At 46.0% G+C, this 68353-nt stretch overlaps 17 protein-coding genes and 1 non-coding gene across 18 annotated transcripts; 8 read left to right on the top strand and 10 right to left on the bottom strand.

Annotated features, from left to right (window-relative positions):
- The first annotated feature begins 28588 nt into the window (after window positions 1-28588).
- On the top strand, window positions 28589-31150 carry MYCFIDRAFT_157184 (uncharacterized protein). The gene is made up of 4 exons (XM_007932587.1): window positions 28589-29043; window positions 29097-29115; window positions 29168-29898; window positions 29948-31150. Exons 1-4 carry the CDS (start codon window positions 28838-28840, stop codon window positions 30660-30662), a joined length of 1671 nt encoding a protein of 556 aa, XP_007930778.1. The 5' UTR covers window positions 28589-28837; the 3' UTR covers window positions 30663-31150.
- MYCFIDRAFT_205017 (glycoside hydrolase family 47 protein) lies at window positions 29996-32521 on the bottom strand (the record flags this gene model as incomplete). Its single annotated transcript, XM_007932586.1, has 4 exons — window positions 29996-31520; window positions 31577-31673; window positions 31730-32418; window positions 32508-32521. 4 exons carry the CDS (start codon window positions 32519-32521, stop codon window positions 30863-30865), a joined length of 1458 nt encoding a protein of 485 aa, XP_007930777.1. The 3' UTR covers window positions 29996-30862.
- A 628-nt stretch (window positions 32522-33149) lies between these two features.
- Window positions 33150-33581, top strand: MYCFIDRAFT_36745 (uncharacterized protein; the record flags this gene model as incomplete). The annotated part of the gene is made up of 1 exon (XM_007932304.1): window positions 33150-33581. One exon carries the CDS (start codon window positions 33150-33152, stop codon window positions 33579-33581), a length of 432 nt encoding a protein of 143 aa, XP_007930495.1.
- A 462-nt stretch (window positions 33582-34043) lies between these two features.
- Window positions 34044-35597, top strand: MYCFIDRAFT_178532 (uncharacterized protein; the record flags this gene model as incomplete). Its single annotated transcript, XM_007932585.1, has 10 exons — window positions 34044-34060; window positions 34091-34122; window positions 34154-34180; window positions 34208-34229; window positions 34271-34476; window positions 34514-34650; window positions 34686-34825; window positions 34858-34999; window positions 35038-35558; window positions 35588-35597. The coding sequence occupies 10 exons, from the start codon at window positions 34044-34046 to the stop codon at window positions 35595-35597; spliced, it is 1254 nt and encodes a 417-aa protein (XP_007930776.1).
- A 1442-nt stretch (window positions 35598-37039) lies between these two features.
- Window positions 37040-38764, bottom strand: MYCFIDRAFT_167763 (uncharacterized protein; the record flags this gene model as incomplete). Its single annotated transcript, XM_007932584.1, has 1 exon — window positions 37040-38764. A coding segment is annotated over exon 1 (1470 nt), but the record flags the coding sequence as incomplete, so codon positions are not given.
- A 150-nt stretch (window positions 38765-38914) lies between these two features.
- MYCFIDRAFT_64341 (glycoside hydrolase family 31 protein) lies at window positions 38915-40891 on the bottom strand (the record flags this gene model as incomplete). Its single annotated transcript, XM_007932440.1, has 1 exon — window positions 38915-40891. One exon carries the CDS (start codon window positions 40889-40891, stop codon window positions 38915-38917), a length of 1977 nt encoding a protein of 658 aa, XP_007930631.1.
- Window positions 40892-41299: 408 nt separating this feature from the next.
- MYCFIDRAFT_36898 (uncharacterized protein) lies at window positions 41300-41767 on the bottom strand (the record flags this gene model as incomplete). The annotated part of the gene is made up of 1 exon (XM_007932316.1): window positions 41300-41767. One exon carries the CDS (start codon window positions 41765-41767, stop codon window positions 41300-41302), a length of 468 nt encoding a protein of 155 aa, XP_007930507.1.
- Window positions 41768-42209: 442 nt separating this feature from the next.
- MYCFIDRAFT_212372 (uncharacterized protein) lies at window positions 42210-43658 on the top strand. The gene has a single exon (XM_007932583.1). It carries the CDS (start codon window positions 42288-42290, stop codon window positions 42891-42893), a length of 606 nt encoding a protein of 201 aa, XP_007930774.1. The 5' UTR covers window positions 42210-42287; the 3' UTR covers window positions 42894-43658.
- Window positions 42210-44093, bottom strand: MYCFIDRAFT_205014 (uncharacterized protein; the record flags this gene model as incomplete). The annotated part of the gene is made up of 2 exons (XM_007932582.1): window positions 42210-43911; window positions 43966-44093. The coding sequence occupies 2 exons, from the start codon at window positions 44091-44093 to the stop codon at window positions 43005-43007; spliced, it is 1035 nt and encodes a 344-aa protein (XP_007930773.1). The 3' UTR covers window positions 42210-43004.
- A 425-nt stretch (window positions 44094-44518) lies between these two features.
- Window positions 44519-49219, top strand: MYCFIDRAFT_114079 (uncharacterized protein; the record flags this gene model as incomplete). The annotated part of the gene is made up of 4 exons (XM_007932581.2): window positions 44519-46710; window positions 46990-47834; window positions 47904-48216; window positions 48379-49219. 4 exons carry the CDS (start codon window positions 44519-44521, stop codon window positions 49217-49219), a joined length of 4191 nt encoding a protein of 1396 aa, XP_007930772.1.
- A 182-nt stretch (window positions 49220-49401) lies between these two features.
- On the bottom strand, window positions 49402-51300 carry MYCFIDRAFT_58476 (uncharacterized protein; the record flags this gene model as incomplete). Its single annotated transcript, XM_007932415.1, has 5 exons — window positions 49402-50042; window positions 50099-50472; window positions 50542-50570; window positions 50621-50928; window positions 50988-51300. The coding sequence occupies 5 exons, from the start codon at window positions 51298-51300 to the stop codon at window positions 49402-49404; spliced, it is 1665 nt and encodes a 554-aa protein (XP_007930606.1).
- A 560-nt stretch (window positions 51301-51860) lies between these two features.
- MYCFIDRAFT_58474 (uncharacterized protein) lies at window positions 51861-53197 on the top strand (the record flags this gene model as incomplete). The annotated part of the gene is made up of 3 exons (XM_007932414.1): window positions 51861-52152; window positions 52222-52740; window positions 52793-53197. The coding sequence occupies 3 exons, from the start codon at window positions 51861-51863 to the stop codon at window positions 53092-53094; spliced, it is 1113 nt and encodes a 370-aa protein (XP_007930605.1). The 3' UTR covers window positions 53095-53197.
- An 810-nt stretch (window positions 53198-54007) lies between these two features.
- Window positions 54008-54716, top strand: MYCFIDRAFT_212370 (uncharacterized protein). Its single transcript, XM_007932579.1, has one exon. The coding sequence runs from the start codon at window positions 54110-54112 to the stop codon at window positions 54668-54670; it is 561 nt and encodes a 186-aa protein (XP_007930770.1). The 5' UTR covers window positions 54008-54109; the 3' UTR covers window positions 54671-54716.
- Window positions 54717-54846: 130 nt separating this feature from the next.
- Window positions 54847-55713, bottom strand: MYCFIDRAFT_80797 (uncharacterized protein; the record flags this gene model as incomplete). Its single annotated transcript, XM_007932578.1, has 2 exons — window positions 54847-54869; window positions 54993-55713. The coding sequence occupies 2 exons, from the start codon at window positions 55711-55713 to the stop codon at window positions 54847-54849; spliced, it is 744 nt and encodes a 247-aa protein (XP_007930769.1).
- A 799-nt stretch (window positions 55714-56512) lies between these two features.
- On the bottom strand, window positions 56513-59620 carry MYCFIDRAFT_216622 (uncharacterized protein; the record flags this gene model as incomplete). The annotated part of the gene is made up of 3 exons (XM_007932577.1): window positions 56513-58974; window positions 59268-59361; window positions 59540-59620. The coding sequence occupies 3 exons, from the start codon at window positions 59618-59620 to the stop codon at window positions 56720-56722; spliced, it is 2430 nt and encodes an 809-aa protein (XP_007930768.1). The 3' UTR covers window positions 56513-56719.
- MYCFIDRAFT_58471 (uncharacterized protein) lies at window positions 59162-61259 on the top strand. The gene is made up of 3 exons (XM_007932413.1): window positions 59162-59502; window positions 59555-60717; window positions 60778-61259. Exons 2-3 carry the CDS (start codon window positions 59740-59742, stop codon window positions 61006-61008), a joined length of 1209 nt encoding a protein of 402 aa, XP_007930604.1. The 5' UTR covers window positions 59162-59502; window positions 59555-59739; the 3' UTR covers window positions 61009-61259.
- A 1146-nt stretch (window positions 61260-62405) lies between these two features.
- On the bottom strand, window positions 62406-62499 carry MYCFIDRAFT_t66. Its single transcript has one exon. It is a non-coding gene; the product is annotated as a tRNA-Ile (tRNA).
- Window positions 62500-63406: 907 nt separating this feature from the next.
- On the bottom strand, window positions 63407-64146 carry MYCFIDRAFT_178524 (uncharacterized protein; the record flags this gene model as incomplete). Its single annotated transcript, XM_007932576.1, has 3 exons — window positions 63407-63466; window positions 63534-63980; window positions 64024-64146. 3 exons carry the CDS (start codon window positions 64144-64146, stop codon window positions 63407-63409), a joined length of 630 nt encoding a protein of 209 aa, XP_007930767.1.
- Window positions 64147-68353: the final 4207 nt, after the last annotated feature.

Here is a 68353-nt window from a genome sequence, read left to right as displayed (position 1 = left end):
CGCTTCTACTACTAGTAGCAATCGTACGAAGTGTCGATAGCGCCTAGGAAGTAAGTCCTATTTATAGCCGGTAGCGTAGCCGGTAGCGTAGCCGGCAGCGTAGCCGGCAGCGTAGCCGGCAGCGTAGCCGGCATTCTTACTGTCTTTTTACTAATCCTTCTTTAGCCGTAGCCCTCCGTAAGATTCGGTAGTATTAGAAGAGTTCTAAGCTCCTAATCCGCAAAGCTCCTTTCCGACAACTTATTCGCGAAATTGCCTAGGTTTATAGAACGGACCTTCGCTTCTAAGCCTCCGCGATAGACGCCCTTTAAGAGGCTATAGAAGCCTACCTAGTTCGTATCTTCGAATATATGTTTCTCTCCTACCTCTTTTCGGACTATACTAATACTATTTTAGCGGTTAACCTTATAGCTATCTACGCGAAGCGTATAACGATTATAGACAAGGATTTTAAAGCACTCGATTAGATTCTAAAAGGCTAGAATGTCTATATTCGAGATAGTGCTAGGTAGGATAGATATTCTAGTAGGAAGGATATTCGTAGTATCGTCTATAAGCTTTTCTATATACGAAATAAGCCGCGGTTATACGGCGCTATATACCGCGCTCTAAATACTCTCTAAGCATATATATATAGTATAGTATACTTTATTAGCCGTACGGAATAGAAGTCTTCGAAAATCCCGTTAGTACTAAGGAGTTAAAAGGCCGGCTACGCTGCCGCCTACGCTACCGGCTACGCTACTAGGTCTTATAAAGAACTAAAAGAAGATAGACATTCTAGTTAATTTGTATTAGTTCCTCTTTAGTCCTAATAGCTAGCCGTCTTAGCGCTAACTTTACCTTGCTTTTAATTTCCTTCTTCGACTAGTAACGCTTTAATATTAGGACTAAAGAGGTTATACGTAATTAGTATATAACTAGGCTCGAGTGAAGCTAGGGTCTTTGTTAGGGCTAAAGAGGCTACACGTAATTAGCATATAACTAGGCTAAGTGAAGCTAGGGTCTTAGTGCCTTAGGTAGGGCTTAGCGCTTAGCAATAGGCTAACTTGCCTACCTTCCTCCCTCTTCTCCTAGATCCTTATCGAATACTACTTATACCTACTACTACCCTATCTACCTACTAATATAACCCTTCTTATATAGTATTCGATCTACCCTTTAAGGGTAGTAGCTAGATAGTCCTTATTTCAAGCTTTTAGCGGTATAGCTACGAAAACTATCGATTTAACTATATTACGCCTAAAGAACGGGACCTATACGTACTATTCTATTAAAACAACCGTACTAATTATTAAGTAAGGCCTTCTATACGGCCTATTATACTAAGTTAATCGCACTAGACCGATATCTACTAATTCCGCTATATCCGCACTATAGGGGCCTATAATATATTATTAGCATTACCCCTTATTACAATAGCCGGCTTATTACGAAGCAACAACAACCGCGGCGCCGCTACTAGCGCTAGCAATAATAACTCTAGTAGCACACTATCTACTAAAGTGCCTGCTAAAGAGCCTACTAGAGGGCCTACTAAAGAACCTATAATCGAAGAGGATAACCTATCGTTGCCCGTTAATAACATTCTTAACAACATTGTTAACCGTCGATATAGCTAACTAGCCTTCGGCCCCTAGCTAGAAGCGAGACTTTAAGAAGCTACTTAGAATAGGCTTACTGCCTTACGACAAGAATTCTAAATAATAGCTAAAGGATAATCTCCTCGAGATTCGCCGCTTATAGGAAGCCCTAATAACTACTACTAAACTAGGACTAGTAGTAGGACCTTCTATATAGAAGAAGTATGCTAAACTTAAGGATTGTACTATATTCGATAGCTCTAGTCGGAAGCAATATAACGACTACATTCGCGACTGTAAGCTTAACTAGCGCAACGCACTAAGAGCGCTACTAGATAACTATTCCTTAGTCGTATACGCTATATAGTACATTAATAGCGACCTAAAACGCACTTAGGATAATCATTTCGACTCCCTTAGTAACTAGACTACTATTTAGTAGAAAACCTATAAGACTATTATACTAGACACCCTTAGAAACCCTATACTAAGGCAATAATACGCTTAGGACTAGTACCTTCGAGCTAAATAAAAGACTAATTAATCGGCTCGCTTATTTAAAGCCTATTTAAAGACCCTCGAAGATAACCTTCTAGCTAAGACTAATTCTATATAGATCTCCAAAACACGCCCTAAATTAAGATAGGAATTAGTCCTTAAATTAGACCGCCGCCGTGTGTTCGAATAGGCTAATCTAATACGCATTTAATTTATAGTCGAAGTAGAAACAGCTAAACGAGCTGTCTAGCTCTAGTAACGACTAGAATTAAGGATCCGACTAGCTAGTACTAACCGTAGCAACCGCGGTGCCCGTAGAGGAAACTAAGGCTCTACCTAAAACAACTATACTAATAATAGAAATAGTAGCAATAACCGTAGAAGAGGCCGTAGCCGGCGGCTATATAGAGGAGGCCGTAATAGGGGCCGTAGAAGGGGCTCGTATCCCTATAATACTAATCGCTTAACTAATAATAGCATTAATAGCGGCTATAGCAATCTCCTAACCGGATTGAAGTGCTTTAATTATAATAGCACTAGCTATCTACTAGGCTAATACGACAAACCTAAGGACTAGGCCCGAATCTATTAGGGCTAAAGAGGCTACACGTAATTAGCATATAACTAGGCCGAGTGAAGCTAGGGTCTTAGTGCCTTAGGCAGGGCTTAGCGCTTAGCGTTAGGCTAACTAGCCTGCCTTCCTCCTTCTCCTCCTAGACCTTTATCGAATACTACCTATACCTACTACTACCCTATCTACCTACTAATATAACCCTTCTTATACAGTATTCGATCTACCCTTTAAGGGCAGTAGCTAGATAGTCCTTATTTCAAGCTTTTAGCGGCGTAGCTACGAAAACTATCGATTTAACTATATTACGCCTAAAGAACGGGACCTATACGTACTATTCTATTAAAACAACCGTACTAATTATTAAGTAAGGCCCTCTATACGGCCTATTATACTAAGTTAATCGTACTAGACCGATATCTACTAATTCCGCTATATCCGCATCTTAGGGGCCTATAATATATTATTAGTATTACCCCTTACAATAGCCGGCTTATTACAAAGTAACAACAACCGCGGCGCCGCTAGCAGCGCTAGTAATAACAATACTAGTAGCATAGAGCCTATTAAAGAAGAACCTATAATTCCTAGTAATAACCTAGAATTGCCTGTTAACGACATTCTTAATAACATTATTAATCGACGATATAGCTAACTAGCCTTTAGGCCCTAGCCGATAGCGAGGCTTTAAGAAGCTACTTAGAACAGGCTTACTGCCTTATGTTAAGAACAATAGCTAAAGGATAACCTCCTCGAGATTTATCGCCTATAGGAATCCCTAGCAACTAATACTAAACTAATAGCAGGGCCTTCCTCCCTATCTGTTTTAGTCTAAAAGAAGGATGCTAAACTTAAAGACTATACTGTATTTAATAGCTCTAGTCGAAAACAATACAACGACTACATCCGTAACTGCGAGCTTAATTAGCGTAATATACTAAGAGCGCTGCTAGATAACTACTTATTAGTCGTCTACGCTATATAATATATTAATAGCAACCTAAAGCGCACCTAGGATAACTATTTTAAATCCCTTAACGCTTAGACCGCTATTTAGTAGCAGGACTATAAGACTATTATACTAAACACCCTTAGTAACCCTATATTGCGATAGCAACATATATAGGACTAATACCTACGTACTAAACAAAAGGCCGACTAAACCTCTCGATCCTTCGAGGCCTATCTAAAGACCCTTAAGGACGATTTGCTACCTAAAACCGACTCTATCTAGATATCTAAGATACGACCTAAACTAAGATAGGAACTAGTCCTTAAGTTAGACCGCCGCCGTATATTCGAATAGGCTAATCTAATACGTATTTAATTTATAGTCGAAGTGGAAACAGCTAAACGAGCTGTTTAGCTTTAGTAACAGCTAGAATCAAGGATTCGACTAACTAGTACTAACCGTAGCAACCGTAGTAGCCGCGGAGGAAACTAAGGTTCTACCTAAAACAATAATACTAACAATAGGAATAGTAACAACGACCGTAGAAGAGGCCGTAGCCGGCGGCTATATAGAGGAGGCTGTAATAGGGGCCGTAGAAGAGGCTCGTATCCCTACAATACTAATCGCTCGACTAATAATAGTAGTAATAGCTATAGCAGCCCCCTAACCGGATTGAAGTGCTTTAATTGTAATAGTACTAGCTATTTACTAGGCTAATGCGACAAACCTAAGGACTAGGCCCGAGTCGACCGTACTACCGCTAAACACCGAAAGCACCTTTTAGCCGCTAACGCTACCCCTATCGGTCCTTCTAATTAGTCGAAAAAAGAATAAACGCCGCACTAACTATTAGCCTTGTACGGCGTAAGACTATCGACATTGTACTAGCTATTATACGTACCTGTCTTATATAGGACACGTATAGAACTAACTATAAAACTAAGGTTATACTAGACCTAGGAAATTCAGTTAGTGCCCTTATTAGCTATCGCCTAGCTAAGCAATTAGACCTTCGACAATTAAATAGGGCTAACCTGCTAACCCTTACTTAGTTTAATAACGCTCGGCACTTGACTTATAGGGCCTACTATGTTCCTATAGTTCTAAAAGACGACCTCGGAAATAAACGCCTACTAGACTTTACTACCTACGTAGTAGATATAGACAACCTATATAGAGGAGCCGCTATTATTATTAGCAACCCTATTCTTAAGCACTACGCTATAACTATAGACTTAGGCCTCTAATAGTAGCGATTTAGAATCGCTAGAAAGGAGGATATTAAGTATATCGACGTTAGCGAGTGCCCTAACGATATTAGGGTCCTATTTATTAGTATCCTAACTCTAGCTAATCCGACTACCGACCTACTCGGTAGTAATAACAACGAACCTGTACCCTCTAATAGTATAGACCCTAATTAGCTTGCTCGTATACTATAGCCTATTCGAGAGACCTATATTAATGTGTTTAAATACTACTTAGTATCGACGTTGCCTATATTTAAAGAGACGGACTATAAGATCGATATTATATAGGGCAAGGAGGTCCCTTTTAGGCTACTCTATAACCTTAGTGAAAGAGAGCTTGCTATATTGCGTAAGTACCTAGATAAGAACCTAGCTAATAGTCGAATTTAGTATAGCAACAGCCCTACTAGTGCACTAATCCTATTTGTCTCTAAGAAGGATAGTAGCCTGCGTTTATATATTAATTACCGTAGACTTAATACTATTACTATTAAAGACCGCTATCTACTTCCGCTTATTAATAAGACCCTCGATCGCCTTTCTAGTGCTTACTACTATACTATATTAGACATTAAGGACGCCTATTACCGCATCTATATTCGTAAGGGCGACGAATAGAAGACGGCCTTCCGTACTCGCTATAGCTATTTTAAGTACTTAGTTATGCTATTCGGCTTAGCTAATGCCCCTACAACATTCTAGTCCTATATTAATCGGGCCCTTTCGGGCCTATTAGACTATCTCTATATAGTTTACCTAGATAATATCCTAGTTTATACCTATTTACCTAATATTACGGAGTACTAGGCTATAGTACGTAAGGTACTCGATCGCCTACGGGCCTATAGCCTATATTACAAGCCTTCTAAATGTACCTTTGCCGCTAAGGAGGTAGCCTTCCTTAGCTTCCTCGTGTTAACTAAGGGTATTAAGGCTAATCCTAATCGGATTAAAACAATTACTAAATAGCCTATTCCTACGTTAGTTAAGGAGCTATAGTCGTTCCTCGGCTTTGCTAACTTCTATCGCCGCTTTATTAAGGGCTATTCGAGGCATATAATGCTATTAACTAAGCTTACTAAAACTAAGGCTAACCTAACTAGAGAGTTTAAATAGACTAATAGAGTATAAGCCGCTTTTAACGGTCTAAAGCAACGCTTTACTAAAGTCCCCTTATTGCACTATTTCGTACTAAACAAGCAGATCCGAATTGAGACTAACGCTTTATAGTTTGCTATATTAGCTATTATGTTATAACAGGCTAATAATACCTACTAGCACCTAATTGCCTTCTTCTCGCGAAAAATAATCGACGCTAAGCGTCGCTACGAGACCTACGAGTAAGAGCTCTTAGCTATTGTCGAGGCCTTTAAGTACTAGCGCTACTATCTCGATAGTATATAGTATACTATTTAGGTCTATATAGACTATAACAACCTCCGTAGCATTACTAAGGTTACTAGGGTTATAGGTCGATAGGCTAGATAGGCCGTCTACCTCGCTAGGTTTGATTTTAATATATTATATTAGCTAGGCGTAAGTAACCCTACTAATAGCCTATCGAGGCGACCTAATTACAATAGCGAGACCTAACACATTAATTCTTTATTTCCAACCCTATAGTATAAGATTGCTATAGCCTATATTATTAATAAGCAAGCGTAGGATAAGCGGCTTACTAGACTCCGCGACGGCTTAAAGCATATTAATGCTCTTACTATATTAATAGTATGTATTAAGAACACAGACAGGAGAAGTTATAATAACTCCCTAGTCGATATCGCTATATATAGTAATAGCGATTAAAGTACTGCTATAGTTAATCCGGCTACTAGTGCTACTAGATGTATATAGTGCGTACTACGTAAGATAGCGAGGGTACTATTAAGCGAACTTATAGAAGGGGATAGACGAGTGTTTATAGATAAGCTGTTACGTGCTTAGCAAAGGGACGCTTTTGCTACTACTCTTATAGATTAGCTTAGAAGTAGCCGTAAGACTAGATCTAGCAAGAATTGGTCGATTAATACCGATAGCTATTTACGCTATAAGGGCAGATTATATGTCCCTACCGAGCATTCGATCCGATAAGAGCTTCTTAAGCGACACTATAATAGTAAGCTTGCCGGTTACTATAGTATAGAGAGGTCGCACGAGCTACTATCGCGTATATACTACTAGCTAAATAGTAAGCGGGATATAAAGGACTACGTAAACACGTATGCCGTATGTTAACGTATTAAGGCACTAAACTATTAGCCTTTTAGCGAGTTGTCCTTATTACTAATCCCTTATAAGCTATTTATAGAGCTTATAATAGATTTTATTATAGGTCTTTCCCCTACTAAGCGAAGAGGAAGCAAAGACGTCTTTAACGCTATACTAGTCGTTATAGACCGATTTACTAAGGGCGCTCGCTATATCCCCGCTCGAAAGGATTAGACGGCTATTAACCTAGCTAAGTTACTATAGAATAATATCTTCTATAGCTATTAGGGAACCCCTAAGGGGATAGTTTCCGACCGGGGCTCGATATTTATATCTTACTATTAGAGTAAGATATGCCTATAGCTAAGACTTAAGCATCGGCTATCTATAGCCTTCTATCTATAGACAGATAGCTAAACCGAGAGGCAGAATGCTACCCTATAGCAGTACCTACGCAGTTACATTAGTAACGAGAACCCTAACGACTAGGTTAACCTCCTATAACTAGCTAAATTCGTGTATAATAATAGTGTCTACTTATTAACTAAGGTCTTACTATATATAGCTATAATAGGCTAGAACGCTGCTATACTACAAGATCCTCTATCGCTCGAGGCCGAGCGTAAGGAAAGGGAAGCGGGTTAACCTAAGATACTAGCGGCTATTAAGAGGGTTTAAAAGATGCGAGAAATTCACGCTAAGATAGCTAACAAACTAGCAAAGGCCTAGGCCTATTAGAAGGCCTATTATAACAAGCACTATACCCTAATAACCTTTAAGCAAGGCGATATAGTTATACTTAGTACGAAGAACCTCCGCATCCGCAAACACCTATCCCCTAATAGTAAAACGAGGCCTAAGCTCGCACTAAGATATATTAGTCTATTCCGTATCCGAGAGGCTAAGGGTATATAGGCTTACTAGTTGTAGCTTCCTCCTTATTATACTATCTATAACACCTTCTATATATCCCTCTTTAAGCCGTACTACCTACGCGAAGGGGATAAGGCGCCTGCTAAATCCGAGGACATACTAGCTAATAGCGAAGAGCTATAGTCTATAGAACGTATCCTAAAGCACCGGACTAGGCAAGGCAAGAAGGAGTACCTCCTAAGATAGCAAGGCTATTTACCTAAATAGGACTCGTAGGAGGCTAAAGACTCCTTCGAGGATATAGCCGAGCTATTAGATAAATATTAGACTAGTATAAAGAACAAGAAGAAGACTAAGGGGCTATAATGTTACTAGAAAGGCCTAGGATTAATGCTATCCCCAGGGTGCTATTAGCTAACTAATTAGAGGCAAGCAATTGTTAGCAACAAGGGACAATAAGACTATACTACTATAGAATCTACCTCTTTACTAGCGCACCCTACAAGACCCTTCTCTTAGCGCCCCCTTCTATTCCTACGTCCTATCGAGGCCCTAAGGCCTAGGCGGTCGGCGGGGATAGCGCGCGGATAGTAATAATAATAGTAACGACGGCGCGGCCGGCGCGGCTATATTAGTAATAGTATTATAGAGTGTGTATTACTACTTAAAGAAGGAAAGATACAGCTATATTAGTAACGGTGTTGCTAAGTTATTATTAGTTAAAGAAGGAAATTAGAAGCAAGGTAAAGTCGGCGCTAAGACGGCTAGCGCCGCTATTGTTAATATTACCTACTATTGTCGCTACGCCTATAGATATAACCTTACCTATACTACGAGCCTAAGGTACTATACTAGGTTAAAAGATTAAGCATATTAAGGGGTTAATTAAAACTTTAAAGCTAAGTCAAAACACTAAGAGCCGCTTAAAAGATTAAGTAACTTAATAGACTAACTAACTAAGGGCAAAAACTATAGAGCTAAGCTAGCCGGGGTCGATCTTGCGAATAATAGGTTACTCCTCGATCTTTCCGACCCTTTAAGCGAGGCGAACCTTAACTATTGTACTTATAATAGCCTTTACCTATAGAAACTAGACGAACTGTGTTTTTTAAAAAGATAAAATAAGATTAACAATTAAAGGCTACTAAACCTAACTAATTAGGGCTAGCGAAACTACGAACAATAATAGCCCTTATAATAATAAGAACAACCCTCGGAAGCGGACATTACTAGGTCTTTTAAGAGTAGACGTAAAGAACTCGATACGACATTACTTAGAACGGAGGCAGTACTACAATACCTCGTACGCCTACCTATTATAGTAGGGAAGGCGCGCTTGTATTATAATTAGTCGATAGTCCTTAATTCTCGTAGTTATATATTACTTTATTATATATAAGGATAGCGTAGTTAGAGTTAGACATTATATTAGAAGGTAAGGTTTGATATAGTTATATAATTAGGTAGTTAAGTGTTTAATTTAGCGCGGTTAAGCAGCGAATTAGACTTGCTAAGTTAGTAGCAATAGAGGTTAAGATTAGAATATAGATCGGCTACGAGGGCGCGGCCTTTAGAAGGGAAGCGTATATTAGGACTAAAGAGGTTATACGTAATTAGTATATAACTAGGCTCGAGTAAAGCTAGGGTCTTAATGCCTTAGGCAGGGCTTAGCGCTTAGCAATAGGCTAACTAGCCTACCTTCCTCCCTCTCCTCCTAGCTCTCTATCGAATACTACCTATACCTACTACTACCCTATCTATCTGCTAATATAACCCTTCTTATACGGGATCTTCGAAGACTTCTATTCCGTACGGCTAATAAAGTATACTATACTATATATATATATATATACTTAGAGAGTATTTAGGGCGCGGTATACAGCGCCGTATAATAGCGGCTTATTTCGTATATAGAAACGCTTGTAGATAATGCTAAGAATATCCTTCCTACTAGAATATCTATCCTACCTAGTACTATCTCGAATATAGACATTCTAGCCTTTAAGAATCTAATTAAGGGCTTTGAAATCCTTATCTATAATCGTAATACGCTTCGCGTAGATAGCTATAAGGTTAACCGCTAAAATAGTATTAGTATAGTTCGAAAAGAGGTAGAAGAGAGATATATATTCGAGGATACGAACTAGGTAGGCTTCTAAAGCCTCTTAAAGGGAGTCTATTACGGAAGCTTAGAAGCGATAGTCTCGTATAGTATACTAGGAAATTTCGCGAATAAGTAGTTAGAAAGGAGCTTTACGGATTAGGAGTCTAGCGTCCTTCTAATATATCCGAATATAACGAAGGGCTACGGCTAAAGAAGGATTAGTAAAAAAACAGTAAGAATGCCGGCTACGCTACCGGCTATAGATAGGACTTACTTCCTAGGCGCTATCGACGCTTCGTACGATTATTACTACTAGTAGTAGAAGCGCTAGTCGTCGTCTTATACGAAGCCTTACCTACGACGCTCTTTCTAGTACTAGAGCTAGCGGTAGTAGTTGTTAGGGCTAAAGAGGCTACACGTAATTAGCATATAACTAGGCTAAGTAAAGCTAGGGTCTTAGTGCCTTAGGTAGGGCTTAGCGCTTAGCAATAGGCTAACTTACCTACCTTCCTCCCTCTCCTTCTAGCTCCTTATCGAATACTACTTATATCTACTACTACCCTATCTACCTGCTAATATAACCCTTCTTATATAGTATTCGATCTACCCTTTAAGGGCAGCAGCTAGATAGTTCTTATTTTAAGCTTTTAGCGGTATAGCTACGAATAAGACTAATCTAACTATATTACGCCTAAAGAACGGGACCTATACGTACTATTCTATCGAAATAACCGTACTAATTATTAAGCAAGGCCTTCTATACGGCCTATTACACTAAGTTAAGTATACTAGACCGATATCTACTAATTCCCCTATATCCGTATCTTAGGGGCTAATAATATATTATTAGTGTCGCCCCTTATAATAGCCGGTTTATTACGAAGCAACAACCGCGGCGCCGCTAGCAGCGCTAGTAATAACAACGCCGGTAGTGCTCCTAGCAGTGCTAGCAATAACAATACTAGTAGTACAGTTCCCGCTAAAGTGCCTACTAAAGAGCCTACCGGAGGGCCTACTAAAGAAGAATCTATAATTCTAGGTAATAATCTAGAATTGCCTATTAACGACATTCTTAACAATATTGTTAATCGACGATATAGCTAGCTAGCCCTAAGCCCTTAACTAGTAGGGAGACTTTAAGAAGCTACTTAAAATAGGCTTACTATCCTATATTAAGAACAATAGCTAAAGGATAATCTCCTCGAGATTCGCCGCCTATAGGAAGCCCTAATAACTACTACTAGACTAGAACTAGTAGTAGGACCTTCTATTTAAAAGAAGGATGCTAAGCTTAAAGACTATACTATGTTTGATAGCTCTAGCCGCAAGCAGTATAATAATTATATACGCGATTGTAAATTGAACTAGCGAAATATACTAAGGGCCCTACTAGACGACTATTCGCTAGTCGTCTATGCTATACAATACATTAATAGAGACCTAAAGCGTACCTAGGATAACTACTTTAACTCCCTTACTAATTAGACCGCTATTTAGTAGCAAACCTACAAAACCACTATACTAGACACCCTTAGAAACCCTATACTAAGGCAACAATACGCTTAGGACTAGTACCTTCGGGCTAAATAAAAGACTAATTAATCGGCTCGTTTATTTAAGGCCTATTTAAAGACCCTCGAGGATAACCTTCTAGCTAAAACTAATTCTATATAGATCTCCGAAATACGCCCTAAATTAAGATAGGAATTGGTCCTTAAACTAGACCGCCGCCGTATATTCGAACAGGCTAATCTAATACGTATTTAATTTATAGTCGAAGTAGAAACAGCTAAACGAGCTGTTTAGCTTTAGTAACGGCTAGAATCGAGGATCTAACTAACTAGTACTAACCGTAGCAACCGTAGTAGCCGCGGAGGAAACTAAGGTTCCTACTAGAACAACAATGCTAATAATAGGAATAGTAATAACGACCGTAGAAGAGGCCGTAGCCGACGACTATACCGAGGAGGCTATAATAGGGGCCGTAGAAGGGGCTTGTATCCTTATAACGCTAACCGCTTAACTAACAATAATAGCTACGGCAATGTTCTAACCGGATTGAAGTGCTTTAATTATAATAGTACTAGCTATCTACTAGGCTAATGCGACAAACCTAAGGATTAGGCCCGAATCGACCGTACTACCGCTAAGCACCGAAAGCACCTTTTAGCAGCTAACGCTACCTCTATAGGCTAACCTTTTTATTAGTCGAAAAAAGAATAAGCGCCGCACTAACTATTAGCCTTGTATAGCGTAAGACTATTAATATTGTACTAGCTATTATACGTACCTGTCTCGTATCGGACTCGTATAGCACTAATTATAAGACTAAGGTTATGCTAGATCTAGGAAATTTAGTTAGTGCCCTTATTAGCTATCGCCTAGCTAAGTAATTAGACCTTCGACAATTGCCTAGGACCGACCTACTAACCCTTACTTAGTTTAATAACGCTCGGCACTTAACCTATAGAGCCTACTATATTCCTATAGTTCTAAAAGACGACCTCGGCAATAAGCGCCTACTAGACTTTACTACCTACGTAGTAGATATAGACAACCTATATAGGGGAGCTATTATTATTATTAGCAACTCTATTCTTAAGTACTATACTATCGCTATAGACTTAGGCAGTTAACAATAGCGATTTAGAATCGCTAAGAAAGAGGAGATTAAACACATTAATGCTAGCGAGTACCCTAACGATATAAAGTATCCGTAGACCCGCGGTGTAGGTTAGGATAGCCGAGCGAAGCCGAGGCGAGTAGCGTATAACAAGTCGGCCTACCTTCGTAGCGATACCTATTAGTACCTACTGCGCAACGTAGGCTAAACGGGCTTGTCAAGTTAGCGCCATTTTGACTATAGATAGGGATTATAGGCGGCGCCTATAATTACGATCTATGTCTATCCTAGTAACGAGCAGAAACAGCGGGACTATTATTAGATAGAACAATAGTAATTGACATAGTAATCGAGAACAAATATCAATTCTTCGGGCATAATAATATAGCAGCTAGGTATCAATCTAAGCAGTTAATATCTCGCCTACTTATCTAGCATCTCCTATTTATCTAGCGTCTCCTATTTATCTAGCATCTCCTGTTTACCTATCATCTCCTAATCCTAAAATTCTACCTATCGTGTAAGTATCCGGCTAAAGCTACGCTGCTATATAGCAAGGCTCGGAATACCGTAAACGACCTACTTAAGTCGGTCCTAATCGATATACTAATCCTTGCGTACGTTACTAAATCGCAACGCAAACTCGCTAAACCTAACAGTCTCGCTAGGCTAAATAGCGTCTAGTATGTTACTATTATTGTATTAGTTAGCTAGTAAGCTACTTAGAAGTATAGAGCTCGACGGATTAGGTTGCTCGGAGTATAGTAGCTCGATAGTCTAGCGTACTTGTTGTACTTTCTTACGATTCGCATTAATACGCGCGAAGAAATCGTTACTATTATTAGGATTAGATGCTAGAGCATAGGGTAGTACTCCGCTACTAGACGGTATACCCGACTAGGAAGGATAAGGTACGGATTATAATGCGGGTAACTGCGAGATATCTATCGGAAGAGACGGAGGGGCGCAATGCGGGTATAGGGCTTCGAACTAATTAATATATGCTTGTACTAACTTAGCATTTACACTCCTATCGGCAAGAGGATGTCGGAAATTATAAGCCTCGGGAGGGGCGGCTATATAGCGTTAAGCGAGAGCAGTAATCTTATAGGGCAAACGCGGATTAGCTCGAAGCTAGGCTTCGAGCTATTATATACGATTAATAGCGAGTAGGTCCTTAAGATGCTAAGCTGCTTTATAGCGTCGACGAGCCGCTTCCTAGTCTGCCTCGTTCTCGCGCTGTCGCTTAAGCTTATTACGCTACTGCTTAGCATAGGCAGCAAGATCGTGCTTGCTCTAAGGAGCATCGGGTCGTAGAGGTGTCGAGGAAAGCACAACACCTACTAGAAGTAGGCGCTATAGTCGACGGTGTACGAGATTAGCATGCCGAGTAACTACTATCGGAGGAACCTTGCCTGCTTTAAACCGATTATAGTAATTAAAAGGAGCCTCGAATATAATATCCTTCGGTCCTCGGACTCTAGATATACTAACGTACGTTAAGCTAGGCGTAAAGTCCTTCTTTAAAATGTCGAGCACTGCCTTATTAAGTGTTATACCCTAAGACTTGTAGATCGTAATAGCGTATGCGATAGTTATAGGCAATTAAGTACGAGAACAGCGTGCGTCCTATCGCTAGTTATGTAGCTACTTACGACGAATAGGAAGAACCGGAATAACGCGACGTAGCATACTAAGAGAGCCGTCTAGATCGAAGTGTTTATCGAAGGTCGGACCGCTATATCTGTCTAACTAGACTAAGAGGACGGTTGGTAGAGTCTCTAACATATCGTCGTCGCTATTAAACTGCTAGAGAATGTCTCGAACGGTACCTAGGCTGCCGTTAATAATGCCGCCCTCTATCTAAAGGTTCTAAGTAATTATAACGCGTATACTAAGACATATTAGCAAACTAGGATAGAGATTGCCGCTATTCTTATAGCTAGCCTTAACCGCATTATTGCTACTAGTATGTTTAGCCTTAGCGAGCTTAATTAGAGTGCTATTGTCTCGAATAGCATCCTAATTAAACGCATTAACCTAGTTCTTGTAAGGATACAGACGAATAGCATCTTTGAATTAGTCCTACTCGGCCTAGGGAAGGACATTCTTAACACGACGGCAAAGTGTCTCCTAATAATTAATAGTAACGCTAGCTAGTGCATTACGTAAACCTTTAAGGGCAGCGCGAAAGGAGAGTGCGTCCGAGTTATTACCCTATTGCCGCTAAATCACACTTAATTAGATCGTCTTATTAAACATATAGTAGGCGTTGTAGCCTAGGATGTCTTTAGGCGTACGGAGGTCCGAGAGCCTCGAGAATAGGGGCTTACCTCTAATAGGCAGAAGCTAGTTGAAGTCTCTAGCAAGCGTAACACAACGACCGCTAAATAGCAATGTAGTATTACTACCGCCCTAAGACTAAGGAGCGTCTAAAGAGACCTAGCGAAGGCGTTGTTCGATCTAATAAAGAGTAGTTAAGTCGATTATTAACTTCTCGTTAATAATAATATACTTAACCTATTCTATACGGTACTAGAAGTCGGTAAGAGCTTAACCGTCGAGAGGAATATACTCCTACATCTTTAAGGGCAGTCTAAAGAAACTATACAATATACTGCCTCGAACACTATTAGTAGCAGCTCCCGTAGGCGCTAGACGAACGATAGGATTGCTAATTTAAAGGTCCTCGACGCTAGCATTAGAAGCGTTAAATTTATCGGCGAGAGCTTCGAGCTTAGACGAGACGGTCTTAATAATATAAGACTTACCTATACTAGCCTTGCTATCTACGTTTAAAAGGAATGCCGGGGTATTTATATCTTAAATCTAGGTACGCTAATAATCGACAACCTTATTATACTATAGTATCTATATATCGGACAACCTATTAATACGCTAATCTAGATCCGCAGCTATACTAACTCTCTAGGCAACACGAGTAGTAGTACCTCGCTAAGCTGTCTACTAATTCTTAGTATCGTTAGTAGTAATGCCGTATTTGCTAATGTATAGAGTCTAGTCGTACTTAATATCGATTTAGCGGTTACCGAGATTATTGAGATCTTCAAGCATCTTAGTAGGGTTACGTCTAGGCAACGTAGCAGCGAGTAACTCGGCCTCCGGTTTCTCAACTTCTAGATTAAACTCTTTATCTTTAAACAGGTCCTTAGTAGGCTTCGGAAGGTTAACGCCTATATAATTATCTAGATAGTTATAGAACATTGCGCACTAACCGTATACACTTGCCTAAGTATTATATAGCGTATCGTCGTCGTCGTCGTTATCTTCGAACTAATATAGTAAGCTAGGATAGATAGTATCGAATTTGTAATGCAAAAGGACCTTCGTACGGCACTAATCTTCGTATATGCTATTAGCACCATCGTTAAGGCCGCTGTATTTTAGGTACTAATTAACAATACGCGGCTTAGCTCGGGTACGCTTCTTGTAACTCGAGAAGTCCCACTCCGTAACAAATTCAAACAGCGTTAAGTTAGGGTAGGCTAGAAGGTTAGACCGATTAAACTTCGCTTTAGGAAGGGCGTATCGATTTATGTACTTTAGGAGTAGTAATTAACCCTAGGTAATTATTTTACCTAAGGTAGGATCGAAACGCTTAACCTTAGATTAGTCTTCTAGCTTCCGGTAATCGAAGTTTTAAACAGTGCGAGAACCCTAAGCGAGTAGCAAATTTAGGAGGAGATACATTTCCTCCTAGGCAGAGATGTCTCGCTCTCTAATAATCTTATTAAGCATCTTTACAACGAACGATACTATCGGGCGAGTAGCGTTAATCTTTAGTAAGACCTTCTTGCCTAGGTTAAGTAAGGATTTACTACGTTTCTCCTACTTAGTATAGTACTTTTTAAGGTAGTTAACAACTGCGCCTTTGTCCGTGCAAACTGTAATGTCGTTGTTAGCTAGCTACGCTATCTAGATCGTTCGATTGTAGTTAGTTATATAAGTATCGTTGCGAGGGCTATCGTACATCTAGTGCCGGGGGTTTAGGCTGTACGTAATAATAGCGGTATTAGGATAGTTAGTACGAGGGTAGTAGAACCGACATTAAATATTGCTAGTATCCTTATTCTTACGCTAATAGTACTCGTAACCGCACTTATAGCGCTAAACCCGATTTAGGTTTATTATAAGTTGCTATTACGAATTCCGGACGTCGGTTGACTTTATCTATAGAAGAGTAGGCTCCCTAGGTTTAGGAGTAGTGCGGCGAGGTGTTAGATTAAGAGCAGTAATATACTTTGCCTAGAAGCGAGCGAGGTCGTTACGAGACGCTTTCTATATAGTCTCTAGGGGGGGAGGCAGTATCTTGTTATTATCTCTATACTAATGTTCTTTAAGCTATACAACACTATAGTTATATAAACTACTACGAGCTTGGAACTCGAACCGATTCCAGAAGTCCGTAATACTAAACTTCTTAGTAATTAGCTATATAATAAATGCGTAGCGACGGTAGAAATAGAAGGCAGCGATTATAGGATACTCGCGGACATTATCTCGGCCGGTCTTAATACGCGAGTGCTTATTGCTACTAGATAGAGGATTAGGCATATAACGCTATAAACTCTCCTAATAGTTGTCGGTAGTACTATAGGTAAGGAACAAGCGAGGGCAACCGATAGCCTTTACGTAATTCTCTAGCTTATTAGTCTTCCCGACCTAATATATACGAGTACTACGTAGACTGCTACCGTAGTGAACGATATTAGCAAGGAGGCGGCGAGAATCTTTATTATTCGCTATAATAGCTGCCTTTAGGTCGTCTACGGTAATTTCCTTATACTTAGGATTCTACTGTATTACATAATCTGCCTTCTTACGAGACTGCTTTCTTATAAGAGTGTTAAGACCGACGTAACGAAAGCGCGGATAAGTAGTAAAGCGATACCGGCGCGGACCTATACTATCGTCCTACTTAATTATATGCTCTAGGTAGTTATCGTATACGACGCTACGGTAGCGAGGCTCTACGTAGTTACTAGAGCCCTAAGGATATAGGGTCGGGAATGCTCGAGACATTAGACGCTTAGTCTTATTAAACTCGTCTAGCGGTACTAGATCGAATAGTAGAAGGGTGAGCTAGGTTTAGGCAATAGGCTCTACATCCTTATCTCTAGTAGCGTCTATTTGTATACAGTCTATACGACGCTAACGCTAGTTACCTGCCTGCTACTAGAGCTATACGTTACGCTAGCGTCGCTAATTATCCTACTAGTTAAGGAGTTCTTAGATCTGCTCTCGCTGTCCTTATAGAATGTAGGCTTAAGGAAGAGCCGACTCTTCTAGGTAATCGGCGAAGTTGTCTTCTTCTTTATCTTCTTCTTAACTAGCATAACCTGGTTCTAAAGCTATTAGTAGTAGCGGCGGCAACTAATCTTCCTCGTATTCTTCGACGTATATATAGTCGAGTATAGAGATACTATCGACGTTATCCGGAAGCTAAGAGAGGCGCTCTTAGTTAATACTAATGCTAGTATAGTTAGGAGAATTGGCGATAAGATGCTAAAGCTAGACCTTTACTGCCTAGCGTCGAACTTTGAAGTCCTATACGAAGATTCGCTTTATAACCTTATCTCCTTAAGTAGGGCGAAGTACTACTGTCTCGATATGCTTAGGTACTAGGGGCAATTCCTTCTATACCTTGCCTATATCTCGAAGGAAGTTTACAACGTTGTTCTTATAACGCTACTAAGCCCCCTTAATTAGCCGCATTTCGATATAGACATAGATACGGGCAATAAGGATCTCTTCTATTATAGTTAGCTTAGGTAAGTCCTCGCTAGTAGTAGGATTGATTAGCTATAGTCTAGGGTCTATACAGTTACCGCGCGATATAAGATCCGGTAATAGGTAAGGCTTATTACGATCTCGTATAATACGGCAGCGACGATAGAGCCTAAAGGTAGGTAATTCCGGATTGGTATTAAGCTCTATATTAAACTAGCGCTCCTTACAACCTCGGCTAGGGTGTCTATTGCCTTCGTCGTAGAGATCCTTATTCTAATAGTAGTCTATATTCTTATTATTAAGCTACTCGAAGAACTCCTTTACTAACTAAAAGTCGCTATTATCGAGTACAGCTTAAGCGTTAAGGTAATTAGCCGTAGGATCTTCGTCGCTATTAGTATTCGTAGCAAAGGCGATATCCTCGTCTTTAAGAAAGTGTCGGACCCGGTCCTAATCTACCTAGCTCTACTATGCGCGTTCCTACTAGTTTAGACGACGACAAGGACGATTCGCCTATTACTAGTCTTGCGCATTCTTTATCAAGTTATAGCAACCCCGATAACAAGTCTCTAATTCTTCTTCTAGATAGTTAGGATTAGAGTTCGTAATAAAATCGAACCGCTAACTCTTATACTTGTTTGCAATATACTATTTGTACGTAGTAAGGTCGTCTAGGTTATAGCTATTAGCGTAGTACCGACAGCTATTACACTAGTAAGAGGGAAGACCGGGCATTCTATAAAGTCGAGTAATATACCGGGGAATTTCGTAGATGCTATAGAAGAAGAAGATGCGGTTGTCTAGCTAATCTCCGTCGTCGTTAGGATACCTAGTCGCTCTACTACTAGGTAGCGTATCGCTTCTAAAAGGATCGCTAGGAAAATCCGCTTCTATATATTCCTTCTGCGTACGCTCTACTATATCCGCGAGGATAGTAGCGATACTTAGAGTCTATAATACTTCCTTACTAGCTCGGCGTAATAGACGGTATAACCTTAAGATTTCCGCTTAAGTAACGCGCGCCTAAGCTATAGTAGGGTTATCGCTGCTATGCTACCTACGAGGACGGCGACCTCTAGCATCGGAAGAAGAAGACGGTAGACGCTATAACGTAGAAGACTGCGACGTAGAAGACTATAACGTCCGCGAAGGAGGTAGTATAGAAGATTAGTATAGCGTAGGCTAAGGCTTCTTTATAGGGTCTCCGGTACGAGGTCTATACTAAGTTGTTAGCTACGGAGGTATTAGCTGCGGAGGTATAGGCTATAGTAAAGAACTCGGTATAGGAGACGATCCTATAACGATAGGTATGTTCTACGCCTAAAGTGCTACAAAAGGGCGACTACTGCTACTACGCCTACTTCCTCGCTTTAACGGTATCTATTGTAACTCTACGACATTATCTATAACGCGCTTACGCTTCTTCTTCGCGGTATTAGCAGTACGATAGCTCTTATACTAGCGTAGGAGACGCTTGCCTTTCTAGAAGCAGCGAACCTTCTTACGCTTGCCGTATCGACTATTGTAGCGCTGCTAATCGATACCCTTAATACCGTCGCTATTATACTTACTATCGGACTCTTCCGCTACACGATCTGCTAGCGTATTCTTCTTTAGTAGACCGCTAGGTAGATCGCCGCTAGGTACGCCGGCAGCTGCTTGTCTATACTAGTAACTAAACTGCTAACTAAGCTGCGCTATATATAAATAGGTCGGCGTGTTCTATTAGATAATAGCATAAATCTCGGCTATTAGATTGATATAGCGACGGCTTTCGGCGGCATACAGAACAGGCTTAATAGCCTTTGTAGTATAGTACTTAAAATGCATTAGTAGTACGTATTCGTCTATCTCGTAGGCCTTCTTTTGTTTATCTTGCTACTCTATAGCATCGTCTATCTGCTGCTAAAGGTCGCGTATCGTAGGCAGAATCTCCTTCTTAAACAATCGCTCGAGTCGGCGGCTAGTAGTACGGTAGGTATAAGATTTGTAAACCTGTACTTAATCTCGGAAAGTGTAGGGCTTAGATATATACGCGCTACGGGTATTAAACAACGCACGCAAGGTATAGAACTCGAGGTCTAACGGCACCGCTATATTGTAATAAAGCGGATATGTCGCGAAGGAGGTCGTTCGGAAGAGGAAGTTATAGAAGGAAGTAGAAGTAGAAAGTAGAAAGCGTAAAGGAAGCGGGTGCCGCAAGACTCTGTTTAACCGCTAACTAGGAAAGGAATAGTAGATAGCGGCTTCGTATATATAATAGCACAAACGAGTAGCGAGCACGGACTATAGACTATTATTAACTTGCACTTTATATATATTATACTGTATATATACCTCTATACAAACCTGCCTTTATAAGCGCTAGCGGAATACTCCTTCCTTTGCTAACGTTGCGTTCCGGACAGGTTAAGCACTCGCTAAGGCTCGACTATACCTGCCCTCTACTATAGTACCCTCGTTCGTCCGACGTTAGCGTTCCGGACAAGTTAAGCACTCGCTAAGGCTCGGCATTAACTTGCCCTCTACTTTAGTACCCTTATTACTTTTCCTAACGTAATCGCTTAGGGTAGAAGGGATAGTCGCTACGCCTCCTAAACCCCCCGTACCTACCGCTTTAGTATCCGTATACGACGAGCAGGTCTTTAATCTAACGATAGCCTAGCAAAGGGTGTATTAAGCGCAGGTCCTTTATAGCTATGCTTCCTTTTACTTTAGCGTAGAGGTTAGCTAGGTCTTATCTGCTAAAAGCTGCGGTACTGTTCTCCTACTAGTAGTTTGCTTAGAGGTGCCTAAGGCATCCGTCGTTATCGTGTTGATCACTTTTACTAGCGTAGTTTTGCTAGAAATGCGCTTAATCGATTCAACTTAGCGTATTCGGAAGGGGCTAGTTTAGGTTGCTAGTTTAGATTGCTAGTTTAGGTTGCTAGTTTAGATTGCTAGTTTAGTATGCACTGTCGATACTAACTTAATATTAATATAGCTTCTAGATAGGGAATTAAACACTTAACTAGTATACTATTCAAACCTTACCTCTCTGCCTTCCCCTTCTAACTAAGCTATTACTATCTAAGCTATCCTAGGCAGCAGCAATAAGGGTATACAATAGCACTACAATTTGCGACCTTTAACTAATAATAATCGACTAAAACGAAGCGACGCCTAGCTACAACTAGGTAAGGAGTTACAGTAATCCTTTGCGCCGAGTTATTAAGTTACGTAGGGAACCTAAGGGATTTGGGCTATTTAATAGTCTTTTCTAAGGCAGCTAGCAGCCTAATAAACTAGTAGAGGTAACTGCCTATTGTCTAAACCTAAAGAAATCAGTTCTCCGGGACAGGTTTTCTATAGCGGCGTTTCTTCGGAAGCGTATAAGGTCGAAGTCTAGTAGGCATATTTACTTAGTTGATTCGTAACGTGTCTTAAAGGGTCAAAAGCTCGAGGTCTATATCGTATCCGTAAGAGTAACTCCGGGTATTGCCCGTCTACAGTTTTTTTGCTTCCGGTCTATCTTTTTTTTAGCCTTAAATTCTAGTAGAAGGGACTGCTTTTCACTAGCGCAATATAGGCCTTAAATGCGGCGTGTATTGTCCTTCTTTAATACGGTATATATTGTCCTTCTTTATTCGCCTTTTACTAGTATAGTACTAATCTTAGATAGGGCTTCGTAGTATGCGGGTGTCTTTACGCAGGCGTTTAGTCGGGTCGAGGCGTGTATTTATTATATATCGGCGCGTATATTACATATCGGCGCGTGTGTAGCATATCGGCGCGTATGTAGCATATCGGCGCGTATATAGCATGTCGGCGGTGCGTAAACTAGGTATATTGTTGCCATTGTCGTAAAGGTGTATACAAAGGCCTAAGGTTGGAGTTACGTAGGGGGGACATTTTAATTTCTACTAATTAGAAGCGAGCAGGGAATTTGTATAAGCGCATATTCAGATTGAAGCCCCGATATATACTATAATATAGGCACTATACACATACACACATAGGAGGCCTATCTAACTGTTATCCGCTACTTGCCTAATGTTCCTAGACCTCCGTTTCCGTGCCCTCGTCGCAAGCTCCTCGGACACTCTAACTGCGGCCTAGAAACATCCGGCTTCGCTCGGATTAGGGTCCTGTTTATTAGCAACCTAATACCTACCTCCTTAGCTAATCCGATAGCTAACCTTCTTAGTAGAGATAACGATAAACCTATGCCCCCTAATAGTATAGACCCTAATTAGCTCGCTCGTATACTAGAAGCTATTCGAGAGACCTATATTAATATATTTAAATACTACCTAGCATCGATATTGCCTATATTTAAAGAGACGGATTATAAGATTAATATTATAGAGGGTAAGGAGGTTCCTTTTAGTCCCCTCTACAACCTTAGCGAACGAGAGCTTACTATACTACGTAAGTACCTAGAGGAAAACCTAGCTAATAGCCGCATTCGGTATAGTAACAGCCCTGCTAGTATACCTATCCTGTTTGTACTAAAGAAGGATAGTAGCCTACGTTTATACGTTAATTAGTAATTACTATAGACTTAATGCTATTACTATTAAAGACCGCTATCTACTTCCGCTTATTAATAAGACCCTCGATCGCCTTTCTAGCGCCTACTTTTATACTATACTAGATATTAAGGATACCTACTACCGCATCCGTATTCGTAAGGGGGACGAATAGAAAACAGCCTTCTATACTCGTTATAGCTATTTCGAGTATTTAGTTATACTATTCGGCCTAGCTAATGCCCCTGCTATATTCTAGTCCTATATTAATCGGGCCCTATTAGGCCTATTAGACTACCTCTGTATAGTTTACCTAGACGATATTCTAGTCTATATACACTTACCTAATATTGCGGAATATTAGGCCGCCGTACGCAAGGTGCTCGACTGCCTACGGGCCTATAGCTTGTATTGTAAGCCTTCTAAATGCACCTTTGCTACTAAAGAGGTATCGTTCCTCGGCTTCCTCGTATTAACTAATAGTATTAAGGCTAATCCTAATCGGATTAAAACTATTACTAAATAGCCTGTTCCTATATTAATTAAGGAACTATAGTCGTTCCTCGGCTTCGCTAATTTCTATCGTCGCTTTATTAAGAGCTATTTACGGTATGTAATGCCCCTAACTAAGCTTACTAAAACTAAGGCCAACCCGTCTAGAGAGTTTAAATAGACAGAGCACAAGCCGCTTTTAACGGCTTAAAGAAGCGCTTTACTAAAGTCCCCTTGTTATACTATTTCGTACTAAGCAAATAGATCCGCATTAAGACTAACGCTTTACAGTTTGCTATATTAGCTATTATATTACAATAGGCTAATAATAATTACTAGTACCCGATTGCCTTCTTCTTAAGGAAGATAATTAATACTAAGCGTCGTTACGAGACCTACGAGTAAGAGCTCTTAGCAATCGTAGAAGCCTTTAAGCATTAGCGCTATTATCTCGATAGCGCTTAGCACCCTATTTAGGTCTATACCGACTATAACAACCTATATAGGATTACTAAGGTTATACGGGTTATAGGTCGATAGGCTAGATAGGCCGTCTACCTCGCCGGGTTTGATTTTAATATATTATATTAGCTAGGCGTAAGTAACCCTACTAATAGCCTATCGAGGCGACCTAATTACGATAGCGAGACCTAGTATATTAATTCTTTGTTTCTAACCCTGTAGTATAAGATTGCTATAGACCTTGCTATAAAGTAAGCGTAGGATAAGCGGACTTCTAGACTCCGCGGCGGTAACAAATACTATAGCGGAGTTGTCGTTCTTCTAGTATACATTAAAAAGGACGTAGATCGCTCGAGCTATAACGACTCGATTAAAGATATTGCTATCTATAGCGATAGCACTATAGAAGAGGTTGCAGTTAATCCGGCTACTAGTGCTATTAGATATATATAATACGTACCTCGTTCGATAGCGAGGGTGCTATTAAATAACCTTATAAATAGGGATAGTTAATCGTTTATAGATAAGCTATTACGTACTTAGTAGAGGGACGCCTTTACTATCGAACGTATTAATAAGCTTATAAGTAGGCGAACGACTCGATCTAGTAAGAGTAACTAGTCGATCGATAATAAGGGTTACTTAAAGTTTAAGGGCAGATACTATATCCCTACGGAACAATCGATTAGATAAGAGCTTTTAAAGAGGCACTATAATAGTAAGCTCGCTAGTTACTATAGCATAGAGAGGTCGCACGAGTTACTATCGCGTATATACTACTAGCTAAATAGTAAGCGGTATATAAAGGAGTATATACAGACTTGTATAGTATACTAGCGAGTTAAAGCACTAAAGCACTTACTATTCGGCGAGCTGTCTTTACTCCCTGTCCTAAAGAAACTATTTACTAAACTAATAATAGACTTTATTATAGGCCTTCCGCCTGCTAAGCGTAGGGGCAGTAAGGACATCTTCGATGCTATTCTTATTATAGTAGATCGATTTACTAAAGGGGCTCGTTATATCCCTACCCGGAAGGACTAGACTGCTATTAATATAGCTAAAGCCCTATAGAACAACATCTTCTATAGCTATTAGGGAACCCCTAAAGGGATAGTCTCTAATAGAGGCTCGATATTTATATCTTACTATTAGAGTGAGATATGCCTATAGCTAAGACTTAAGTATCGCCTATCTATAGCGTTCTATCTATAAATAGATAGCTAGACCGAGAGGCAGAATACAACGCTATAGTAGTACCTACGCAGCTACATTAATAAGAACCCTAACGACTAGGTTAACCTCCTATAACTAGCCGAATTCGTATACAATAACAGTGTCTACTTATCTACTAAGGTGTTACCTTATTTCGCTATAATAGGCTAAAACGCTACTATACTATAAGACCCCTTATCGCTCGAGGCCGAGCGTAAGGAAAGGGAAGCGTATTAAGTACTAACACCTAAGACACTAGCGGCTATTAAGAGGGTTTAAAAGATGCGAGAAATTTACGCTAAGATAGCTAACAAACTAGCAAAGGCCTAGGCCTATTAGAAGGCCTATTATAACAAATACTATACGCTAATAACCTTTAAACAAGGCGATATAGTTATACTTAGTACAAAGAACCTCCGTATCCGCAAACACCTATTACCTAACGGCAAAACGAGGCCTAAGCTTGTACTAAGATACATTAGTCTATTCCGTATCCGAGAGGCTAAGGGTATATAGGCTTACTAGTTGTAGCTTCCCCCTTATTATACTATCTATAACACCTTCTACGTATCCCTCCTAAAGCTATATTACCTACGCGAGGGGGATAAAGCCCCTACTAAATACGAAGACATACTAGCGGATAGTAAAGAGCTATAGTCTATAGAACGTATCCTATAGTACCGGACTAGGAAAGGCAAGAAGGAGTACCTATTAAGATAGTAAGGCTATTTACCTAAATAGGACTCGTAGGAGGCTAAAGACTCCTTCGAGGATATAGCCGAGTTGTTAGATAAGTATTAGACTAGCGTAAAGAACAAGAAGAAGGCTAAAAGCTCGTAATGTTACTAAGGCTTAGGAATAATACTACCCCCGGGGTGCTATTAGCTAACTAATTAGAGGCTAGCAAACTAGGACAATAAGACTATACTACTATAGTAAATGCGTACTAAGTATTAATAAGCGCGCTATAACGCGTTAACTAATTACCTACTCTTCTAAAAGATGTCTATCTCTCTACTACCGAGCCCTACGGGTCCCCCTCTTATTTATTTATTCTATAGAGCCTCGAGGCCTAAGCGATCGATAGGGGCGCGCGCGTACGAAGGACGGTAATAAAGGTAATAGTATCGCGCTACGATCTAGTAGTATACCGGCAGCCGACATAGCTATATTAGTAACGGTATTACGGAGTGTATCGCTAGTTAAAGCGTTACTAGTCGAAGGAAATTAAAAGCAAGGTAAAGTTAGCGCTAAGACGACTAGCGCCGCTATTATTAATATTACCTACTCGCTACTATTACTAACCTTACCTATACTACGAGCCTAAGGCACTATACTAACTAAGTTAAAAGATTAAACCTAGTAAGGGTTTAATTAAAACTTTAACTAAGTTAAAAGATTAAGCGACTAATAGACTAACTAAGGGCAAAAACTATAGAGCTAAGCTAGCCGGGGTCAATCTTACGGATAATAGGTTACTCCTCGATCTTTCCGACCCTTTAAGCGAGGCGAACCTTAACTATTATACTTATAATAGCCTTTACCTATAGAAACTAGACGGACTATGTTTTTTAAAAAGATATAATTAGTTAATACTTAAAGGCTGCTAAACCTAACTAATTAGGGCTAGTAAAACTACGACAGTAAATAATAGCCCTCGTAATAATAAGAACAACCCTCGGAGTAGACATTTCTAGGTCTTTTAAGAGTAGACGCAAAGAACTCGGTACGACATTACTTAGAGCAGAGGTAGGGCTACAATACCTCGTACGTCTATCTATTGTAGTAGGGAAGACGCGCTTGTATTATAATTAGTCGAAGGCCCTTAATTCTCGTAGATATATATTACTTTATTATATATAAGAATAGCGTAGTTAGAGTTGCACGTTATATTGTATTAGAGGTAAGGTTTAATATAGTTATATAATTAGGTAGTTAAGTATTTAATTTAGCGCGGGCTAAGTAGCTTATTAGAATTGCTAAGTTAGCTATAATAGAGGTCGTAGAATATAGATAGGCTACGAGGGCGCGGCCTTTAGAAGGGAAGCGTATATTAGGGCTAAAGAGGCTATACGTAATTAGCATATAACTAGGCTAAGTAAAGCTAGGGTCTTAGTGCCTTAGGCAGGGCTTGGCGCTTAGTAATAGGCTAACTTGCCTGCCTTCCTCCCTCTCCTTCTAGCTCCTTATCGAATACTACTTGTATCTACTACTACCCTATCTACCTACTAATATAACCCTTCTTATACTAGTAGTCTTCTTACGTTAATATACTATGCTCGTTCTACTACTTCTAGTCTTATTACGACCTATAGAAGTAGTAGGTCCCTTCTTACGAAGCGTCGTAACTTAGTTAAGTAGACTCGGTATTATAAAATAATAAAAGTCGTCGAGTTAATAAAAAACTTAAAAAAAGTACGTTATAAAGATATATAAAGGCGCGCGTAGAGCGAGGGTATTATAGAGATAGTTAATATAGAGCGCAAAGATATAGATATCGATACGAAGGTTATATATAGCGAGAGAGGTAGTATCGCGGTATCGCTAGGTAATAGAGTAAGCGTCGCGTAAGCCTATATTATAGTAACGTTAGAGTAAGAAAAGAAGGCAGATATAGCTAAAAAGGGCAAGTACGGCTAAAAAAGGCAAGTACGGTAAACTTTAAAATATAGCCGGCATTTATAGCCGATATAGTAATAGGCGAAAGCCTCCTTTTAATAAATAGTTAGCGTAATAATAAGTCTAATAGGATAATAGAGCCTTAGTTAGAATACTTAGGATAAGGACCTCTAAGTATTATCCTACTATATAGCGATATACTAAGAATTAATATATCTAGATAGGCGGAAAGCTATAGAAGCAGGCTTAGCTTAATTAGTACAACCTAACGTATATAAGTTATAGAGACTTAATTTTTAGTTCGATATATTCGGAAATAGTAGCGCTATAAACTCTGTATATTAGATATACTAGCTTCTATTAGTATAGCGAGATCGTATTTTGATAGTAAAATCTATAATAGAAATTAGTAGTTTAGCTTTTAGCCTTTAGGTAAAGGATTAAATAAAGTAGTATATAATTAGTTATTTGGAAGTTAGTAAATAAGCCCTAAATTTAGACTATATTACGTGTGCTAATCTATCTACTACTACTACCGCGGAACGTAATCCTTAGTATATAAAGGCCTAGACGGAGGTAGTAGGCGGTTATAGAGGTAGAAAAAAATAAAGAAAAAAGAAGGGGAAAAACGCACTAAGTAACACCTAATAACGCATGTATCGACAGCCTTAAACTTTTACTCTCAATCTTTAATAGTAGTGCCTCTCGATTGCGGCCTTTGCTAACCGCGTGCTGATTAAGAGCGTCGTCTCTCCGGCTCCGATCGCGCGAGTCATGTGTAATGGCTACGCCATTCTTCCACTTCTATCCTTGATGTAATCAGACTCCATCCTCGCAATTTCAAGGGATACATTTCTTCAACAACATCTGCAGCCGTGCGGCGTAGTCCTTTCTGTGCCGCTCTCCTGCGCTACATCGCTTCACGCGCGCCAAATTCGATCATACCATTGGCGATATCCTGGTGTGGACAGCTCATCTCGTCCTGGGCAAGATGGCACGCATGGCAGGCGCCGCGCTTGAGGGATCCGGAGAGGGCACAAGAGCAGGACAGACTGTCGAGCCACGGGCGAGCTTCTTGGTTTGCAATCCATCTTCAATGCACGGTGTGCCGTTACATTCATTTCCATGGGCGGCACAATGCTCTTCATATTATCACTCGGCTTCTATTCTTTCGCAATCTCTCCAAGCGTCACGTCTGCGTCCCCGTGTTCAGATCCGACACCCATAGCACTGCCAACTACTAATGTACATTTATCTAATGGCAAGTCAATGCGAGGCATCCCAGCTTCCATCGGAACACCCGAGCAGCACTTCTCCTTCATGATCCATGCGTAGGTGGTCCCTCACTATATGATGCGGGCCGCGCAGCTGATGGCCTTTCGAGATATCTCAACGACACCTGGGTAAGGTCGCAACACGCGCCAGACCTTGGGACTGCCAGCTGAACGCCAACAGGCCTACAACTCTAGCTCACCATTCTGTTTCGACAATTCGACGGAGGCACAATGTCTGATTCAGCGAGGAGGCTTCTATGATCCGAAATCCTCATCAACATTCGAAGCCAAACTTGGCGTGCACGAGGCTGGAGGAGATCCAAGCGATGTCGCACGAGCTATAGGCACTCACATCTGGTTTAGCGACTGGTTCACAGATCGTTTTGCTCTGGCAAATACCTCGCTCGAGCATTTCCCGATTGGAATGCCAGGCTTCGACTTTGGAGGACGTTTCGACACACAGAACAATATAGGCTTAGGACAGAATTCCACGATACTCAAGGCACTCAAGAATTCGGGACGCATCTCTTCCCGATCCTGGTCGTACTGGTATGGTATAGAAAGCGCAACGAGTTCAGCAGCAAAGGATGGCCAGATTGTGTTCGGAGGTTACGACGCAGCGAAAGTCACAGGCCAGAACTTCACACAGCCACTCGGCAAGCCATCTCCTGCCTGTCTGTCAGGCATGTCTGTGATTGTGACTGGCCTGGGCCTCGACTTTCCCAATGGCACCAAAGCTGACCTGCTGGCTGGTTCCTCGTTCTCAGCTTGCTTCCAACCAGACTTCCCAGAAGTTATGAACATACCGAGCGTATACTGGGACCGCTTGATTGAGTCCACCAACACAGTCCCGTACGACAATAGCTCGCTTGGTGTACATTGGTTTGCGCCGACTTGGAACCCGCAGGCTGTGTATGTGCCACTGTCAAAGACATAGAGACATCTTGCTGACGCCTCACAGCTACGCAGGCGACCTCACAATCAGTCTTAGCAATGGATTCAGCACCACCATACGCAATGATGCACTGGTTCTACCGGATCAATACGTTGATCCTTCGGGTGCTCTCGTGTCAAATTCTTCGGCATCCACAATTCTTATGGCCCCACTAGAGAACGTCAATTCCAACGACGTTCCCATTATCGGAAAAGAATTCTTCTCGTCTGCGTATATGATGGTAGACCTTGACGCCAGTACTTACACACTGTGGCAAGTCAACGATACCACCGAAACGCGACTCATATCCGTGGGTGGCAGTTGCTCAGAGCATATCGAAATTAACAGCAATGATACTGCGCCCCCCACAGCCACCGCCACTGGTGCAGCTTCCACTGGTACAAAGGTTGCAAAGTCTGGGAATGCATTCTCCGCCGGGGCACTAGTCGGCATTGTCGTGGGCAGTGCCGTTGGTGCCAGTGTCATCGCTGCCGTTGCTGTGCTCGTGGTCATGAGACGAAGGCGAAATAAGATAACAAGTGCTACTGAACTGACACCTGCGAGTGGACAAGTGTTCGATCAAAGTCGCTCTGGACCTCCATCATACCAGGATCATCGAGGACACGGTTATGGGCTAGCAGAAGTCCCTGCAGTAGATGCAGTTCCTTACGAGTTGACTGGCTTTCACAAACCGCAAGAACTGTCAAATAGGCGCACGATGAGATACGAGCTTGGTTCATAGACATTTGGTCAGGCAGACACTGATACATTTTCCGCCAGCATAGTCCCGCTTTTATATTCTTGCGTTCGAGGATGTCTTTATGAGCTTCAACCTTTCCATATGCCGACTACTCAGACAGTGCGAAGATATGGGTACACTTTTCAAGAAACATCAAAGAGGACGGCCTCCATATTTCAACACTCCACGACATTCTTCCTTCCCTAGACAGGCGTACCAACTACCCTAAAAGGATGCGCCTCAGTATTATACACCCAAGTATTCTTCAACCCCGTCCTACTATCCTGCACATGCATCTCACTCCTATCATCTTCCAGATGTGCCAGCCAGGTATACTCAAAAACTTCCGCGAAAAGGAAACTCTCCTGCTGGTCCAATTTCTTTCCCCCTCCAGGTAAATTCACGTCTTGGATAGCACTGAATCCCGTCTCGGTCTTGCAATGCGTCGTAATCGCTTCGAAGGCTTCCCAGATCCATTCCCTATATTTCGGATCCTTTGTTGCTCGGAAAGCATAATACCATGTCTCCAAGACTTCGGGCCGGAGTTTGAATTCGCCGCTTGTGATTCGCATGGAGTTTTCGGCGTTGCAATTTGCGGCCCAGTCTCCTGTGCAGTCGGTTGTCCAGCCGGTGAACTCTCCGCCGAGGCCGGTGAGGGTCGAGTGGTAGATCTCGCCAGCGGTGTTGGCGACTGAGAGGCCATAGTCGATGAGGGTTTGGTTGTTGGTTACCATGCCGCCGAGAATCATGTTGCCGCCGACGAACCATGAGAGTGAGTCCATGTAGTTGAACGTTTTGTCGCCTTCCCAGTAGGGAATTAGGGTCCATTCTGGATGGCCGTATGGGTGGGAGCCGATGTACCTGCAGCAGGTCAGCATGAAACAAAGCCAGAATCGGGACACATTGTGCTTTTATACCTAATGGTCGAGTCGGCGGCTGCTAGCCAGCGTTCGAGGTAGAATGGGAACTCCTCTGAATTGTAGACGTAGGCTTTGAGCAGATACTCGTAGAACGCTCAAGGACGTGTTAGCTATGGCCGATGCACCGTAGACGTGAGCAGAAGAGCTTACAGTCTGCCAAAGATCCCCAGCTGCCTTTTGTATTAATGAGATCACCATCGGCAACAGTTAGAAAAGATCCCAAAATCCCAGGCCAGATCTCGTACTCGCTCGGATGAGGGTTGAGAAGGTACGACTCAGCTCTACGAGCAAGTCGAGCATACTTTTGGTCTTTGGTGATGTCTGACAATCTGCTAAACTCCAAGATCAAAGTACCTGCTCCTGCAACTGTGTTCGAGGTGCCGTCGTCAGACTTGCATAGAGCTGGATCAACCCAGTTCCGCGGCACACCGGACGGAGTGTCGAAGGCGCAACTCAACGAATCCCCAAGCTTGATCATTTGAGAGTACAGGGACTTCATCAAGGCCTCATCCTTTGCCATTGCACGATATGGACCGTTCAACAGATCCCAGGCCGAGATCAATCCAGCGAAATGTCGGATAGTCACTTCGAACATCTGGATTCTGGCACCTCCTGCAACTTTGGTAAAGTCCAGCGTTGAGATGCATTTAAGAATGCGGTTCACTACATCGCCTTTTCCCAGCATGATTGCAGTCGAGATTGAATCAATAGTAGTCGCACCCCAGCCTCCGAAGCCGTTGTCACATGTGTTGCTTACGGGGTGAAATGTATCGCCTCCAAAGCAATGTGTAGAGTACCCATGCCAGGCATGTTGGAAGGCATCAGAGACTGCATCTCTCCTTTGCGAAAGAACAGTTCGATTTACGCCGTTGTTGTCTGGATGCTGCGGTCAGTATAGTTCCTGTCAGAGCTGATCACAGCCTCCTGCTTGAACAGGGCCATGTTAGACGTCTAATCGGAAAAACCCACCTTGTCCTCCAAGAAGTGAGGTATACCAAAACCAGAAGACCAAAAGCGTACAGCAGGCTACGACAATCCTTCTGGGCGAAGTTCGTAAGCCCATACCTGTGTACCAAAAGATCCAAGGTCAGAAGTATTGCAGAAGTCGTTTCATCATCATCTCAAGAGGTCTCGTCCAGGCAAGATACTACCCAGTAAGTTCGACAGACGCGCCCAAGCATATGTCAATGACTGCATGGCATTTGACGCCAGAAGCAGAAGCCTGTGCTGTGCTATTGTAGGTGTACATAGCGTCGCTTGAATGAGACGCGAAACGCCTTTCAATAAGGGTGCGGTGCAGACCTTGCCGGCGCTTAAAAAGAAGCTTCTTGCTCCGTTGGCAAAAATTGTGGCACGGAAAAACACAAGGCCCGTGCTTTTCCCGCTCTTCACGAGTCATTTGCGCTTCACATGCAACTTGGAACTTTCCCTCACTTGACTTGCAACTTCAAAAGCGGGCCTGCAACCAACACCTCGAACAACCATCTGCCGCGCAGCGTATTGAGCGTGTTCCACCCACCCGTCGAGACTCAACCGCGACCACACACGACCACCACATCATACCATCATCATGGGCTCCGTCGTCATTCCTCACTTGGTGACGGGCTGGCATGTCGACCAAGCCATCATGTCTGAAGAAGACCGCCTCGTGGTCATTCGCTTCGGTCGCGACTGGGACCCAGACTGCATGCGCCAAGACGAAGTGCTCTACAAGATCGCCGACCGCGTCAAGAACTTCGCCGTCATCTACGTCTGCGACCTCGACCAAGTGCCCGACTTCAAGCAGATGTACGAGCTTTACGACCCAGTCACACTCATGTTCTTCTTCCGCAACAAGCACATGATGTGCGATTTCGGTACCGGAAACAACAACAAGCTGAACTGGGTGTTGGAGGACAAGCAGGAGTTGATTGACATTATCGAGACCATCTACAAGGGCGCGAAGAAGGGACGTGGTTTGGTGGTCTCGCCAAAAGACTACTCTACCCGCTACCGATACTAGGCGCGATCGTTTCAAGGTCTGGGAGAGACTGATCCGAGACGCTACTACACGAGTCAGATGATGACTCTCATGGCCGGAGGTGTTTTGGGAGTATTATGGATGGTTCGTCACACAGGCAGAATTACCTATATTCAGACAGAAGCTGACGAGAATCAAAATAAAGCTTTCAAAACTGTGTTCATGTCCGGACACCGTGAAGCTCTAATCCACAGTCCCATGTTGCATATCGGATGCCGTCCAGCACGTGGCTGCGATCAAAGCACGCGTGTGCGACCCATTCGTCCAAATGGCGCCACCTCAGCGCAATGGCTTTAGCATCTCCACCGATGCGCTTCTGTGCCTTGCGATATAATAGCGTATAATCTAGGTTTATTACTTTATCGACTGGGAGGCGACCAAGAAGCGAGCCGCCGCAGCACCGGCCACCACTCCTCTTGAAATTCTGAATATCAAGACGGAATTATGAGCACAATAGGCGCGTGCTGCACTCTATCGCGATCTGCCCGGAGTCCGCTCTCAAGTAGAAAATCGGTTGGTTTCGGTTGATCTGCACGTGACCTGCAAAAATCCAGCTTCAATCGCGAGCTTGGGCGAGCTTAGTATTGCAAGCAACAGCAACAGGTGAGCCGACGAGCTCAAGCTGTCATGGTATGCGGAGGACATTTCGAGGCTCCGCTTTGGAGATGCAGGGTAGCACACCTGAGCACAAATCGAAAGCAAGCCACGATGTCTATATATATTTCATGCCATCTCCAAGGTTTCTCTTTCTCCCATACCGATAGCTCAGTACTGATACCGACAGCGCGAAATTTCACTGCAGACCACAGCAGTCTCTCCGTCTACAGGAGAAGCCTGAGCCGTTCGAAAATGCCTTTGAGGGAAGCTTCCACCATCAGTCAAGGGCTATCCAAAGGGAAGAGTTCTTCGTACAGAATTGTATAACCAAGATACTGGCGTCATGGAGAACGCACTTGTGAAGGAGATCAACTTGTACAGCCGCAGGCGGTCTGGTTACATGTACGAGCAAGGTTACCGCCGATTTCGACGCTGCAACGCGAATGCAGATGAAGTCAAGTTTAGGGTTGAAATCAAAAAACGGGCGAGATGGTTCAAAAGTTCCGGGACTCGTGGATGAAGCCAGGCGTACTGCAGCCGCTTGACATTGCTTACTGGCAGGACGTCGCCGCCAAGGCCGGATCTCCCTGGAGGGTACGACAAGCATCCTCAGGACGACCCAGGGAATCGTGCTCGATGGCTTAGGTCAAATGATTCCAAGGGTCGGAGATAACATTGTTAATGTCAGACCTGTGTCACGCGCGGGAAGTGTCGTGAGTTTTGCACTGGAGAGAATTGAGGAGTCAGTGTTCGGGTGGGCGAACTTTCCGCTGCCGCAGTTGATGGAGCTGCAGTTCTCTTGGGTGCTGCTGGCGATCTGTTGACCATTGATGTCTTCTAGGATGGGGAGGGCGAGCATGCTCCGAGGTTGGTTCCGAGGCCATCTCCGACTCCATCTCCCGGCCGTGGTGAAGATCCATCGAGGACGATCCATACTGCGAAGACGCCCTCTTCTACCACTCAATTCCCGACCACAAATCCTGAGAGCGCCACTGGGAGTCCTGACCCGAGAATGACAACGTCGAAGTCCACAATGACCTCGATCAATCTCAATAGCTCCACACCCTCAACATTCAGCATAATTCCAACTTCCTCAACTTCCTCAACACCCCTAATCGATCCAAGCTTTCCTCCACCGAGCAACACATCCGACCTAGTGAACATGCCACAAGACCTCCCAAGCGGGCTCCAAAATGATCCTTCCCACCCCAATACAAGTTGCTGCAGCGAATACGCTATATATGGTGAAGCCTTCCAAGTCCAAAGATTCCACTGGAATCCCCAGAATTTGAAACGTCGGATCGAGCATTGTGGAGCGGTGACGGGGTTTGAGTTTGGGCAAATCAAGGGAGCACAGAGTTGGTGGGCAACGGGAAATCTTCCTTTGCAAGCACTTCATAAAGATGATCAGAGATGTTTGCATCATGCTTTAATGAAGGCTGGTGGACCGGATGTTAAGTGTAAGGTTGATTGTGATGCTTTTGCGTCTTGGTTTCCTTCTAGGCCTTTCAAAAGGATTGGGGAGGGATCCGGAGACGTTGGGTGGTAGCGTGAAGGGGATTAACTTAAGTAGACATTTTCTTTTACATAAAAAGAACTAGACTTTTCTCTTTCCACAAACATCTCCAACCCAAATTTCTTATTATAACCCTCTCTCTCTCTCTCTCTACTTACTCCCCCCCTCAACAAGAAGCTCCGGCCTCACCCCAACAAACCAAACCCTCAACCCTAGCAACACCCCCATATTCACCACACCAGCCAGCATAACCCTCCCACGAAACCCACTCTCCTCTTCCCCCTGCAAATAAGCCCAAAACATCAAACCCCCTAAGAAAACTTTCGCAGCTCCCATAGTAATATACGTAGCTCTTCGAAACCCGATCTGTCTCTGGCTTTGAGGTAAGGGGATGGAGAGGATTAAAGGGACGGTAAAGGCTCCGAGGAGACCTCCGAACTAGCGGGTTAGGGTTAGGGTTGAGGGGGAGGTGGTCGAAGGCGAGGTAAGGAGGAAGGAGGTTGCGTAGGAGGGGTAGAGGAGGAGAGTAGGGAGGGAGGAGAGGTTGGAGAAGATTTCGAGGTAGAGGGCTAGTTTGAAGGGTGGGAGGGCGAAAATTGTTGTAGACATGGCGATAGAGGTTTTTGATGAGGTATCTGTTAGTTGTGGGATTTAATGTTTCTATGCAGGCTAGTGGGCTTGAGAATGGGAAATGGAGTGATTTGAATATATGCTTATAATGAGCAGAGCTACGTGTACTGCTCGCGTTATAAAGCCTAGGAGTGAAGCCTTCGGGGACATGTGTGCATATTGCAGGGTCACTAGAGACTGCATCTGGAAAGCGGACGGCTTGACCGGCATTTACGCTAGCTGACATTCCTTCAGGCTGATCATATACGCCATGTCGTTCAGCCCTACAACATGCATAGTGTCTTGGGAGGAGGATGGAGGGCGTTGTGGATGATGACACACGAGACGAGGTTCAAAGTCCGAAGGAAGGAAGAAAGTCATATACTAGGGCTGATTCTTTTGCTCCATTGGGTCAGTCCTGCACAACGACACAACTGCACTGTGACTGCATTTCGGCAACGATCGGACTTCTTCCTCGCTCAACGAGACACGCGAGACCAAGCAATCTTAGCCAACGGTGGCCTCGAGAGAATCCGTTTCGATGCAAAGACTACACCTGCACCATCCCAACGACCCCTCACCCTACAACCGGCTCAGCACCATTGCACTCCGCCTCAACACTTTCCAAACTAATATCCCGAGCCGCCACTCCAGCACCGAATTCTCTTACCGCTTTCGCTCCCAATTCCTCATATGCCATCCAGTCCTGCCCCTTCAATCCATTCACAGGATCCTTCGCAAAAGCAACCCAAGCATCTTGCATAGCACAACTCGTCTGATACTCCAAGTCCGTACTCGCGCCGCGATAGTCAGGATGTGTGCCGAAAATCAATGGCAATTCCGCAGAATGGTAAGCGCCCATCCAGGGTTTGGGAGAGATGTTTGTAAAGTTGCCAGAATAGCGATAGGCATAAGTCAGCCTGCCTGTTGTTTGACGGAGACGGATAGTTTCTGTAGCAGGGCAGAAGAAAACTCTGAGGTAAGCTTCGTTGGCGAGAGTCAAGTTGGGACCATTGGGGTTGTATGGTGCAAAAGGAACTCCGTCTTGGAGATTTGTGCCGATGATGGCTGGAATGTTTGCTTGTTGGCCTGAGAGAGCGCGGGAAGTGTAGTTGGCAAAGACTGATTTACCGTCTGAGATAGGTCCAAAAGATAGGCCGGGTGATGATCCGCTGTCAGAATAGTTTGCAACGAAGTTCTCGATCTTGCTGGCGTCCAGACTTCGCATGTAGGATAGCACGGCTGCAGAGTCGCTGCTCGAGCCCGAGTATCCAAGCTGTGTGGCTACAAATGTGAAGTTGATACCGGTGGAATCACCGCCAATCGGCAGTAGTGCGGTGCCAGATTCCATGATCAGGCCTTTCACGATAGGGTCTTTGGGGTAAGCATAATTGTAAAAGTCCACAGAACCCGCTCCTGCTGATTGTCCAAAGATGATCATCTGCTCTGGGTCGCCTCCAAATGCTGCGATGTTCTCCTTGATCCATTCCACAGCAGCTCGCTGATCAAGGAGGCCAAGGTTTTGGTCTTCGAGGCCTTGTGCGCCCGGGAAGCCGAAAATGTTAAGTCTGTAATTGAATGAGACCACAATGTGACCGGGACTTCTGTTCACCCATTGAGCCGGGATTTGATATGGCACGTCCTGGCCACCATTCGACCAGCCGCCTCCATACATGTAGATAAGCACAGGTAAGCCAACCCAGCTCTTCTGGTCATGAATCGTTGGGGTCCACACAGACGCAGTCAAGCAGTCTTCAGACGTAGATCCAGTCCGATTCAAGCCTTGCAGGTTGAACTCCAGCACCTCCCTAGTATACAACGAATCGCCCCTACTGGACAGGAATTGATTACAGCTTGGTGGCAACTCTGTGGCCTCGATCATGGCATCTGGCTGTGAAAGGGCTTCAGGCGCACTCCAACGTAATGATCCCGTCGGTGGTTTCGCGAACGGGATGCCCAAGAACTGACGCACGTTCGGAAGTCCCGCATCGATCTTCCCGTGAACATGTCCAGAAGTTGTCGCAACGTTCAGCTGGTCTTGGCCATGGCCCCGGTATCCTCCCTCACCTCCATGATGTCTCCAAGGCGGTCCAGCACTTGCAGAAGCCAGGAAGGCGGCTAAGGCCGTGAGAGCAAGCATGGCGGCGTGATGAGGATGAAAGTCAAAGTGGGCTACTTGCCTTGCCATGTAGTAAAGGACGACGTCGAGATAGCCGTTACGCTATAATACTACACTGCTGAAGCCTATACCGGATAGGTATGCCGACAAATGCCCATGACCAGCAGCACTTCTTGACGATGGATGCAACCCCTCTTTTGCGCACTGTGGGCGGTAACCATTCTCCCGTAAGACTCCACTTTGTGCGTCGGAGAGTGCCCGGTGCGGGCGCATTTGTTGTCTTCGTCTGGCGGATACGTGGGAGGCTGGCTGGCTGTCTGCCCGTCTGTCTGTATGTGCGTGTGTGCAGCGCGAAGGAGGTGAGCGAAGAAGGGAAGGGAAGGTTGGATGGAAGGTTTCAGGGTTTCGCTGACAAAGCACGCACGCTAGAATAGAACCGCTTTTGTGATCCTCAACTCATCTGTGCACAAGGACCTACATCCTGACGAAGACGGGCATCGTGTCAATCGGCGCATCAACCTCAACCTCCTTCCCTCCCTCAAACTTCTCCTTCCCATCCCAAGTCGTCCAGTCTGCACCCTTCGGAAAATACACCTTGACCTTCCTCTTCTTCGCCTCCAAAACCGGAACAACCAGATACTTCGACCCATACATATACTCCGTCTCAAGCTCCCACGCCCTCTGGTCCGCAGGAAATTCATAAAACAGCGTCCTAATAACCGGCGACCCCTTCTCATGCGCCTCCTTCATCAAAGACCTCGTATACTCTCTCAATTCCTCCCGGATCCCAATATACTTGACGCAAATCCCATAAACCTCATCACCATAGCTCCAAATCTCATTCGGAGCTCCGGGAGCAGTCGGTTGATCTTGAGGCTTAGGTTCACGATCTCCGTGCAAACGCATCACGGGACAGAAAGCACCCCATTGGAACCATCGAACGAAAAGTTCGCGGAATTCGGGATCGTTGGGATTCCCGCCGTGGAAACCGCCGATATCTGTCGTCCACCATGGGATCCCCGCCATTCCCATATTCAAACCTGCGCTGAGTTGATTCCGGAAAGATGCCCATGAAGACGCGATATCGCCCGACCACACCAGCGCACCATATTTCTGCGAGCCCGCCCATGCGCAGCGGAGGAGGTTCAAAATATTCGTTTGTCCGGCTGCCGTCTGCCCTTCGTAGAAACCTTGAGCATAGGATTTCGGGAACTGGTTTCCGATCTGTAGGACCGGACCGATATGATAACGGTAATTATCGAATTGGTAAATCGAAAATTCGGGTTCTGCTTCGTCGAGCCAGAAGACTTTGATGCCGATGTCAAAATAAGATTTCTTGACTTTGGACCAGACGAATTCTCTGGCTTCGGGGTTCGTGGCGTCGAAATGTGTGACATCGCCATCGCATTGCATTGCGACTCGTACGCCGCGATCGTGCCGGATGAGGAGCCCTTTTTCGAGCATTTCGTCCCAGTTCTCGCCTTTGCTGTCGACGGTGGGCCAGATGGAGACCATGAGTTCCACGCCCATTTCTTTGAGCTCGGCCATCATGGCTTTGGGATCGGGCCAGAATTCTGGATCAAACGACCATTCGCCCTGGTATTTCCAATGGAAGAAATCTATCACGATGAGATCTAAGGGGACTTTTCGCTTCTTGTATTCACGGGCGATGCCGAGGAGCTCGTCCTGGGATTTGTAGCGGAGCTTGCATTGCCAGAATCCGAGACCATATTCTGGCATAATGGGGACGTGACCTGTGACGGAAGCGTAGGCTTCTGTGGTTTCTTTGGGAGAATCTCCTGCTACGATCCAGTAATCTATCACTTTTGTCGAGTAGCTCTCGAATGAAATTACGTTCTTGCCCAGCACGGCTCGGCCTACAGCGGGATTGTTCCATAGGAAACCGTACCCCAAGCTGCTCACAGCAAAGGGAACGCTGGCTTGTGAGTTTCGCTGGGCAAGCTCGATATCTGTGCCTTTGAGGTTGAGATACGGTTGCTGATATTGACCCATGCCATAAATCTTCTCATCAGGATCCAGACTTTCGAGACGAAGCGTGGCGTGGAAGTCTCCTCCGGGTATACCTTTGAGCTCCCGAGCCTGGATGTCAAGCGCACTACATTTCGGATCCGTGAGGTCTAAGCGGTGCCGAGCGTATTCTTCTAGCAGCTTGTTGCCTTTTGAATTGGTCATGATGATCTTCCCTCGTCGGGAGACTGATGCTGTGATGTTGCCATTGGTGATGGTTGCAGAGCCATCTTTGTCGTTTGGTAATATGATCTTGACGGCAGAGCATGTGTCGACTACTGCCTCGCTGAGAGCCCAGTCATCCGTTGGAAACGCAGCAAGTTTTGTAGCTCGCACTCGAAAGGCATTTGTGCTCCATGGTTCGATCCAGAGGAGATGGTCGTCGTGACGGAAGATGAGCTTTTTGCCGTCCTGGGTCAACATTTTGAGTGATATACGTTCTTGCTTCTATGTATCTCAGTTATTTTCGTGTTTGATCATTGCAAGAGCACAAGTCTTGACCATTATAGCATCTATGAGCGGGCATTTGCAGACTAAGCATGCGGTGTAGTTCTAGCTGAGATCCCGGAGGGTGATTCGATGCCCTGCTAACTCTGGTTAAATCGCTCGGTAGATCTCGTACCGAGTACATTAACCAGAAACTACGCTTTGTGGAAAGCGCAGTATTGCTTGCGGGAGTCACAAGCAGCATCGTGAACGTGAAGTGTGCCCCGAAGCTCTTTGGCTGCTGAACTCGATTCCACTTCATCAAGGTGTCTTCCCCAGTTGCCTCCACTCGTCCTCCAGCATCGAGTAGATGTAATCTTCCCAGAAGCGGCCATCATGCCAGACTTAATCCCGCAGCCTAGCCTCAAGCACAAATCCTAGCTTCTCGTACAACTTGATCGCACTGGTGTTGAACTCGTAGACAGTCAAGCTGATCTTATGCAGACCAGCTCGTCGAAAGCCCCGATCCAGAAGCCAGCTGACAGCCTCTTTTCCAAAACCACGACCTTGATACTCGCGCTTGATGTTGATTCCGATTCTTGCATGCCGAATGTGCTTTCCATTGGGAGGTATGTTGGCGTCCTTCATGGTGACCAGACCGATGGGCACGTCTGCATCACGAACACATATCATTGCGGCAAGCATGCATTTTTCGAAGTGTTCGCGATGTTGAGGTGCACTCTTCTTGCCTTGCGGTACGGGAAGCCATGGAACGGTATTCTGGTATGCTTCTGGATCCTGGTGGAGAGACACGAGGAATGGGTCATCTGATTCCTCGATGGCGCGGTATATCAATCGCTCGGATGTGAACATGTGTGCCATCTGGATTAATGTCTATTGTCAAATTTTGTCGAGATGCTGGAAAGATCATGTTGTTGTTGAAAAGAATAGTAGGATGACTCATCTCTCTAGCAACTGCGAATGCCGCTGCACGCATGCCATTCTGATCAGTTTGAGCCCGACCTCCAATCACCTGATGGCTCTGTCACTTCTGAGCATGCATGGCTCCGATGCCTTCATGAGCATCTCGAAGCAGCTCGATGAAGATAGACAAGATACGGAGGACGCGGCACGGCGAAAATGATCTCACGCTCGGCGCCGAGAAATCCAAGCTCCCGGCACGGGATCCCGCGTCCAGTCCGAGACTTTAGTAAGCAATTGTGGCCAAACGGTCTTTCGAGATTCCATTTGTTTCCTGCACACACAATGTCTCCTGCAATGATATCGAGAGTGCATACACATGTTGCGATTGCTCGTCAGGAGGTCGTTGGGGAGTATACCAAGACAGAATCAGGCCGAGAAACTACGACCACGAGGGTTTACGACGACAAGAATGGCCGAACAGAACGACGACGCACTCCAGAAAATGTCGGCAGAAGAAATTCCAAAAGCATCGGAACCGACAGAAATCGCTCCAACAACAACAGAGAAGGAAGGAGAGAAGTTACCGAAACTGAGTCCTCAAGACTTCAGAGTCTACAACCGCATGGCCGAACATATGGACCTATTCCACGAAAATTTCCGGCAAACGTGGAATACCCTCTACCACGCCGCCTCAACCAATTCTCGCCCAAACGGAATGTCAATCCGGCAATTTTTGGCTTTGGCTGAACAATTCTCTCACCACCTCACTGTCCATCACACGATTGAAGAACAACATATCTTTCCTGTATTAGCGAGAAAAATGGATGTGTTCAAGAATAAAGAGCATCTTTTGGAGCAGCATAAGGGGATACATCAGGGTTTGGAGGGGTTTGAGGAATATATCGCGAAGTGTAGGAGCGGGGAGAAGGAGTTGAGGTTGCAGGAGTTGAAGGAGTTGATGGATGGGTTTGGGGATGTGCTCTGGACGCATTTGGATGATGAGGTTAGGACTTTGGGGGCGGAGAATGTGAGGAGGTATTGGACGTTGGAGGAAATGAGGAGGTTGCCTATGTGATGAGGAGGACGCTGATATGAAAGATGAGGAGATAAATATATGGTTGAGATTCTGCTTGATTTGTCTTGTGAGATACCCATTTATACATGAGTGATGCGATGAAGAACGAGGTCATGCCTTTTTCCTTGAGGCCGCGAACTTTTCGTGCCATTTCCGTTTGGCACCCAAGGACTTGGAGTCTGTTGTTGCGATGGTTGCTGGTGCAGTGTCGATGTATTTGATCATGCTGCCACCATCTTGCAAAGCATAGGAACCCTGAAGTGCAGTGAATTCACATTTGTCCCGCCAGGCTTCCGGTAAGACATCGCGCCATGCTCTGAGAAATCCTGTAGCTTCAATCGCTCTGCCTTCGGATTTGGCCTGAAGGAGATTTATGCCTGCAAAGCGGACGGCTTTGCTCTCGTCAAGCGCGAAGTGTCCGCCTGGAGTCAGACTTGAACCGCCTTTGAGGACGCTTGAGACCAGCTCCGAGGGCCAGTCTTGACAAATGTCCATCGCGAAGGCTGGGATGTCGTCGTCAGGAAAGGGATCGGTCAAGCTGATGCCGTCTGCTGTAGCGGCCGTAAGTGCGAGTTGCCATATCTCAGACTTCACCTTCGCGCTGGGCACATAACAACCTCGAGGGTGCGGAGATTCAAAGCATGCCAATTCTGACCAGCCCTCCTCGCATTCAGCTTGGCTGAGCGGGATGTGAGCGAACAGTTCGGCTTTAGTGACCGGAACAGCCGATGCATAGTTGCCATTAGACGAGAACACCGGAAGGGCAGTCTTGATAAATGGCACAGCAGACTGCTTCGTGGTGGATAGCAGCTCGATAGTGGTATCGCATTTCGCTACGGCCTCGACTCCGATCGTGGGTGGGCCACCTCCTGGATCTTGTTTCTCGGTTGTCTGGGTCAAGTAGACACTATTGGATGTGCTGACTTGTCGAACATTGTAGGTCCTGTCTGGAGTGCAGAGGACGACGTTCGCATCTTTCGCATTCCCTGCCAAGTCTTCTTTCGACTTCAGCTGCAATCTGTTGAAGGGCTCAGCGATTGCGACAAATGGAAAGCGGGCTATTTATCTATACCTTGGTGGGCATTCTCCAGTGAGTAGTGCGAGGAGCTCTGGAGGCAGCTCGAGGAGACGTACATGTTGCAGGTCAGATTCCGGCAAGACGCTTATTGGCACGCCAGCTTCTCGGTCTTGCGTCGACATTTTCTTGAAGGTGAAAAGTGAAAAGTCTTGGACATGTAAGTTAGTTTGGAGAGGAGGAGGAGAAGTGAATAATAGCCCGGTTCTGAGTGATTACGCGCCTGCTTCGCGACTTTGGGTTTGACGCTAGACAGGGAAGCTGGACAGGGAAGCTGCATCCTGTGCCACAACAGACGCCGTGTCTGCTCATCAATCCATTGTTTACCTTCCTTGTGTCGCATTGCATGAGAAGGACGCGACTTTTGGTAAACAACCCATGTTCACGAATCTCCTCCTGTCCACCGAGCATCGCATTAGACGGCATTCACGACTATGATGACGATGAAGTAACAACCAGACATTCGGATACAGCACAACACCCAGCACTTTTCGCCAGCGCATGAGTGGCACATCGTCGCCTGATACCGACGCATGAGTAGCGGTGTGCTATGGCCATCGTAATCGCCTCGCCGCCAGCTCTCTCCGGCGACCTTTCTCTCTTCCATACTACCGACCCGCTCCTGGGCAACAATCCGGTGTTGGTGTTCTATGGCCCGGCGGCGACCATCGGCGCGACGAGTTCGCGCATACAAGTGCATGTCTTTACACCCGCCGGCTTGGCTTCATACGCGCGTCTGTCAGTATCGCCGAACTCGCCATTCTATTCCGCAGTGAGCAATCTGCCGCGAGAAGAGCAGGGAGATGAAGTGTGTCGCGGACTTGCGTTTGGTCTGAAGAAGTACTTTACCGAACTTGGAGACGGCGTGAAGAAGACATGGACTGCTCAAGTCAAGGCGCCATCTCCAGGCGCATTGTTTGGCGACGATCACATTGCCATTTTGGCGACACGAATGACCAAGATCGAGAATGTGCACGATGTGATTGGAGATATACTGGACGCGTTCTGCGAGCAGCGACTGTCTTGGGTAGATGTCGATGTGGTTCTGCCGCCTGGGTCAATCAAGGAGCGACCGAGTTCGTCGGATGGGTCAGAAGATCTAAGCGATTTGGAGATTTTGAAGCGACAGTTTGGTCGATATGCTGAGCTGGTGCACGCGTTTGGCGAGATCACTTTTCTTCCCACTTCGCGACTAAAACGAGCTCCGTCGAAGGCGAATGCCATTGGAAGGACAGCATCGTTTCTGAGATCACAGAAGGAGAATGTGCGCAAGCAATTGGACGAGTTGGTGGGGACAGAGCAGAATTACGTGAATCGAATGAAGGAGCTGCAAGATCTCTCTGGTAATATTGGAGCAGATCTGAAGGACAGACATCAACAGCAGCTTTCTGTTGTGTTCTCGCCCTCCATTGGCAAGATCGTCGAGCTCAATTCTGCTTTTGCGGAAGAAATTAGCAAAGTCGTGGAAAGTACGCATTCACATGCCCAGGAAGACATTGAAAGCTCGCAGGACGATCTGTCGACACCACAAGCTACTCCACCGCCGGATTCGCAAGGCCTCGATCAGGTTGCGCAATGCCTTTGCGAATGGCTTCCGCAGTTTGCGGAGGCATACCAAGAATACATGAGCTCACACGCACAAGCCTCGCAGACATTGAGGACATTACTACGAGCTCAGGACAGTCTTGCACAGGAACTCCAGGAGATCGGCGAACAGAAGCTGACATCACTATTGATCGAGCCAATTCAGCGACTACCCAGATACAACTTGTACATCGACAGCATCGCGAAACAGCTTCCAGTCAAGCATCCAGCTCTGAAGTTACTCCTCAAGGCTCGAGACATAGTCACCGGAATCTGCGCCGAGAATGAAGGAACGGAGGCTGCAGCAATGGTCGAACGGCTTCGGACACGAACGATGGGATGGCCACTGGATATTGACGTATCTGGGCGTCTCGTTGCAGCTGTTGACTACATAGAGCTTATGCCGCCATATGCCTTCGAGGGCTGCGATGGTGCGCGAGGAATGTTGTTTCTATTTACGGATGGTGTCATCATGGTGGAGAAATCGCCCACATCTAAGGCGTCAGCCCGGACGCTATTGACCGAGATGGGGAGCGGATCGCTACCCAGCATGTCCGTCGAGAGTCTCTCTGATACGATCGGAGACTTACACTTCGTCCGACGCCTCCAGCTTGAAGCATTGCAATGTACAGAGAGCCATGATGGAAGCGCGTTACAACTCCTCACGTTCTTTCAGCTTGCCGCCGGAGCTCTTGGTGCCCAGGAACCAATCCTCGACAGCTGTCAGCTTCTAAGGTTGGAAGGTGCTTACGATGGACGTGTGTCTCGATTTGTGGAAGAAGTTGCTAAAGCCAGAGTGGAGAGTCGCTTCTCCGAAGCTGAGCGAGAATCATCGACCTGGGAATTTCGTGCCACCGATCCTGCGAGCGACTCCTTAAATTTACTCAGCGCCATTTTCGATGACTCTAACGTCGAGCACACTCGCTCGCGCGGGCCATGTGCGCCGATACGTGTTGTGGTAGACCCAGAACGACACCAAACCCAAGTGAAGCCCGGACATAGCGACGTCCGTACTGTCATTAATCTGGCGCCGCATCGTGATGGTGACTGGCGGCTAACAATTGATTCTATTGACGGCAACCTTGGTCGAGAACATTTTGATACTCCAGATCTTGTTCCAGCGTTGCGCAGGAAGATCGCCTCCCTTACAAGTGCTCGGTTGGCTATAGAACAGCCAGCAATGGCCGCTTGTATGATCATGAGGAACAGCGATATCTTGCAGTCAATCGGACTTCAAGCGGCAGGCCAGGCAGACTACCAAGTCAAGGCCAAGTTCACACCTCGCGAATGTGTACACCGTCCGAAGTCACCGAAGAAGCTGCTTTCCAGCTTCCTCTCAAGCGTTGGACCTGGCAATGAGCCGCCGAATCTCCTCCGTAAGGACCTGCCAAGTCTACCACCGCAGAGTCAGATTCCTCGCAAGCCCAGTCATGCCAGCTCAGCTTCATACAAACCACCCAGCCGGGAGTCTCGTCCAACATCAAAAGAAGGAGCTGCGCCATTCGCAATTACCACCGATCTTGCGGCAAACCAGCTGAAGAAGATGGAAGATACGCTCTCTGCATACATTCTCGCTCTGCAGGCTCGAAAGGGCAACATTGTCGGCAAGAACCTAAAGCTTCGTCTAGTTGCGGACCCTGGTCTTGTTGAAGAGCTCTACTCTGGCCTTCTGGAGGACCCGAACATGATGGTTCTGGCTGCTCAAGCGCCTCTCGATGTGCTGATGGCCGCGTTCGAGAAGTTCCTCAATATCGCGTGGAAAGACCACATCGGCCAAGTAATGCCGACATCCTTACTGCAAGACATACAAGCCAAAGCTGAAGCACTGTTCCCGAGCGAATTCGACGAATACTTTAAGAATGCGCTTGGACGGCTGGCTCCGCAGAACCAGCGAGCATTCAAAGCGATTATGAAGCTTCTCGCCGACTTGCTCGACGGCACAGGCAATGATGGCGATCGAGGTATTCTCACAGCATGCTTCGCAGAAGTGCTTGTGACCGATGGCAATCCCCATGACTACATTGCCTTGATTGATCGCTTCGTGGACGACACAGATACCTACTTTGGCGAGCCAGTAGATGTCAGTATGACGCATAGCTACAAGGACACTGGTTCTGTCAAGTCACACAAGAGAGCACGATCGGTCAACTCAGGCTCGCTAACGAGTAATACTTCCTCGCTGCGACGCAAATTTGGCCTGGGCGGTCTGACGAGAGAAAATAGCAAGTCTGAGCAGGAATCCAAGGTCGCATCTGTATGGAGAACTCTTAGCAAGAGCACGCGTGGCGAGTACAGTCCTGGCAATAGCATTTCCAAGGGCTCCCTCGGTCGTTCGCGGTCGATAGATATAGAGCCGCCGGCCTTGGGCATGCGACCACCTTCGCCGGACAGTAAGATCTCCGCGGCTTCCTTCGGAGATCTGCCAAATATTGTGCGGACGCCCAGCAGTCACAATCTTGGCTTGTCCACTATCGGTGAACATCCAAGCTTTATCCCACAAGGCCCGCCGAGAAAGAAGAGGCGTAGTTCGCTGTCTGATTTGAAGGTCCTGGAGACATCGCCAAAAAGAGAGACATGGTCAACGCCATCTCCCAGACGACCTGTCTTGACCCAGAAGGCCTTGGAAGAGAAGGCATTGCCCGACTCTCCCGCACGTTCAACTCCGTCGGGTGCTTCTTCAAGAGATAATACCGGCAGATTCGGCAGCCCTCTGCAAAAGACACCGCGTTCACGATTGCCTTCCTCATTCCGAAGGGAGCTATCGCCGGGACCCAGTCGAGCTCTGGGATCACAGCCGCCACCCGAACTACCGCGACCGAAGACAAGCGGTGGCGAGAAGCAAAGTGAGCTGCAAAGGCCGAAGACAAGTGGTGGCCCTGCAGACGAAGTCGTGATCACTTCTCGTCCAACGTCCAATATACCAAGCTTGGTACCAAGAGCCACTTCGCCCGCCAAGTTCACGCCGTCCACACCAAACCGCACTGGTCTTTCTGAACGACCGGGAGCTGGCAATATCGTGAAGAAGCCTTCGCCTCAATCGGAGAAGATTGGCCGAACTCGCAGCACTACTGTAGATGTGCCTGGCATTCCCCAGCCTTCGCCGAGCAGGAAATTGCGAATGCAGTCACCTCAGAAGCTCCGCGAACGGCTGCAAAACGAGCAGAATTCTATCGCGGCGGCGCAGAGCAGCATACAGGAGGAATTGAGCAAGATAGGAGATGAGCTCATATGCAGTACTAGTATGCGCAGTCCTGTTCGCGGAGGTAGCAGAACTGTCGGCGGTCGCGGCTCCTCCTCGCAGGCCAGCAACATGGACCTCGCACAGCGCGTGCTCAAAATGGAGGGTGCACTTCCGAAGCAGATGTCTGATCTCAACACTCGAGTCAACTCCATCCACACCGACCTCAGCACGAGTCTGACAGTCAGTGAGGCAAAATGCAAGAAGCTGGACGACCTATATCGCGAGGCGAATGGTGAGAATGAGGCACTCTATTCCAAGTTCAACGAGGAGTTGAGCAGAATTCTGAAGGCTGTCAGAGGTGGTGAGGGCGTTGAGGAGTTGAAGAGGAAATTAAAAGAGGCGCAAGATGAGGTCGTCATGCTCAGACGCGAGTGCAGCAGAGTGAAAAGGGAGAATGTTGGCCTTCGAGCACAGTTGAAGGAGTGAGTGAGTGCGTTGTTCTCTTTTGGGTCCAAGTCTCCCTTTGGCCACGGCGCAAGCTTGGGTATCACGAAGACGGGGTATCATGGCTTTGGAACGATTGATGAATTGTTAAGGGTATCGGTTTCATTGTTGTCACTCTCGTAGTTCATACTGCATAGATCAGACATGTATCTTGTAAAGCGATGCTATCCATCGAAGGCCTTTTCTGCATGCACCTCTTGACTCTCCACCTCTGCACTCGCGCTGCATTCTCCGCCTCGCACCATGTCCGCGTGCTCTCGCAGCACAAAATCGGAATGTCCCGTCTGCCGCGGCGCTGGAAACAGCCAATGCAAGCCTGCATGCACGGCACAAGCGCTGAAGAAGCCATAGAAGTATGTCATGTCATACACGTGGTCCCAAGCGATCGTGTCATCCCGAGTCTCTTTGACCGCCCGCACGAAGCCCGGCAGCGTTGGAGCGATGCCGATGCACCACGCGATGATCCCGCGCCAATTGAACCCCGCAGCATACCAGTAAGCACTCGAACGGTTGCCGCAGTACAAATCGCCGAGGTGGTAGTCTCGCCCTCGCACCAGGAAATAATCTCCAATCACGATTCCGGTCATGGGAGACAGGAAGACCGACCATCCGCTGAGCACAGTGATAAATGTCGTTGGCTTGGTCACATAGTTCCAAGGCACGATTGCAACCGAGATCACCGACATGAGATAGCCGCCTCGTCGAATGTTCATCCATTTGGGAGCGAGCGCGGCAATGTCCATTCCTGCCGACACGCAGTTCAGGATGACACACAGCGCCAGCTGGTCCAGGAAGAATCCCAAGCCTAATCGTCAACCGTCAGAGCCGACGCACCACCGCCATCGATATCCCGAACCTTACCTGCGAAGAACGTTCCCGCGCGAGCAGCTGGGCTCAGAGATCGCTGCTGGATCAAGAGGAGGAGCTCAAATGGGTTCCAGGTTGCCACGCCGTACATCTCATTGGTCGCCGAGGTGATCAAGAGTCCGCATACAGCCGTTGAGATGATGAGAATGGGAGCTGCTATGAGCTGAGAGAACAATGCCGCATTGGGTGTTTTAGCATAACGCGTCCAGTCTGACTGGCCCAAAGCGCCTGATGCTTGAGCACCGATGATGCTCTGCAGAGAGTATACGGCGGCCCATGAAAGCTTGGATCCTTTGGCTGTCGCTGGCATATGCATAAGATGGCCGACCGAGCCTGCAGCCGATATCGACCACGCCAGCATCCCGAACCTGCGTCCGAACATGCCATGTTAGTGTTTGGAAAAAGCGATCGCAGCATACAGAGTGGGACAGCCATACATTGTGGAAAGCATCATGACAAAGGTGACCTCTCCTACGTTAGCGTGCTACGATTGCTGCCTCTTCTGCGGGGACTTACCCTCAAAGGCCATTGCAACTTCTCGGGAGGTATCATCAAGATTGGCAGAAAGATGACTAGGAAGACGAAGAATGATATAAGGCTGGCGGTATCCACGTTGGCCGAGGCTGGGAGTGTATTGCGCAAGTTCACCCACGGGGCTCCAATGATGCCGCCTAACATGATTTTGACAGACTGGCCACCCCAGTACAGCTGGATACCATTCCACACAATGGCAGTTACAATGCGATTCAACACCGGCCAGAATCCGCCACGCATGCCCCAGGATCCGCGCGAGAGCACGGTGAAACCGATGTACTGATGGGAGCCTGTATGCGGTGTCAGTCAAATTCATCCATCGACATGCCCTGGCCTGGTTTCTGTTCACCTGGCCATCCAGCGAGCACAGCAATCATTCCACTAATGATTGCCACTCCGGTAATCACTCCCATGGCTTGCGGCACGGACAAGCCTAGAGAATGGAGTGACGCTGCGACCGACCATGCTGTTGTGTTGACTCCACAGATGACCCAATATCCAAAGTAGCCCTGCCAAGTCCAAGTTCGTCGGTCGTCAGGAATTGGAATCAGATCTCGATTACACCAATATGTGTTGTGATATTCTGCGTTCTCGTCAACCGGACACTCCAGACGCTTCGACCAATACCGGGCGCGAGCCTTAGTTTCTGGAGAGATCCGCATCTCGGCGCTTGATCATATCGCTGACAAGAGATCGTTCAGCAATTCCGAATATGCCGTCTACTACCTAGGCAACTGGATGTCCCAGTCTTCTAAATATCTGTGTTCGAGACATTCGACAACGATCGCGCCCCGCTATCTGGTAACCATGTACAGCCCTGCCTGGCCTATCTTCGTCCAGTTATGTCCTTCGGAATACAGAACTTTACAGGGCAGTATTCTATCGGCACTTCCTTGCCGAGTTTCTCGTTCCACTGTAGTACACCCTACTCGAAGCTGGCGTTCCAACTTCCGAATCTATTTATTTACCGCATTGGAACAATCGGCCGGGACCAGGCCCCCTACACCCGACATTGCCAGAGCAGCCAGACTCACGGATAAGCTCTACACATCATCCACAATTCGGCCGATACATCACGCTTCAAGTGCCGACGGCTATTTCCAAACTCATCGACCGCTTTCGTAAAAGCAGAACGATACGCAAAGCTGAGCTTGCTCCTCTCGTACAGTAAATGCTGGTCTGAGAGATTCAGATATTATACAAACCACATCTTCCTCGCAAAATGGGTTCTTTGGGCGACTGTCCAGAAACGATAGACACTGCCTCCATCCCCGTCATCGACTTCTCTAAGTGGTACAACTCCAGTTTAGCTTCTCGCAAAGAGGTCGCAGCGGAACTGATCTCGGCCGGTAAGGAGTATGGCTTCGTTTACATTGTCAATCATGGTGTGAGGCAGAGCAGTCTAGATCAAGCTTTTGCAATCACAAAGGCGCTCTTTGACCTGCCTATGGAGGACAAAATGAAGGCCCCTCATCCAGATGGTCCCGATGTGCATCGTGGCTACTCTCATCCAGGTGAGTAGTATCTCTGGGCGACTTGATGCGCCAGCGAGAAAGCCACATTCCTTGCTAAGCGAGCTTTAGGCCTAGAGCTCGTGACCGACTATCTGGGCTCAGAACAAGACGTTGGCGCTCGGGAGCGTCGCGAGCGTGCGATCGATGCCAAAGAATCCTTCGAAGTCGGCGCTGAAAACAACGAACTTCAACCACCCGTTTGGCTCCCAGAGTCCACGCTCCCTGGCTTCCGCAAAATCACCACCGACTTCTATTGGGAGTGCCACAACATCTCCCTCGAGATTCTGAAATGCGTCGCGCTGGGTTTGGGCCTGGAAGAAGACTCCTTGATTCGCTTCCATTCGGGCAGATACAACCAGTTACGTCTGCTCCACTACCCGCCTGTTCCAGCGGAGGAGCTTGAGAGCGGACGTACGGCAAGAAATCCTGCACATACGGATTGGGGTAGCATCACCATGTTGTTTCAGGATGAGTGTGGGGGGCTGGAAGTCGAGCATCCGAGGAAGCTGGGCACTTTCATCCCCGTGAACCCGGTGGAAGGGGCTTGCGTGATGAATATTGGAGATATGCTGATGAGGTGGAGTAACGGTAAGAGCAATCCTGACATTCCGGTCAAGTATTTGTGCTGAGACAAGAATAGATCTTCTCAAATCCAGCCGCCACAGAGTCCGACAGCCGCCGAGAGACGATCGATACACAGGACCAGAACGCATGACGCGAGCGCGATACTCCATTCCATACTTCATTGTTACGGATCCAGATACACTGATTGAGTGCCTGCCTACTTGTGTCGATGAAGAGCATCCGGCTAAATATGAGCCTGTGCGTCAAGAAGATTGGGCGAGGCTGAGGAGGGGCATTCAGTATCCTACCGCAAAGGCGAAGAAGGAGTTCGATACGGTGACTGGCATTCCTCAAGCTATGGTTGCTGAGGTCCATTAACGGATCGAAGATGGGAGATTGTACCGCCTTGGATTGTAGATGACCCTGACTGACAGCTGCAGTTTAGCCTGAGAAGAATTTGGTATTGCACTTGTCCATTCTCATACCCTCTTTCATCCTACATCCCTTCTTAATGGCTGCTTCTCCACTCATTTCAAGCATACAAATCGCTTCCTCTTGTTGCACAGCGAGGAAAAGCCCTCGGAAAAACGTCAGCTCGATCGCCGAAAGTCGATGGCCACCCATGAAGAGCTAGCTATTGGCTGGTGGGTTGTGCAACTCTGCTCCCTCATTTTTTTTTTTGAAAGATGTGGTTGACCGAAGCTTTGATCGGTAGGTAGGTCGTCGACAGTTCTTGCTCATGCAGGTATCATTTTGGACCCACCGGCAGTCATCATGCTGGTATATTCAATCATTTTTCAGAGCCGGATCCATTTCGTGGAATGCTGCAGGACATCTTGTTTCTACAACATCCATCACTCCTCTTGGCGGGCAGATGGGACCATTCGTTCTCCGAAATCTGGGAGCTCAAGTCTCTCACACATAGACCCCCTAAATTGCTTTTCGATCTTGTTGAATTCTTTTTAAAGATTTTGATATCGCACTTGCGAGAAGTTACGATGACGATGTCGACTGTCTTTAGTCGGCTTTCTAGTCTAGCGGCAGGATAAGAGTCTTCCTAGGTCGAGATAAAGCAGGCTTTGTCCGACTTTTGCTTGTCTAGACTGTTTACGATTTGTCGACAATAGCAATGTTATAAGAAAAACAACGAAACTCATATTAGGAATAAGCCGGAAAGCTTGACGCCGGTCAACGGGAAGATCTCCGCCAGGGTCCTAGATCCTAGAGCTCCATCGTCATCGCTTTAATAGCCTCGGACTCCCATATCAAAAGATCACCAATAAACCTCCATCTCAATCTACTGATTAAGAAACAACAACCACCCTTCCCCAAAACTTCAAATCCCTCACCAACTGCACACTCACCAAGTTCACAACCAAGCATTTCCCCAACCATGCCCATCTACGACATCCAACACATAACCCCCCTCACACCCGAACAACAAGACGACCTCGCCGAATCCATAACCCAAATCCACAGCACCAAATTCACAACCCCTCGCATGTTCGTCCAAGTAAAATACACCGACATATCCTCCACAACAACCTACATCGGGGGAAAACGTCGTCAAGGCAACCACATCGTCGCCAACGTGCGCGTAGGTCCCTCACGCACACAGGCCGATTGGGATGATCTGTGTCGGCAGGTATTAGATGCGTGGAATCATGCCATCGCCGTACCGGGCGCGAAGGGGGATTTGACGTTGAGGTCTTGTATTATATTGGGGGGGATGACGGCGGGGTATGAAGCGGGATTCTTGTTGCCGCAGGCGGGAGGTGATGTGGAGTGGTTGAGGGAACATATGGAGGAGTTTGAGATGAAGGCGAAAGCTGGGGATGAGGAGTTTCGGGAGCTTGTTGAGGAGGTTAAGGAGAGGGGGCTTTTGGATGGGGTTCATGGGAAGAGTAGTAAGCAGAGATTGGAGGAGATGTTGGGGTGGGGAGATTCTGCGTAGAAGTGGTGTTGTTGTTATGAGTACACGGTATCATCATCATATCTTGTTAGGTTGTTCCATTATGCACACTTTCATACTCGCTATGCTTGCTCTTCCTTTCCTTCCGTATCGCTTTCGTGCCGTAGACTATACATTCTCGCAATCCTCGCTTTTCCAAATCTCGATCGTGCCTTGTTTCAACCCACACATCGTCCCCAAGCTGTACAGAAAAAAGCAAAAAAATGTCAGCGTTCTGTTCTCCGCTGTCCATCAGGAGGAAAATAAGGATAAGGGTACGGGTACGCATGATCAAGACAAAACTCAATCACATCTTGATACTCACCAGGTAATCCACACCCAAACCCGACCAACAAGTACAACAAAAACACCACCACAACCCCCAAAAGCACCATCAACTTCACATTCTTCCACCACATCCTCCTCCTCAGCCCGCGACTCCTAACCCGAAAATCCCTCGCACTGCCCCCAAGCCGATCCGTCTTATCAACCAACAAATCAATCCTCTCCCCCCTCTCCAAAACCCTCTCAATACTCTCCGTCATAATGCCCCTCACATTCTCGATCTCACCCCGCACATTCCGCACCGCATCATCTTGCCCGGCTTTCGTCGTCCCATACTCCACCATCAACCTCTTCAATTCCGAATTAAACGCCGCAGCGCCATACGCCGGTAAACTCGACCATTTCGTCCGCACGGGGTCGTATTCTCCGAGGAAACGTTTCTTGATCTCGACCAGGAAGCCGAACGGGACGCGTTTTCCGAGTTCGGCTTTTGCGACGACGAGGTAGGTGAGGCCTGCGGCGGAGGGGGAGTCGGAATTTGAGGAGGATGGGGGGCCGTCGGCGATGTAGTGGATGAAGTTTTCTTGGTGGGTGTAGGTGAGCTTTTGGGATTCGGAATGTGAGATTTTGGGGAGGAGGATGGAGGCGAGGTTTGAGGTTTGTGCGGCCGAGGAGGTGGTGTGTTCGGTTAGGATTGTGGTGTTGTAGGCGATGCAGGCGTAGAGGAGGGGTGTCGCGGAGCTTGAGCCGGCGGAGGCCATGTTGGCGGTATTCAAGTCGGGTTTTGGTCTGTGGCTCCAAGTCGTGGATATGTGAGCTCCTGTGATGTGGATGCGATTGTAGAGTTCGTCGCCGGCCTGGCCTAGCGACGGATGGCTGCTGTCATGTGATGATGACGATGTTACACCATTCACTTCAAAGTCGTCTTCCGAACGGGAAGGAGCCGAGTTGGCAGATCGCGGGGAAGCTCCAACCAGGTTCCAGGTTCAACTTCCACTCGATCGAATGGACCCCTGCCATTGAGATACTAAACGTTGAGAAGAAACCACACAAACACATCCATCAATCCTCCACAAACAATCAGCATCAACAAACAACCCCGTCCTTATCAGCAAAACCACGACATCACATCCGTCCGAGCAACAACCTCAGCGCAAACGTCCAACCAACCATGGCATTAGAAAGATACCTCAGGCACGAGCCATTCCAACGCCACCTCAATCCTCCTAGCTAACCACTATTACAGCCTCAGAACGATCTCACTCGTCAGCGTAGCAGTTCTCGGCGGGGCCTTCGCTGGAGTGCAGTACAGAAGAATACAAAACGAGAAGAGGAATGCGAATACGTATCACGTGAAGCCTGAAAGATCAGGTAGGTATATGAATTCTAATATTCCCTCTATCCACGAGGAGTCCGACTACTCAAGCTAACGATGGAAAAGGTGGCGGGGTATGATCACTTCAGGTTGGGAATGGGGGCATAAGGTGTTTGGATGGGTTTGCATGGTTATGGTTTGTGGAGCATAAGTAGAAAGGGAAGGTCTTCTGGTTCGGATAGCATAAGAACACAACTGTCGTGCATCAAGCTCATCATGGGTATCTCGCATCTATGCTCTATATCATCATCTGTACATGCCTGGTCCCGCAGCATCAACACTGGATCACCATTGTAGACGCCTTTAATATGCCAACAGACCCAATACCAGAGCGCCATCACATGCTGCGCGCTTCATCGATTCAACTGGCTCATAGGCCTCTCGTGAAGTTCCTACTCATCCAATGTTTCCGCCTCTCCTAGATGGCCGTCACGATAATCTTTTGGCAAGACAGGTGCACTCATCGTGCTGATGGAAGATGTTCGATCTTGCGCTTTGCGAAGCACATCGGATTTCGGTGGTTTGAGATGATCCGACAGATGTTGCTGGCTTTGGCAAGCCTGCTGGAATCCAGTCTCTCGAAGCTCGTCTCTGTCGAGATGCGAGGGAGTAGCCTTCAAAGCTCGATGTTTTCTCCCTGCGTACTCCAACTTGGAAAATTGTTCGAAGACATTGAAAAGCCTACTGGTAGGGAGTCGCTCACTCTCCGCCGACGAAGAATCTTGCTCTTTACCGTTTCGTTCCGCTAACCGCTTGGAAGCATATTCGCCCTGCTTCTTCTTGACCAGATTCGTCAGTATGCCCGAGCGCACCTCAGGTGCATGTGTTTTGAGTGCAATATCCATAACGTGATCAAATTCTTCTCGATCGCCTGCTTGGATACAGAGCTGTAACATGTCGGCCAAAGTCCAAAGGCTGATTTTTGCTGGCCGAAGTATATGTTTCTTCTGAAGGTATTCACTCTGTCGAGTTCTGCGTTTCTTCTGAAGATATTCAATCTGGCGCCAGACGGCTAAGCCTGCTGTCCAGTCGCCGCGGTCCACGCAGTCTTTGAGGAGTATAGAGAAACCGTCAACATCAAGGCCCCAGCCTTCTTTAGCCCATGCTCGAGTCACGCGAAGGACTTCTTCAAAACCGTTGAATCGCAGTACACCCCTCACCAACGCGTTGAAGACCATAGGGGTGGCGTATGCTTTCTGCACCATTCGCCCATCGTCCCGAGCGAAGATACGATTGCCGTGATACCAACTGCCCGCCGGCCTTTTTGTCCAAGGACCTGCCTCCATCAAGAACTCTCCTCTCTTACCGGCACCACTCATCCGCTCCACGATGTAGCGGAATCCCTCTTCGTCGTCTGTGTCGGTGCGAAAGTTCAAGATGGCGGCCAGGCTGACTTCGTTAGGCCTCAGATGGGCTCTGAGGAATGATATTATGGTCGCTCTGGTTAGCAGAGTATGACCCAGGTGGTGCAGGCGAGTGATCAATGTGTTGTACGTGTCCATATTCGGTGGCGCTGTTGACACCGAGAGGTTATAGAAAACTTTGGCCAGATATTGTGGAGCTTCAAGAGCTTTGCTGTCAGCTTGGTCGAATAGCTCTCGCATAGCCGTGTTCATGTCGTTCTGCATGGATCGATGGTGACCAAGGTCGTCTTGCATGTATTTGCACAATTGCTCATCCTTGGCGTTGCGCTGGAAGTCGATGCTCTCACGAGGATCCATGTCTACCAGACGTTGCACGTCGGCCGCTTTTAGCTTCACTGCACCATAGAACTCATGCATTCTCAGCTTGGCGTAGTGTCGAATTTTGCCTGCGAATTCGGGTGGGACAGCACGTGCGGCATCTTCACAACTTAGGCCTTGCGCCTCACGATGTCGAAGCCAGGCGAAGAATGTCATGAGTAAAAGCTCGGTCACCATTTCAACGGTTTTAAGTTTCTTCTCCGACCATCGCGATGCATCTGCTTCTCTCTTGCGCGGATCCTCGGCATATATCGACTGAGCCGGCAGATGGAAGACATTGAGATCGTGACCAGTGTTGGCAGGCCATGTTGCTCGCTTCCGACGTCCAATACTGCTATCCGCGTGCTGCATTATCTCCTCCTTCCACTGCGTTTCCGCATCGAGAGGAGTGAATGCAGATGTGGATGTGGCCAGGTTCTCCTCGACGGGGGCTCGCGGATTAACAGCATCGTCCAAAGTCTCATCAGTCCTTGAAGTCATTGCATATTTTCCCACGCGACAGCCTTCTCCTGGGACTTCTCCCAGCCCATCTACCTCCAAATGCTGGCCTTCACGTAGCGCATCAGGGGATGCCGAGTGTGCAGAGTGTCTTGCGGCCAACTTCTGATCCACATGCATCGCTTGGCCCAGCTCTTGCTTCACGTCCGCTATAGCCTGGTCCCACTGCTCTCGCCTCCTCTGCTTCACACTTGCATCGAATGTCGCTGCGGCTGCGAATATTCCCGAATACCAAAGCGTGGACGATGTCCAGTATTGAGGCCTGATAGCATTGGCGTTCGCGGTGCCGGCGCTTCTGGATACTCGCTGGGCTGCGTGACGACATTGTGGGCAGCGGCAGGACCCTCGCACCTGAGCGACGCGGGTCCAAATAGTCTGCATTATCGTGGCATTGCCATTGCGTGAAGCTGTCGGGTGCGCAGCTTGTCGCTGCTGCTGTGATGCATTGCAGTGCTGGTGATGTGAATGACACAACCTCGAAGGCAGTCCGCGGCAGAGCGAGATTCGGCCGAAGATGCGCCGCTGCTGTCAACACTCACTCACTTTCCTTTCCTTTCCTTGAACGAACGCTTGGCAAGCCACCTTCTCTTCTCTTTCCCAGGCCATCGATATGGACATGGACACGCCACAGGGATACGACGGAGCTACCACCAAGAGCATGAGACAGCACTTCACAATGATTCTAGGTCGCGTCACTTACGCTCGTGCCGTGCCCAGGATGCAGCCAAGATGAAGCACGCGAACGAGACCATACAGGTCTTGGGCTTGGGCGCTGAGAGCGGGGCATTCAAGACCTGTCACCGCAATCGCTAGGCTACCTTCTATTCAATGCATCTGATAGCACCAGCCGTCCCAAGAGTGCCAAATGGGAGCTGAAGCCAGGCTCCAGTACTGTCCACTGCCACTGTTCCCGCGGGCTCGGCAGAAATGAGCCAGTGAGTCCACCATGACGTCAATCAAGGCTCCACTCACCATCAGGATGCAAAGACAGGGCATCAAGAAGGAGGGTCGCTGGCGTTGGAGAACGTCGCCTGTTCCTCCTTCCGCAAACATCTTGGAAACACCTTACACGAAGCCACGCCAACCAAATACCTGCTATAGACAAAGCACCTATGCCTAGAATATAATACCGATAGACCAACAATCACCGCTTATTCAAGCAAAACGCCACCATGCGCCAGGCAGAATCAGATCTGGAGAAAGCAAGGGACCGCAGAGACTTCGAGCCGAGACCGCCTGACAGTGCCAGCTTCAAGGATCGTATTGCCCATTTCACATGGCCATGGTTCGCGTCTACCATGTCCACAGGCGCTGTAGCTGTGGTTCTGGCCAACACGCCGAATCGATTCTCTGGCCTTGAAACCATTGGAAAGATATTCTTCATCTTCGACCTGACCATCTTTGTGACCTTCACAATCGCGATGCTTTTGAGGGCGTACTGGTTCCCACGCCGCTTCATTGCCTCACTGTCACATCCAGTCGAAGGATTGTTCTTTGGATCTTACTGGGTGTCGGTGTCTCTGATATTGAACGCCACTCAAGCATACGGCGTGCCGAGCTCTGGACCATGGCTTGTCAAAGCGCTGCTGGTACTCTTTTGGATGTATTGCGGAGTTGTCTTGGTCGTAGCCATAGCCCAATACTTTGTGCTATTCCAAGAAGAACGCCTGAAGATAACCGACGCTGTACCCGCGTGGATCTTTCCCATATATCCTCTGCTTGTCGTTGGAACGATGGCGGGCACCATGATTCCCTCGCAACCCGAGGAAGCTGCGTTTGATATGTGGGTGGGAGCAGTCATGTTGCAAGGGCTTAGCTGGACTGTGGCGCTAATGATGTACTCGATGTATACCCAGCGACTGATGACGAGCGCCTTGCCCGCACCGCCTACACGACCAGGAATGTATGTTTCTGTAGGACCTGCAGGCTATACCGCAGCTGGGCTCATTTCCCTTGGCAATCAGGCGCCAAAAGTCCTCCCCCCAGATATGTTCAACATCAATAATCTGCCAGACGGCGATATTGTGAGGCTCATAGGAATAATGGCCGGGGTGTTCATTATCATCTTTGCCTTTTGGTTTTTCTGCATCAGCACGGTTGCCGTCATTGCTGGCGCCAGGAGGATGAAATTCACGCTGAATTGGTGGGCAGTAAGTGTATCTGCTATATATATCGCAATGCCCCAAATTTTAGCTAACTGACCTTTGTAGTTTATCTTTCCAAATGCCGGTCTCACTCTTGCTGGCATACAACTTGGCAAAGTCTTCTCAAGCCCTGCAATCAATGGTATCTGCAGCGCCCTGACGATCGTATTGGTGATCATGTGGCTATTCACAGCGATAGCTCACGCACGAGCATGGATGCAGGGCAAGATCATGTGGCCCGGCAAAGATGAGGACAAGGATATGTATCATTCAGGATGGGGGAAGTATGCAGCCTGAAGTCCATATTGCACACGACCGCATTCAGCGTGAGTTACTTCATGCTGTGGCCTTGCTTGGCCGAATTGTCTTTGGCATTGTGTTTGCGCGCAGCTTGCGGAGCATCACTGGAGAGGAAAGTCATTGAATCACTGCTGACTAAGACATGAAGTTGTCGAAGTCATTGATCCGGCTCACACACGAACAGTCGGACGAGTGGAACCTTTGGCAAAAGATTATCCCAGATCCGCAAGCACGACTTTTCGTCCACGGTAGAGCTGACAGTCAGAGTGCCAGCCGGTTCTTTGACCATTTCCCAATACCATTCGCAATGGTATGTAGTAGGTACACCGGCTTTCGATGAACTGAAGGGTTTTCAAGTCGAAACTCTCAATTCCATACCCTCCACAACATTCAACCCATTCAGAGCGAGCTTGTTCTCAAATGCTGCAAATCCGCATCACCAACCGAACTCTAGCAAACCAGCCCCTCCAATCACCACAAGCCCAACCCCAACCCCAAAATCATCATGACCGGCGACGCATCTTCCAACACGTCCCTCGAGAAAGTGCAAAATCCTCCCCACCACACCCAGCCCCTCGTCTTCCCCGCCCACAGATGGCGGTGAATTTCAACGTCGCCGCAAATAAATAAGAAGAAAGAAAATCCCAAACCCAGCACTGCTCGGCCTCACACTTTTCGCCCTCTCCTGCATCAACCTCAAGCTTCTCGTCACAGCTCTCAACCTCGTGGCACATGGCTACGGACGGGAGGATCATCCGGAAGGTTCTAGATCTCATTCGGAAGCGTCTTGACTCCGGCTTTCGGAATTGTCGATTCTGCAGACGATGGGTGTGAGCAGTTTCAATGAGGTGCCTTTTCGCTGTGTATCTTTAGGCTTGGGTTAGAATTTTTGCTGCGGTTTTTTGTGCTTGTCCCTTTCGGCTAGTGCTTCGCTTCAGCAGGCTGGTGGTGTGTTTGGTATTTCCCGGGACAATGACCAGATTGGAACAACAGCTAACAGGCAGGGTTGAGATGTTCGCCCGCATGGCTGATAAAACATTGGTAATTTCTGGACCGCGATTCCTGTTGTCCACCGAGAAGGGCAAGAAGGAACGTGTCGATGGTCGTAATGAGGGAATGAAGTCTCTCTAGATATGATCGTGATAGGGATGAAGCAAAGTGAGAACATGAAAATATCGATAAATAGAGCCTTTCCGTTTCACAGTCGACTATCATATTTATCATACGTATTTAATCTATAGAAGCAGGCAAAGTAAAAGGCCTTTGTTGAAAGCTTCAATGTGAGAGTCATCGGTTCGGCGGGTTGAAGCTTTCTAAGAGTTGGCTTTCACACATCCACCAAAAAAGAAATGTGCAACTGGATGCTCTGCTATGCAGAGCCCTTCGTTCAGGATTACTCCCTGCGAGATTCGAACTCGCGACTTTCGCATATCTCAGCCCGTGGGTTGAATATAAGAACGACACGCTAAGCCACTGCGTCAAGGGAGTTGCAATAATGTACTGTGTATTTTGTAGCACGGGGTGAACTCTGGTAATATACAGGTGCTAGCTCTTGGCAGAGCGAGCTAGGTTTGGGATTCTGGTCGGATGGATCGTAGTTGTTTACGTGGGTCATGAGTCCTGCTATGATACAAGTTCACATTGATCGGATTTTGAGAGACAGGATTATATCGAAACAACAAATACCTCAAACAGCAATTGAGGTGACTTCCAATCCTTCACCTCTACGACCACCCTAGTCTATCCTATTTGCACCACAGCACACAATTTCCCTGGTTCTTCTTCGTCTCCATCTTCCTCTTCCTCTGCATAGGCAGTACTCTCAAGATCACCGTAATCCCTACACTAGCAAGTAATGCAGCCTTAAAATGCCAGCAATCAACTCTCATTCAAAAATCCACGAAGATGCACTTACACAGTCCTCAGATCCCACTCAGCGACCAATATCCACAGTCACTCGTCGCGTCCAGGTTCTGGGTTCTGCAATACTCCCGACGACGGGATAATGAGCCCTCGCCGCATGTGTGTTCGGAAGGTGGTTGGAAAAGATTGCCCTCGCTTGAAGAACAATCGATGGGTCGTTCGGCGTTGTGGGGATGGCTGAGGTGAAGTGCAATGCGGTAGGTACACGACAATGCTGGAAAAAGTGTCAACAGAGATCTTGAAACGCTAGATATTGTTAGGAAGTGCACTCCTTGAACCTAGGTTTGAAAAGTCGCGAGACGACTGCATGACTCCCTGCGAGAATATCAGCATCACAAGAAATCATTATTAGCTTCAACGTGCAGCCGGGAGCAGTGCATCTATATCCGGGGCGAATTGCACGTTGCAGTGGGCTTTCTAGTATTGTGCATTGAGGTGGCCGCTCGAACGATACGCCCTAGCAATGATTAAGCTATGAGCCAAGGGAAAAGGCCACAACCACGTCAATCGTCCGTGCTCGAATTTGCGCAGCCTGATGAGCAATTCAATCATGCCCCGGCTAGAGTCAAGCGGGATTGGTCATGTCTAAGGGAGAACACACTAGAACTTTCGCGTACGCATTGTACATCGTGCTCGAGAGGTACCGATCTGTGGGCCATTTTGGCGCCTACATCTTTCGAGGTGTCGCTGTCGTGGGAGTCCACGCTAAGATGCACGATTAAAAGCGCGTCTGAGTGGGCCAAGAAGGTTGCTGACGAAGGTAAGTCATGATCGTGAAAGATCGTAATAGATAGGATGGGCGAATGTGCTTTGCACGAGTCCGCAGTATGTATGAAAAGGTTGTTCATCGGAATGGATCTTGTTGCTCGGCTTGAGAAGAATTTAACAGCCTCAGAACGGTAGGGGTCTGCTGAGAGTACCCTGGGATCTTGCGCAGAATCGTCCGTCCCCAAATCAGCACCTATCATTGCGGCATTCTCAGAGCAGCCTCTGGTCGTTCCTGTCGTTCGCTTTCTCGCTTTCGCCCAGTTTGTGGTCCTGTCACGCTCGCGGACGGAGGAACGAGGGTCTTCGGAGGCCGCGGGCCACGTCTTGCATTTCCTCAAGCGGCCGCAAATTCTTGTTGTCGTACCCAACTTGCGTCGTCCCGATAGTATGCGAAACAGAGTCGTGTGAATATCTGTTGTGATTGAGCTGAGTAGAATAAGTCATTAATTAATTAACTATAGAATTGCATAAGGAAAGGAATTAAGTTTCTGTCTAAGCTAGAGGCTATATATATCGCTAGGAAATTAGGCCTTAGCACTTAGCAGTACTAACTAATCTATAATACTCCCCCTCTAGTAGAATCTATTAGAACGAAAGGCTATCTTCCCTTACTTTTCCCTTTCTTAGCTATCGCAGGTATTATTAGATAAAGTGTAGCTATCTTATAATTAATTAGATATAGGTAACCTATACATTACGTTCTAGGTAATATAGAGTTGCTTCTCCTAGTTCGCTAATTAGTCTAGTTCTTTTATATACGCTAAAGTAAAAGTAAAGTCGTACTTGCTATACGTTTGCTACTTAGACCCTGTCTATATAGTAAGCCTAGTAGTCTATATTTAAGAGGTACGCTTTCTATTTAAACTTAAACTTCTTCTTTCTACTAACTAGTATATAACCGAAATTCTCCGATATAGTTTAATATAACCTAATTTTAACTAGAGGTATTAACTAGAGGTACTATTATAGCTACGGCAACTTAGTCTAGTCTAGGTAGCCTAGCTACTAGTATAGGTAGTAGTAGCAGCGGCGGCGGAGGAGACGATCTAAATAAGAGGCTATCTAGTCGCTACGATAAGTAGTAGCTAATCGACAATAGTAGACCCCGTAGTAGTTCGGTTTCCGAACTACTAAACGTATATAGTTTAGTTTCTTAGCGGCGGACTAGCTCCCTAGTTCTATAAAAAGGGTTATATTAGTAGGTAGATAGGGTAGTAGTAGGTATAAGTAGTATTCGATAAGGAGCTAGGAGGAGAGGGAGGAAGGTAGGCAAGTTAGCCTATTGCTAAGCGCTAAGCCCTGCCTAAGGCACTAAGACCCTAGCTTTACTTGGCCTAGTTATATGCTAATTACGTATAGCCTCTTTAGCCCTAATATACGCTTCCCTTCTAAAGGCCGCGCCCTCGTAGCCTGTCTATATTCTACGACCTCTATCGCCGCTAACTCGGCAAGTCTAATAAGCTACTTAGCCCGCGCTAAATTGAATACTTAACTACCTAATTAGGTAACTATATCAAACCTCACCTCTAATACAATATAATGTCTAACTCTAACTGCGCTATTACTACGGCTATAGTGCTAATAAGGTGCTATATAGCTATATAAATTAAAGGCTAGCAACTAATTACAATACGAGCGTACCTTCCCTACTGTAATAGGTAGGTATATAGGGTATTGTAGTACTGCCCCCGTTCTAAGTAAGGTTATCCGAGTTCTTTGCGTCTACTCTTAAAAGACCTAGAAATGTCCGCTCCGAGGGTTTGTCCGTTCCGAGGGTTGTTCTTATTATTACAAGAACTATTATTTACTATCGTAGTTTTACTAGCCCTAATTGGTTAGGTTTAGCAGCCTTTAATTGTCAATCTTATCTTATCTTTTAAAAAACACAGCTCGTCTAGTTTCTATAAGTAAAGGCTATTATAAGTGCAGTAGTAGAGGTTCGCCTCGCTTAAAGGATTAGATAGATCGAGGAGTAACCTATTGTCCGTAAGATCGACCCTAGCTAGCTTAGCTCTATAGTTTTTGCCCTTAGTCGGTCTATTAGTCGCTTAATCTTTTAGGCGGCTTAAAGTTTTAATTAAAGTTTTAATTAAAGGTGCCTTAGGCTCGTAGTATAGGTAAGGTTGTCTTTGTAGGTATAGCGACAATAGCAAGTAATGTTAATAATAGCGGCGCTAGTCGTCTTAGCGCTAACTTTACCTCGCTTCTAATCTTCTTCTTTATCTAATAATAATAATATTAGCAATACCGTTACCGATATAGTCGCGTCGTCTTCCTTCTTCGAATAGTAACATACCCCGTAACACTATTACTAATATAGGCGTGCCGGCTGCTAATATACTACTAGCTCGTAGCGCGATACTATTATCTCTATTACCGTTATTCGCGCGCGCGCATCGCCCTTATTAGTTGCTTAGGCCTCGAGGCCTCGATAGAATAAAGGAATAAGAGGTAGAATCCTTAAAAGAGCAGTAACTAATTAATTAACGCGTTGTAGCGCGCCTAGTATAGTCTTATTGTCCTAGTTTGCCGGCCTCCGATTAGTTAGCTAATAGCACCCCGGGGGTAGCATTAGTCCTAGGCGACATTATAGGCCCTTAGCCTTCTTCTTGTTCTTTATACTAGTCTAATACTTATCTAACAACTTAGTTATGTCTTTAAAAGAGGCTTCATCTTCCTACAAGTCCTATTCCGGCGAATAGCCTTACTATCTTAGGAGGTACTCCTTTTTGCCTTACCTAGTCTAGTGCTTTAGAATACATTCTATAGACTATAGCTCTTTACCGTTAGCTAGTATCTCTTTATGTTTAGTAGGGGCTCCTTTATTAGAGTCTCCGCGGTAGTAGTATAGTTTAAGGAGGGAGATATAGAAGGTGTTATAGATAGTGTAGTATAGTAGGAGCTATAACTAATAGGCCTATACGGAAGAGCCCTTAACTTCCCGAATGCGGAATAGGCCAATGTACCTTAGTACTAGTTTAGGGCGTGTTTTGCTATTAGGTAATAGGTGTTTGCGGATGCGGAGGTTCTTTATACTAAGTATAACTATATTACCTTGCTTAAAGGTTATTAGCGTATAGTGTTTGTCGTAGTAGGCCTTCTAATAGGCCTAGGCCTTTACTAGTTTGTTAGCTATCTTAGCGTAAATTTCTCGCATCTTCTAAACCCTCTTAATAGCCGCTAGTGTTTTAGGGGTTAGTACTTAATACGCTTCCCTTTCCTTACGCTCGGCCTCGAGCGGTAGGGGGTCTTATAGCATAGCAGCGTTCTAGCCTATTATAGCGAAATAGGGTAATACCTTAGTAGATAAGTAGACACTATTATTATATACGAATTCGGCTAGTTATAGGAGGTTAACCTAGTCGTTAGGGTTCTTATTAATATAGCTACGTAGGTACTACTATAGCGTAGCATTTTGCCTCTCGGTCTAGCTATCTGTTTATAGATAGAACGCTATAGACAGGCGATGCTTAAGTCTTAGCTATAGGCATATTTCGCTCTAATAGTGCGATATAAATATCGAGCCCCGGTCGGAGACTATCCCCATAGGGGTTCCCTAATAGCTATAGAAGATGTTGTTCTATAGTGCTTTAGCTATATTAATAGCCGTCTAATCCTTCCGAGCAGGAATATAGCGAGCACCCTTAGTAAATCGGTCTATAACGACTAGTATAGCGTTAAAGACGTCTTTGCTTCCTCTTCGCTTAGTAGGGGGAAGACCTATAATAAAGTCTATTATAAGCTCTATAAAAGGCTTCTTTAGAACAGGGAGTGAAGACAACTCGCTAAATAGTAAGTGCTTTAGTACTTTAACTCGCTAGTATACTATATAGGTCTATATATACTCCTTTATATACCGCTTACTATTTAGCTAGTAGTATATACGCGATAGTAACTCGTGCGACCTCTCTATACTATAGTAACTAGCGAGCTTACTATTATAGTGCCTCTTTAAAAGCTCTTGTCTAATCGATTGTTTAGCGGGGATATAGTACCTGCCCTTGAACTTTAAGTAACCTTTATCGTCAATCGACTAACTGTTACTCTTACTAGATCGAGTCGCCCGTCTACTTATAAGCCTATTAATACGCTCGATAGCAAAGGCGTCCCTCTACTAAGCACGTAACAGCTTATCTATAAACGATTAACTATCCCTATTTATAAGGTCGTTTAATAGCACCCTCGCTATTAAACGAGGTACGCATTATATATATCTAATAGTACTAGTAGCCGGATTAACTGCAACCTCTTCTATAGTACTATCGCTATAGATAGCAATATCTTTAATCGAGTCGTTATAGCTCGAGCGATCTACGTCCTTTTTAACGTATACTAGAAGAACGACAACTCCGCTATAGTATTTGTTACCGCCGCGGGGTCCGGAGGTCCGCTTATCCTACGTTTGCTTATTAACAATACGGGCTATAGCAATCTTATACTATAGGGTTAGAAACAATGAATTAATGTATTAGGTCTCGCTATCGTAATTAGGTCGCCTCGATAGGCTATCGGTAGGGTTACTTACGCCTAGCCGGTATAATATATTAAAATCGAACCCGGCGAGATAGACGGCCTACCTAGCCTATCGACCTATAACCCTAGTAACCTTAGTAATGCTACGGAGGTTGTTATAGTCTATATAGACCTGTAT

The sequence above is a fragment of the Pseudocercospora fijiensis genome (assembly GCF_000340215.1).
Source record: "Pseudocercospora fijiensis CIRAD86 unplaced genomic scaffold MYCFIscaffold_9, whole genome shotgun sequence".
Classification (NCBI taxonomy): Eukaryota; Fungi; Ascomycota; class Dothideomycetes; order Mycosphaerellales; family Mycosphaerellaceae; genus Pseudocercospora; species Pseudocercospora fijiensis.
Note: the sequence above shows the minus strand (reverse complement) of the source record. Positions and strands in the feature narration are given on the sequence as shown.

Bases quoted from the DNA above. Each gene is read 5' to 3' on its own strand.
- MYCFIDRAFT_157184 (XM_007932587.1), top strand. From the start codon at position 28,838: ATGGGCGGCACAATGCTCTTCATATTATCACTCGGCTTCTATTCTTTC. The intron at 29,899-29,947 runs GTATGTGCCACT...GACGCCTCACAG, and splicing joins ACTTGGAACCCGCAGGCTGT to CTACGCAGGCGACCTCACAA.
- MYCFIDRAFT_212372 (XM_007932583.1), top strand. From the start codon at position 42,288: ATGGCCGAACAGAACGACGACGCACTCCAGAAAATGTCGGCAGAAGAA.
- MYCFIDRAFT_212370 (XM_007932579.1), top strand. From the start codon at position 54,110: ATGCCCATCTACGACATCCAACACATAACCCCCCTCACACCCGAACAA.
- MYCFIDRAFT_58471 (XM_007932413.1), top strand. From the start codon at position 59,740: ATGCGCCAGGCAGAATCAGATCTGGAGAAAGCAAGGGACCGCAGAGAC. The intron at 60,718-60,777 runs GTAAGTGTATCT...TGACCTTTGTAG, and splicing joins TCACGCTGAATTGGTGGGCA to TTTATCTTTCCAAATGCCGG.